Consider the following 72089-nt stretch of genomic DNA (forward strand, 5'->3'; position numbering starts at 1 on the left):
ATCCTTGCATTAATATCCTATATCCTTGTAAATAGCGAATTAGATGCTTTCAGTGTTCACATGATAAATTTTGCAAATAATAGGTTACCCCACTTAATATATTAAAAAAACCTAGACCAGCTGAGAGTTTTTCTTAGCAGATTGAACTCTGACATTGATATTCTCATTTTAAGTGATTGCTGCCTTAAAAATACCCATCAATTACCGCCATCATACTGTAGCCACAACAACAAACGGCAGGACGATGGCATAGTGATGACCGCCAAACAATATTTGGACGATAATATAGCCTGTAGACCTACATTGGAGGATGGAGAGTGCATAATATGTACTATTGGAAAAGATTCTGCGTTTATCGGTATCTATCGTTCCTCATTCTATTCCAATATAGGCTACTTCACAAATTCTCTAACAACTGTCGTCTCCAGCTTAGATACGTTTCGAAATATTGCCTTCTGCCGATAGATGTTTGTATTACTACCTGACATCTGCGGTCGCTCTAGGTTTATTACCAGCCCACACATTTCCTACTAGAATACACAATTGCTTAGATGAAATATTTCTGAAATCAAATCTGACTTCTAAAGCTCTAGTCCTTAATTTCCCTATTACTGACCATCTTCCTATTATGCTATGAATCGAACACGCTCAATTACATCATGTTGATAACTGAAACTAAAACTAGCGTAGATTATGAAGGTTTTTGGAAGGAACTCGATATATCTGACTTTTCTTATCTTACGTCTACCATTGATGAAGATTTGGCAGCTAACCGACTAATTTCTTTAATTACCAACACTATGAGCCCTTTTACAACAACAATAGTTACTACACTAATAGATAGTAAAACTGTTACATGTTAAATTCAACTCGGAAAACAGTTTTTACTTAACTTACACGATGATCCTTATATTGCACTAAATGCAGTTAATAAGCTTTCGTATGCGGCTAAAAATCGAGCAGCTAGGATATTTTCAATAACACAACAATGAAGTCATTGACATTCTCCACACAATCCAACTCCCTTGTTCTCCTCGAGATTGGTACTGATGAAGTTGACGCAGAATCTATGGACTGCGAGATAACTCTACTCCTGATTGGGACCAAATCAGACCCTAATTAAAGCGTGTGTTACCCGAGGTAATGAAAAGAGCGTTAGTCAGCCCCATTTCTAAACAAGGGGATAGAGGGGACGTATCTTACTACAGGCTGATTCTGTTTTTACCAGTCCTGTCGATGGCCCTGGAAAGAATAATTTACAAATATCTTGTTAAATTTCTGAATAAATATGACATAATAGCCAAAAAGGAATTCGGCTTCGGAACGGGTTCATCTACAGAACTTGAAATCACAAATCTTTTTAGTTATGTAGTGAGTAAGCTTGGTAATAAATTAAATTGTTTCTCCATCTTCCTAGATCTCTACAAGGATATCTTTTAAATCATATCAGTGACACCGAGTAAATTGACTACGGTATCCCGCAGGGCAGTATCTTGGGACCTACACTCTTCCGACAATTTTTAACGACCTGTGCAAACTAAACATACCATACTGCAGTATATGTGCATACCAGATGACACCGCACTCGTACATGTTAATAACTGCAGTAACGCCAAATAGCACGCCCAAGAAGCTATTAAAATCGTCGCTGACTGGCTTTCCACTAACTTACTTACACTAAATCTCCGGAAAACAAAAATTCTTCCTATTTCCTTAAAATTTGCTTCTTCCGTTCCACTTGATAACTTGAATATCATCCTATATTTCATTTTATCAAATCATATTTACATTACATATATATACATACTTGTCATTCAATATCAGCTAACTGTAACTGACGAGAACTAACTTGAGAGATTTCATTATTGTCTCTAGTATAAAGTAATTTGGCATCCACATAGATTCTAACCTAGTATGGCACACAAAAAGATGCGTTAAAAGGACGGCTGCGAAAATTAATATACATATAAGATAAGAGCTCAAAAAGCTATTCTAAGTATAATGCTTTATAAGCCTATCCAATACTCGAATAGGTTGGTATACCTACTAACACTACCCTATCCCTCAATGGCGACTGTTTAGATGACGCGGCAACCAACATGTGCTATTATTTTTATAAAATTTAACAATAAAAGTATATAAATAATTAACTAGTATTATTAAAATAAACATTATAAATTTTGTAATTTAAGTTATTTGAGTGAGTGTGAAAAATGAGAATAAAGTATTATTATTATACATTGCCGCATTTACTCCAGTTGCTAGAAATATTCTTGGTCAATAAGCAGCAATGTAAAACATTTATTCAGTTCAGATTTGGTGTGGACAGTGACAGCACACTTCTGCCGTTCCGCTATCAGACCGCGATTAAAACCTATATGTATAGAACGTCATTGGTGTAATATAAAAAAGTTAATATTAATAATCCATCATAAAAAAATTACATCATAAAAATTTAATATTTTGTTGATTCTATGCCACTGCATGAGCCCATGTCCACTTGTATGAAGTCAGTGATAGAATTTAGTATGCAAAATATTGAAGAAAGCTGGAAGCTGGAAACGAACACGCTTCATTGATAGGGAATGAAATGAATTCCATAAATAACTGATAGTATTTTTCTTAATAACTGATAGTTCTTAATTAATTGATAGTATTTTAATGAAGATAGATCATCGACCAACGCCATCGCTGAATTTAAAATTTGTACTGTATTTCTTTGGCTACATTTTCATTTATATTTTTCTTTATTTAAAGGAAATGGACTCCTTTTTATCAAACGGATCACTCGGTTTCCTCACCGCCTAAGATCTTAATGGGAATGAGTGACGAAAGAAGTACATAACCTACCTGGTATAAAGAAGAAAGAGAAAAATTTACAATTGTTTATATGTAACGTATAGTAGTAATAATTATTATAAAGCTTTATTTGTTTCCATGCACAAATTACAATATAATTAATCTTACTTCTTAGTTACTATCCCTGGTTTGTATGGACCCCTTTTGGGTAAAGCCTCCTCAAAAGAATTCTATTCAGTTTTGATTTTTGCAGTCTCTATCCAATTTTGCCTTGCCGCCAAAACTTTTTCATCTGCCTATCTACAACAATGCCTGCCTCTCTTTCTGATGCCTCGAGGTCCGGACCATTTAATTATTCTGTGTATCCAGCTGTCGTCAGTTTATCTAGCCATGTGCCTCACCCACTTTCTTTTTTTTTCAATGGAGAAAACAAGTGCATCGGTTATTTTAGTTTAACTGCGGACGTCTGCGTTTCTCACTCTGTCTTTTATTTTTTAATCTTCTCTTCATTTTCCTTTGAGTAGTCTGAATTTAGTTTCTCGTTAATCTAACGTCCTGGTTTGGCAGCCATCGGTGAGGCATGGTAGAATTTAAGAGTCCATAACTATTCTTTTGGTAAGCAATGGATACTGTGATTTGAATATTTCTTTATGAGCCCAGTACTTCTTCCAGGTGATCACTACTCTTCTGTCTATGTATGCGGCTCTTCATCAATTACTAAACGAGATCTGTTTGCCAAGGTAAACGTATTTTTCTACATATTCTAGAGGGGTATTTTTTACTAATATGGGTGTCTTGTGGTGTTTGGTCATGGCTTTTGTTTTGCCTGGGTTCAGTTCTAAGTCAAGTCTTATACTAGCATGGTGTGTACATGTTTTCTAGTTTTTGTACACATTCCGAGAACAGAATGATGTCGCCGGCGAACCTTAGATGGCTTAGAAAATTTCACAAATGGTTCCAACTCAGCACGTTTGCGGGTTTGAAAACCAGCGCTGGTCTTCTGTTGGGCCATTTGGGGACTTCGCCTTAAAGAGAATATAAAATAATGACTAATTTTAGGCTGTGCGCTAAAACTTATTAAATTACAGTGTAATAATCACACAAATAAAAGAAAACCTACACGTCATTAATTTAATTATATTATTAACACCGCAGTTTATCTCGGACTAATAAAGATGATAAAGTCGAGGAAATACCACTACCTACAAACACTTCTAAAGCTAGTTCCAGTGGCAATATATATCTAATATCTAGCCGTTTAACACTTTTGAAAGTCGATCCGGAAATACCGAGGAAGGGAGTTAATTCAAAAGTTTGACTGTCCGTCGAAATCATGCCCAGATTGGCAATATATCCGAAACTAGAAAGGGAATAAAAGGAAAACACTGACCCGTACAAAACACGTGAGTTTCAATTGCAACCTTTTATTAGAATTTCAATTGTCTCTACTCGTACTGTCTACTTTCCAAATTTTAGATGCACGAACATACGCAGGCTGAATTTCTATATACGAAAATGGTTAACATTATTTAGTTTTTTCCATCAGTACTGCTATAAAAAAAATAGCAGTTGTAGAGACTGCGGATAAAAGTGAAAACTAAGAACTTTTAGTATTAAAATTTGAAATATCATAATATTTAAAAACATAAAAATTATTAATTTCAATTTATTTTTAAAACTTATTTTATATAATATAATAATCAAACAGAAACACTTTTTCAACAATGAACAGTATATACCCATTGAACTTCTCACTAAATCCATTCAATTTCACTCATAAGATATACACAGCACTAATGTTGAACAATACATCAGCTGTATTGTTACAGATATACTGCTATAAGCATTTCGGTGACGCGGACTCACGAGATTTCACCCATCCAAAAAGTGTCTAATTATATATATATATATGTCGCAGGGATATGATGAAAACAGTGATTTGGTCAAATCTTGGAGGATGTTAAAATAACAACATGGTTTTATCGTTTCTCGAAACAAATCTAGTGATTTGACCAAATGCCAGAGTTGGTTTCGTGAATTGATCAAATCACTTAGGGAATTGACCAAATCGCTGTTATTATCATTTTCCTGCGATATATATATACTACTCGTAGCCATAAACCATCTAGGATAAATTTCGCATCGATGGTGGTAGTTTCATGTCGTAACGATCAGTGGTTTAGGCGTGAAAGAGCCTCAAACAAAGACCATTTTCATTATATATATAGATATATTTATATTTTTTTGATTATTTATTCAAAACGTGTGCCAGTCATGAGCATGTGGGTGAACCGAACCCATAAGATTTCCCCAACCAAAATTAAAATATACAAAATTGCACGTTTATTTATTTATTAGTTAAGAAAACAAACAGGTACTTCAGTAGGGTAAGAAATGAAGTCAAATCAAATATAAAATTACAATATTGAATATATCCTAGAATAGTTTCACTGTTAACAATAGTTTCTGAACATTTGAATACTGCCAATCATGCCCGTCTGTGAATCAGATTACCTATCCAACGCAGGAAAGCTGAAACGCAATAAGTTCTTGGAACTCTTGATCTATTGATCTATATGTACTTGATAATTTTTTTGTTGTGCTAAATAAGAGTAAAAATATTATTAATATTATACGATACACTTATTAGCAACCGGAATATTATGAACATTTCTTATTTTTCATGAAGTATTTCGTGTTATTATATTTTTTCCTATGCTCATCAATAATTCTGATCATGTTACATATGCGGGCTGATGCAGGAAGGTAACTAGCAGCTGTACTGTCCTTCGTTTAATTACAGCTCTCTAGTTGAAGGTTTATGCGTGCTTATACGAACGATTTAATATCACAATGTTTTATCGTGCTCATTCTTATTGATCATGACCAACTTGTCTGTTTACATTTCAATAAAATTCGTCAATATAATTGTTTTGTGAATGTTTCAAAGCTTTTAAAATTTGCATAAATAACATAAAAATTGAGAAAAACATTTACACAATTACACAAACAAACGTGTGAAGTTATAAAAGTCATTACGAAACTACAGAATTCATTTCAGTTGTATGTAAAAACACGGAAAGGAAAAATTTTTGGAATTGGGCTCAGAAATTTATAAAACCTCTTAAATTAAAAAAGCAATAAAGTCAATATCGAGTGTTTTTAAGATTACTAAGTTCTTGTCGCTTATATATCACACTGGTCAATATTTAAAAAGAAAGTGATAAATTCGTAACAACTTCTAAAGGGGTACGCAAAGGGAGGTCACCGAAAAATTTATTCAGGTTAATTAAGATAATTATTAAAAAAATTAACACACACTTCTTTTATACTTGATTTATACAATAGAAAAAAATGATACTCTCTTTGTAACAAATTATTACTAACAAAATATGAAGAATGAAGGAATATTTGAATTTAGTCATATCAAAGAATATGTAATAGTACTAAGAAGTTATAATTAATTTAGTGGAAACTCAACTCAAGAGAAATCATCGGCCATCCCCTCCAGTGAGCCATTGAAAAGTCCCCGCGAAATGCTTTTTACGTTGGTTTAACTTACCAATATAACAAACGATTTAAATATAAAGTCTTGTAATATAATACTTTGAAAACAATAAACCCATCATACACGCGGGTCTAATATCTGGCCTTATTAAACTTACAGGATGAGTTTTGTGTTGCTCATACGATATTGCTGCATAGTTTCGTGTTTGAATTAATAGTGGACATACCTGCGCAATAATTTTGTATCTAAAGCTCGATCGATATACGAAATTTGAAAGAACAGTTTTATAATTTTAGTACATAATATTCTATTATTAAAAATAAATAATTCGATTTTTTTGCATACAGTTGTCATAAATTTAGTCTTAATTAAGTAAATTATAAACAGGGTTATAATTGATCTTTATATTGGGAAAATCCAGTCAGAGCTTCCAAACAAGTTTCAGAGCTAAGCTAGATGTAGAAATCAAAGCGCGAGTATTCACGAATATAAAACACTAAAAATCATTCGTGTAAAATAAATTCTAGTGGGGAAGATGTTCTACGTTTTCGCGGTCGCGCGCTGAATCTGTACGATATAACTCTAGTAGAGAAGTTGTTCTACTTACTAGCGGTGCCATGTGCTTCCTTCGCCCTTTCTCACTCTATGCCATGTGCTTCCTTCGCCCTTTCTCACTCTATCTCAATCGGTCTCAATCTCCCTCTTCTTGGATAAAAACGTACCACATTTTCGTGACACTTTTTTGGCACATATAGACACTGGATTTAATAAATGACACCAAATTCATTCTCTGCACCCTCGAGAACCTCACGATATCCATATTGTTGAAATCATAATTTTGCGCAGCGGCCATCTTGGATTTCAAAAATGATCTCAAATTCGTTCTCTGCACCCTCGATAGGCTCAGATCCGATATCCATATTGTTGAAATCATAAATTTGCGCAGCGACCATCTTGGATTTCAAAAATAGTCCCAAATTTGTTCTCTGCACCCTCGATAACCTCGGATACGATATCCATTGTTATCAATTTTAATCCAGTATTAGCAAAATTATGATTTTTAACAATATTTTGTTAAAATCATAATTTTGCGTGGTGGCCTTCTTGGATTTCAAAAATGATCTCAAATTCGTTCTCTGCACCCTCAAGAAGCTCGGATTCGATAACCATATTGTTGAAATCATAATTTTGCGTTGTGGCCTTCTTGGATTTCAAAAATTATCCCAAATTCGTTCTCTGCACCCTCGAGAACCTCGGATTCGATATCCATATTGTTAAATATGCGAATTTGCGCGGCGGCCATCTTAGATTTAAAAAATGATCCCAAATTCGTCCTCTGCACCCTAGAGAACCTCGGATACGATATCCATATTGTTGAAATCAAAAAGTTTGCCCGGCGTCCATGTTGGATTTTAAAAATGATCCCAAATTCGTTCTCTGCACCCCCAACAACCTCGGATACGACATTCATAATGTTGAAATCATAATTTTGCGCGGCGGCCCCCTTGGATTAAAAAAAAACCTGCACGATACAAGGCTTTAAGGGAAGATATTCTACTTACTAGCGGCAGCGCACTAAACCTGCATGATACAGCCCGAAAATAAGAAATACTTTTACTCAATCGGTGTCAATCGCTCTCTCCCTCAACAAAAACCTCCTCTTCTTCTTGAACAAAAACGTCTCAAATTTCCGTGATGCTTCCGTTTCATTTGTAAAAAAATTACCCTCATGCGCCTAAAGAAGTTTCACTTAAATATATTTATAAGTAAGCAAATATGCTTTTATTAAAACATATTATTTTATTATGAATTGTGTATGATGACAATTATGATGTGTTTATTCGATAGATAAGTAGCAAATAGCCTATCCGTAAATTCACTTCTACATTGGGAAACAGCAGTATTATATATCTTATTTTCAGTTGTATTTCTATTTCTGCACCAAATAGAGATACAAACTTAAATAGTAGAATTATTCACAATGCTCAAAGTCAAAGATGTATAAGAGCAAGATAAACTACGTAGTTCAAGTCAAGCAACGGGATCAATGAAGTTGAACGGTATTGATTGATTGAAAATCAACAACGTAGAAATATTGTGTCTATCCCCATCGCACTGCATTCAATTATAACTTTATTACTCAACGAATTGATAGCATTATTGACGACGGTCTGATAAAACAAAATTGTCTTCAGAGCCCATAAGACGCCTACAGGACAACACGCAACAATTGATGAAGTCACTATTTTCATCGTGGGTTATACGAAATCGTTTAGTTTCATTCGTGCTTAGCTTAATTAACGAGTTCCATTTTATTGACATTCTTCAATCAGCAATACAATAATTAATGTCTTAATAATAGATGTTTATTTTATATTGACGTATAAGATATACACCTCCCATACTATGACTGTTTCTACCTTAAATCGCTTATAAGGGGTGACAGTATTGAACTGAAGGGCAATTAATTTTAATAAATAAATACAATTTTTGTTAGTTCCTACATGCGTTTTGAGTATGCTGTAGTTGTGATTCACAATGGCGCTTAAACTTGTTGAATGAATGTTGGCGAAAATAATTAGTTTCGTGTGATTAGAATCAATTTACACTTAGAGATAATAAATAACATAAACCGGGTATTATCGTATAAATAACATTATAAGTAGAATCTGCCATTTAACTCTGGATTTTAATACTAAGCTTAGGATTTATTTTGCTTTTATATTCTTACACTTGAAATTTGTTTTTTTTACAAAGTTTCTGTTTCTATTCTTTTATAAAGTTCTTTGTTAATCATAAACTTATAATCAAATACAACATAGTAATACCACAGAGGAGGGATGGATACTTACATATTAAATAATACCTATACTTTACAAATAAATTTAAATAATACAACAATTTTTTTATCTACGACTAAGTCTGTCTAGCTGAGATGCACTGGAAAGGCGCTGCATCGATCAAGAAACAGGTATTGGTGCAAATTCGTACTCGAAAAAAAGTAGAGATGGGGTAGGCGATATCGATCATTAAGTGGATGTTCAAAAGTATAAAAAAATCTTGATATTTTGATAATATTAGACGAATACAGGACTGAGAGGTATTGCTTTCATCTCTTAGTAATTAAGAAATAAAGGGCGTTAGTATTTTGTGTTTAATTGAGCTTTTTGTCTAATACTAGACCTTAGCCATAACGTTAATAACAACCATAGTACTCCATGGGGTAAGCTGACTATATACTTAGTCTGTAAATCAGAGAGGTATTAACCAAAAAGCGTTATTGTTTTCATTTTAAGGCGGTTAATTTTTTATCCACTAATTATAATAAATAATAGGCAATTCCATCGATATAATCAGAAGACGTGAAGCTAGCGGTATCATCTGAAGATAGCAAATCCAGTGAGGTGGGCATATGAATGTTTTTGGACATCATTTATGTACCTCCATTATAAATAAATAGGGACCTTGAATTAAACCCTGAGGGACACCAGCTGGCACAAGTGATTGACTCGACAGAACATCGCCAATTTGGACTGAAAAAGAGTGTTTATTTTAATAACATTTCAGTAGTTAAACCAAAGGAAATGGATCTTCATGTAAGATAAGTTTATGAATCAGGCCAGAATGCCATACTGTGTCAAAAGCCTTTTCGACATTTACTAGTATCATGCCAGTAGATTGATATAAATTAAGGTTAACGGTCTTGTGTTTAGCAACTCTTGCTAACTGATGCCCAGGGGAATGGCCCTTGTGAAAATCAAATTATTCAGAAATCGTTTTGTTTTCTATAATGTTTAATAGTCTCTTTGCAATTAATTGAAGGAAGTTGAAGGAAGCAAAGTACGAAGCTGGAAGCATACAAGGTTGATTAAGTTTCGTCTAATGTTATGTACCACGTACGACTGAAAATAAACAGCTCAATTGGAAATGCAAGGAAATGAAAATTGCATTCTGATGTATATAAATCTATACCTAAAATATAATTGTGACTGATGAAAACACATCTGGAGGAAAAAATTATGTGAAATGACATATATGACACAGTAGCATGACTTTTAATATCAAAATAAAAGTCTTTGACTAAAAACAAAATTATTATAACTAAAACAATTTACGACTGGGTTTTGATGCAACTATCAACAGCATAATAGTTCATAATATTACATAGAAGGAATAACTAAAGCTTCATTTATGTTCGAAAATAAATAAAGAGTTGACACAAAAAGTATGTAATAGCAAAATCAAATATCAAATAAGATTATAATAACGTGACAAAAAGTATAAAGCAGTTACACAGTGCAATGTACACTTTGGCATCAATAGCAAATCACAAATCACAAATTTCGGATTTCTATTTGTATTTTTTTTCAAACTGTAATTAAGTATTCAAGCTAAGTGAAATACTTTACAGGTCAGCTATAGTTGAATTACATGCATGGACAACAAAAAGTAATAAAATTAAAAGAGAATTCAAATATAAATCACAAACAAAAATAAAGTTAAAAATACCTTCCATATTAATTTTAAACACACAAAGCTTCACTTGCTATCAAATGTATGAAAAATATTGGAATTCCAAATTCCAGACATTCTCTGCAGCCACGCGTTATTGCAGTACATTGCTTAATATACTTCTGACTGCCCTACGTACTCATACAAACATTTTTCAAAGACTCTCATCCACAATCATATAGAAGGTCCCTCGAAATAGATTATCGGAAAAGCGCTGAGTTCACATTTGAAATATGTTCTAGTAACCAAAGTTCTAAGTTCAGAGTAAATGCAGTATTTGAGAGTTCTCTTTGAGCAAAACTGATATCGTTCAATTAAACCTGTATGTTTTGAAATTAATTTACGTTTGACTAGTTTTAAGTTTTCTGCGAACAGCAAAGCGTCCGGTTCAAAGTGTAATTAATTAAATAAGTTTTACACTACATAGAAATGAAGTAAAATCATCGTTTCATCACGATATATATATATTATAATTATATATATCGTGTCCCGATAAGTGGGTCTTAGTCTATCTGTCATTCATAGTTAACAAACGTTCTTCACGATATTTGACTGTCTCACAAGAACGTGAAATAGTGTTTCCTAAAGCAATTTGTTCTGTGTCGATTCCTTTTTTCTGTTCCCGTACTTGGGCTTTATATTGGTTATGGCGCGCGGCACCTTTCAAAGAGTATATCTACTTAAAAAAGTACTATTTAATATATTATGACGATAAATGCAACGAAATGTTCTAGTTTACCTGATGTATAATAGAAAATACCTACTCTAATTTACAGAACATCCTATTACAGACATAAAAAAGTAAAACGTAAAACCTGTGTTAAAAACCGAGTTTATTTTTTTTTATAAAATAACTTGATAAAGATTTCATTGAAACGTTTGCTACCGATTGATAGGTTTGAAGTCAGTGTCAAGCCAAATGTAATGGTAGGTACCTACACTCGCCACGCATGACTTTGAGCGGGATAACTTCGTCTAGAACAAAACAATCCAAGCGGGCAGTTTCGATAATTACATTTAGTAATCTGTTTATAATATAAAGTTTTATTTTATTTAGGGATTTGCACCGACTTAAAACCTATTAATTGGTAGCACATACAAATAATAGTATTATATTATATTAAAGGTATTAGTTTTGCTGAAGAGGTATATTGAATTAAATCTTTATTAAAGTTATTTTTTACCTTTTAGTTTTTGAAGTCTGTTTTTTTAGAGTCTAACGTTTGACATAGGTTGCTAATTTTTACATTTACTTCTGAAAAGAGGGGAAATTAAATTGATTAAAATTAAGCTTTAATGATTTCAGGCGGGATTCGTTTCAGAATTTTCAAAAAAGTCGAATGTGTTGTAATTGAAATAATAAATTCAAATTGTGATTTATTTTATAGATGCAAAAATTCATTTAAGTTGGAAAGAAGATTTCTTTCTCAGGGTATACCTCTATACCTTAAGCGTAAATGATTAAACGTGCCTGTATATTATTACAAAAAAAAGTTAAGCCATAATTATTAATTTATCTTCAATTGATGTAACCCACATTTAAATAAAATACTTTAAAAGGGTTAAATCGTGTGAATTTATAACTGAATTAAAATATTAATTATGCTGTGTTAGCGAAACGTAAGATAAAAGGCTTAACTTATATTTAGAAAGAATAGAACTCGTATTTTTATATAGATTCTAAACACGGTAAGCAGTATGTTCTTAGTTACCATTAAAGTTAAAACTTCACTAAGGGACAGTAGAAATATGGAACAGTATGGAAACTAAGCCTAGTTGATAAAATACTTACCTACACGCGCCTACACTCAAACGAAGTACCTAATAGATAGGGTTGTCATGTTATTTTTTTAACCGACTTCAAAAACGGAAAACGGTTTTCAATTTACTGTATTTTTTGGAAGGAATTTCTTTGCGGGGCGTTGCGGAGCGGTACCCTAGCCGGCAAAAGTCGTTACGTTAAAAAAAAGCGTAAAATTTTTGAAATATCGGAGTGTCGATCTACTTTGAGATCCAAGATGCCAGATGTTACTTTTTCAATAAAATCAATATGGGTATAATTTTCTAGATTTTTGGGAGGGTTGATTCCGAATATGACATCTATTTTGAGATCCAAGATGGCGCATGTGACTTTTTCAATAAAATCAATATGTGTATCATTATTAAGATTTTCGGGAGTGTTAATTCCGCATATGACTTAATGATATTTATGTCTGCCTTATTCGTAACTACACCCCGTGGCTTGTACATCATTACACGTACCACCCGTAAGCACCCGCTCCCGTTAAAAAAGTAATATTTTTCTAAATCATTGTAAATTAAATAAAGGCGTTAAGTTAATTTTGAAAAGTAGTTTTTTTTTTTAATTTTATCTATAAGTAAACATGACCACAGTTGACTTTACGTGGCACTCGCTACTGCAACTCCGCGGATACCGCTTAGGGGCCTCGCCAATGCGCTGTTTGTGTGAATGTCAGTACATTTCTACTGTGACTAAAGCGAGGTTTATTTTTGTTCTACATTCAATTCGCTGCGGGCTTTATCAAAAATACCTCTTAATATTATGTAATTTGTTTACATTTTTTCAATTCGGTAGCAGTGTTTCAACGAATATACGCGTCTACTTCAAAAGTAATTGTTGGGGCTACGATAAACTAGTTATTTTGTAGCTTTTGTTTTTTTATATTTTGGCACTGTAGGCGTGGTGCTAGTTTATTATCAATTTCAGTTTAATTTTAATTTAATGTTGTGTTTTTTTTTAATGAAGAGTACTATCAATTTTCGTAGTTCTAGGTCAGTGCAAAGTAGGTAAACTATTGGTTTTTGTTTGAGTAAGGTGGGCACATGACAGGTCGCAACTTTTAATTGCGTTTACAATATCATGATCCTCAGTGTTTGATATTAATTTCAACTTTAAATTTCCTCTCGTTCTAGTGAAATGCACGGTACGCTCCTGATATAGGGCTGACTAAACTCAAAGGAAGTGACATAGCCTCGTCGTGGCGCACAATTACGAGTGTTTCAATTTGAACATTTCAATCTTTAAGTAAAATACTTTTTAAAGGATTAAAACACGTGTAATTTTAAATATGTTTTTACATTCGATTATGCGTAAAATTTAATTTTTTACTATTATTTTAGTTAACCCGATATATCCTGACTTTTTCAGGGCACGTTCTATTCTATTCTATTCCTACTGTGGCTTCTGTAGAAGGTATACCACAAGTTCACCAAAGTCACGTTAAGTAGACCACCACGCTTAGAGTATTTCAGAGCATTTTCAGAAGGCTGCAGCTGGTAAGCGTCGGGATAGTATTTGTAATAGTTGTCATGATGACGTTTAGCGCCATTTATTGCCTCGGAGATGGTATTTGCTGTAGACAGATGGTTTTGGCAAAATTTACTGACAGTGTTCTCTTCTTTTTTGGTATGTGTAGTTTTGGGTTAATCTCTAAATTAATACCCACAGTACAGTTACACGCATTTTAAAATTTTAAAAGGTGTTTTATTTAAATATGTAACACTCGCGTTAATCAAAGAAAATACCATTTAAATACTTATTCCTTCTGAATTACTACGTATAGTTAAAAAAAATTTAAACTGTTACATAACATTGAAAGCCCTCATTACTTTTTCGAAGTCGATTCCTTTGAATTATTATATTTTAGTGATTGAGGTTCACGAGCAATCTGTTTGATTTTATGTCAATAAAGTATTTGTGACATTGTTTTTTTTTTCAATACAAATTCAAATCTTTGTCTAGAAAAAAAACATCGATGGAAATAAGCGATTCTGTGATTGTCTTATCTCGAAATATATATTTTACACCTGGGACTAAAATTATTTAGCATAATCAAAATTCGTTAATTCAAAATACAACGCTGATATTTTAATCATATCTCTGTACCGAAATACTGAACATTATAAACTAACTGTTACATTGATTTTGTGCTTGTTACTGCTGTTGATGTTTCCATTTCAAGCAGTGGAAATGATTAATCTCTGAAGTAAAATGTTTGACCAATCAAAATAGAAATTATTCTTATGATAAAATAGTTTATCGTATTTAAGTCGTTTACAAATGCCGTAATTGAGTTTTTACTCATGTAATTTAACACAATTTATAAAATTTAACACATTTACGAAATTAAAGAAATTTTAATTTGTTCACATAAGGAATATTAATTGATCATATTTTTCAGTATCACAATATAAAAAGCTACTTGAATTTATTTATTCCTTAACTACTGATTACTATAAATTAACTTTTGCTTATATCTCATAAATTCTGTTTTCTAATTGGGTACGTATCATCTATCATCTATGTATATAAAAATGAATTTCTGTTCGTTAGTCTCGCTAAAACTCGAGAACAGCTGGACCGATTTGGCTAATTTTGGTCTTGGATTATTTTTGGAAGTGCAGAGAAGGTTTAAAAGGTGAATAAATATGAAATGCTCGGTATATAATAAAAACAACAACTTTGTTTTTCCTTTGGTTAGTTTAAAATGAATAACCAATTAGAATATTTATATCTTTATAACTTTCTCAGGAGATAAAAAATAAACTTATTTTTAGCAAATTATAGTTGGTAACTACAGTTATTTACTATCCATCCGACTATTTTTATGTAGATTGATAAATCTTAAGTTTTGTCACATATTCAATTTCTGAACGCAACCATAATATTTGGCATTTGACAATTAACCATAGACTGATAAATCTTAAGTTTTGTCAAAGGAAGATATGGAAGATATTCTTTAGAGAATAGAACATTATCGGAAATGGTAAAATCACTGATGACTTTAAGACTGAATTGGATTTGATGAAAGAAACAACTATAGATGTTCGCTATCGAATATACATAATTAGAAAAGGAAAATGGAATCGATGAAAGATGAAATGAGAAAACTTGATTAGACTTTTTGTGAAAACAAATACAAAATTAAATGAAAATACTTAAGACAAGGCAGTAAGGCCCCTGGCTATAGCCTGTTCGCAAGAACGAATTAATAAAAAAAATAAAAAAAAAAGTTTTGTCACAAATTAAATTTCTGGACCTAACCATAATATTTGACATTTGAGAACCAATATGTCGATCGACACCTTAGACAAAGAGTGCATCGATAGATCTTAGACAAAGTATGAAGATTTTTGTGACTGACAATTACCGCAAATTGCGCGAGAACTTTTCTCACTTTGATTAATTGCAATTATCGATGCCGAGGAGAAGAACACCTGACTTAGGTCGTCGCAGTCAATCAAATGTGTGAAGATCTACCTCACGTGCTTACCATAATGATGACCAGAGAGAGACAGATCAGGCAAATAGTTGTATTGCTATGCCAGAATTGCGTTCTTTAGTGAGTGACAATGATAGTAGACAGGCTTAGAATGCAACGAGTTCGCGCACATCAAACACAACAACAGCGAGTAAGACATAATGGAATTGAGCCATTCCGCAGATGGAGTGCTCCTGTGATATTCACCCGTCTACAATCAATACCTATTTCTAATCGACTTCAAAAAGGAGGAGATTATTAATTCGATCGGTATTTTTTTTATGTTTGTACACCGATTACTCTGAGATTTATGATCCAGTTTACGTAATTCTTCTTTTGTTCGATGTGAAATAAATGCATTATTTGTATGTGCTACATAGCTTTGAAGTCGGTGCCAAGCCAAATGTAATAAAGGTACACACCCTACACTTGCCACGTGTGACTTTGAGCGGGATAGCTTCGGCTAGAACCAAGCGAGCAGACACGCGTGGCCAGACAACCTAAATAATTACAGTAAGTAAGCTGTTTATAATATTAAGTTTTATTTTGTTTAGGGCTTGGCACTGACTTAAAACCTATCATTAGGTAGCACATACAAATAATAGTATTTTATAAATATTAAGGTAAAGGTTTGCATAAGAGGTGTATTAAATTAAATTTTTAGTTATTTGATACTTTTCAGTTTTTGAAGTCGGTTTTTTTATACGTTGTTTTTTTTGTATCGCGATTTTAATATAATTCTATTCTGAGAATCGGTCGTCTATTTTTTTATACCACAATAATTTTAAATATTGATTTTTTTTTATTACTTTATATGGCAAATACAACATTTGCTGGGTCAGCTAGTAATATTTAAATAAAGTCGTCTTTAGTTGTAGATATTCGTAGAATATGTCGTTATGTTTCTTTTCTTTTAATATTGAATATATTCTCGGTTCATGATTTGATTTAGTGGTACTCGTATAATTTATACAGATCCAAAGTATAAGGATTTCTGCATTTTAACATTTTCTGTTATAATAGTTTTACTTAATTATTGTGATATTTGATTTGTACACACATGATTCCTCATTATTAGCCATTGGGAAAAGAAAGTTTAAGTCATACGTCATCAGAGGAAGATTACTTAGACTATTTTCGAGTCGATAATTTTATCGTAATAAACTATTTATGACTTTTTTCTGACGTATCACGACGGCTCGCAATAGCCGTTGCGAAGGACGGTGCGGTGTATTAATTGAATGTACAGACTCTGTGTTTCAAATGTAACGTAAATTTAATTAAAATCTTTGCTAAATTGCACTACTATATAATTGCAATTCGTATGGAATTGACATCAAAGCAAACATGTTGTGTAAATTACAAAATAGATTTATCCTTTGACAACTATATTGAAATAAATAAATTGAAAACTAATTATCTTAAGAATTAATTAATGCCAGTTGCCGATGCACTGACGTTAGTCATTGGATATGGTAGTAGCATCCAATATCAAGCCAATTAATATGTGGCAGGCACCTTGAAAGCCCTTCAAATCAATCTTCGTATTGAGAATCCAATTATTTGGAATTATTGGATATGTTACACTAATGATTTCTGTGTACTAATCTAGAATCAGAATATACTAGCGAATAGTCAACCTGAGAGCCCAATTATGTGAGACGAATATTGATTTGTCAATGTGTGCGTAAGCTAGTGGTTAGCTAGTTAAATATTGGGTATTTTCCGATATGCACTGCGACCACTGCACAGTGTGACGTCAATTTAGTATACTGTGAAGCCATTCCTTTAAAGCCAGTTATACTGGTTACTATGTAAAACTGAACGCAATCCCGTATACTTTCAGCCGCATTTTTTGACACAGCATTCAAATGAGTGTATTAAAGTTTTCTAGTTCATAAAAAAAAAACTTTTGTTGGAGTACTGTCAAATTAAAAATATTTTAATTAATATTTTAGGCACTCGAGTGGTTTTGACTGATCACGTGATCAAAGTACTGCGAGTACTTTACCTCGAAAACGCCAGTAGAATATGGCGGCGATTTATGACGTCATATATTTCCCTAGGGTAGTGCGGCAGTATACTGGCAGTCCATATCGGTACATACCTATACATCTTATGTATCAAGGTGACGAGCACAGTAGTAGTGCTGCTCTAAATTTTTGGGTTTTTCAATAATCTTAAGCGGCACTGCATTGTAATGGGAAGGGCGTATCAATTACAATCAGCTGAACGTTCTGCTCGTCTCGCCCCTAATTTTCATAAAAAAATATTCTTCTCTATCGCACGGTTTATTTGCCTATACGCTAGTATGTCGTAAGTGTATGGTCTTAATAGATAATAATATGTCGTAATAGACTAGATTAGACTGACTAGGATGGAGATAGGAGGGCTAGTGTTCAAGTTGTATTTGATATCTAGTCTGACTTGATTTGATGTTTGTTTCAACACCGAAAGTAATTTATTTTAATTAAGACATATAACAAGAGAAGGCTTTTGCTTACGAAACACTAAGAAAAGGGCTAGTTTATATTTATGATACCTTGTCCAAATTAATATGGACTTGTATGAAATGGTAGTTCTAAATACTGCCGATAAAAGTAAAAGCTTAAAACTTTTAGTATTAAAATATGGAATTTCATAATGTTTAAGAACAATTAAACAATAAATTTTATTTTATTTTTAAAATTATTTTGATAATATATTAATCAAACAAAAACACTATTTTAACAATGCACAGTATATACACATTGTGCTTTTCACTAAATCACAATACGTCAGCTGTATAGCTACAGATATACTGCTATAAGCATTTCGGTGACGCGAATTCACGAGATTTCACCCACCCAAAAGTGTCTAACAATATTTTTTAATTTTTTATTTATCGCGTGCAGAAGTCGAGCGAATCTATAAGATTTTCCCTCTACCAAAAACTGCCCAACGCGGCTAAAGAAGTTTTCACTTTAAAAAATAGTGGCACTCCGGGAGTGCCAACAGAAGTGAAACTGAAACTAGAACGTTAGAATTTTTGGAAACGTCAGAAAATATGTTTAAAAATTTTCAGATAATATTACGCAGAAAAACTTTTAAATATAGTGTATTTTGTAATGGTTATAGTAGATAGTTAACGAGATAAATGGTATTTTCTTATGTTAAAAAATGTCCAACGCGCCTACTCTTGAAAGCTCTGCTCAAAAGCTTTCACTTCAATAAAACTTAATGTTATTTTAATTTATGGTTTTATATTAAAAAATATATTAATTAGGATCAGTTTTATTGAATAATAATATTACATTATTGAAGTGTTTCACTATTTAAGGCACGTTCAGCAATTTTGGTCTGGAGCATAAGAACTGAATTCGCATTACCGTCACTCATATATAATATAATAAAAATAAAATAAAAATAAAATAGCCTTTATTATTACTAGTGACTTCATTTTTTTTTCTTATAAATAAAACTTAAATTATCTTAACTAGTAATTTGTCTCTCGACAAAGGCCTCCTCTAAAGACTTCCACCTTATTCGGTCTCTGGCTACTCTCATCCAGTCCGGTCCTGCTATTCTTTTAAAATCGTCCTCCTTCTAATCTGTCTACCTTTCCTTCGTTTCCCGTCTCTTGGATACCATTCTGTAACGGTTTTTGTCCATTTCTCTTTCTCTTCCCTCAGAATGTGTCCAGTCCATTTCCACTTTTGCTTTTGACAGAGCTTGTGCGTTTTTGAATTTTGTCTGACTCTTTATGTTTTCTAACGTAACTTTGTCTCGTCTCCGAACTCCAATTACGCTTCTTTCTATGGAGTTTTGGCACACTTTTACTTTTTCCGAGAGATGGTCTGTTAGAGCCCAAGTTTGACGTCCATATGTTAGACATGGGAGTATACACGTGTTATAGATTTTTTTTTTATTCCTATAGGTATTTCGGGGTTTTTCATGATTTCACTCAAAGTCCAGTATCTTATCCATGTATTACTAATGCGTCTGTCTATTTCTTGCTTCATGTTATTTCTAGGGGTTATTAACTGTCCTAAATAGATATATTCTGTGACGTATTCTACTGTTTCATTGTAAACTACTATCGAACCAGTTAGGCCGGATGAGTTGGTCAAGATTTTCGTTTTGGACGCATTTATTTGCAAGCCGGCTTTAGCACTTTCGTTTGCAAGTTGTTGCAACATTTGCTCTAGGTAGTTTTCACTCTCCGAAAATAGAATGATGATCTGCGAATCGTAAATGGTTCAATTTTTCGCCGTTTATATTTAGGCCAAAACATTCCCACTCTAGTTTCTTGAAAATCATCTCTAGGACTGCTGTGAAGAGCTTAGGAGAAATAGGATCGCCTTGACGGACACCCCTCTCGATGCGGAACTCTTCTCCGGCTGTCTCCAGTTTGACCTGTGCAGTACTGTTTAGGTATACATTTTGGAGAAGACGAATGTACTTGTTGTTTACTCCTTGTTTTCGCAGTGCATCCCAAATGTAATCATGTTCCAGAGAATCAAATGCTTTATTAAAGTCGATAAATCCTATGAAATATATTTTGTTGTACTCATTATATTTTTGTAAAACCTGTGTATATGATCTGCAGTTGAAAATTTACTCCGGAAGCCTGCTTGTTCTTTAGGTTGATTTTTTTCTAAAATGGGTGAGATACGATTTAATAATAGTTTCGAGAAAATTTTGTAAATATTGGACATAAGGCTTATAGGACGGTAGTTCCCAATATCTTCTTTGTCTCCTTTTTTGTGCAACAAAATTATTGTAGATTTCGTCCAATCGGCTGGTATCATTTCAGTTTCCATTATATTGTTAAAAATATCTGTCAGGTGTGGTGTTGTTATATGGTTTATGGTCAACTGGTGATATGGTTTTAAGGAGCTCATTAGTTATTTGATCTGGCCCTGGAGCTTTTTCTAATTTCTGGCTTTTAATAGCATTTGTTACTTCTTTCTGAAGAATGCTAGGCACTGGTTCTGTGATTGTAAAGTCTTCGAAGCAACGATCACGTTTTGCATTTTGGTTGCTGCTATAAAGTTTCCGGTAGTAATCCGTAGCGATTCTCAGGATATCTGGTCTCTTGCTAGTAAGATTTCCGTTCATTTTTTTAAAACTTGACATCCAATCCTTTTTATTGTTCAGTTCTTTGAAAGCCTTCTTTACTCCACCATTAGTTTCAATATATTTTGTTAAGGTTGTTTCTCTTCTCACCTTTCTATCTTTTCCTATCCTCTCATTAATCTTTTTGCTCAACTCAGTTATTTTTTTCTTATTGTCTTTCTTGTTTAGTAATAAGGTTTTCCTTTCATCCAACAATTCTTTTGTTTTATCTGAAATTACTGTCTTCTTTTCTTTATTTGTTTTAAAAGTTTCATTTTTAATTAATTTTACCAAATGATCATATTCATCTTCTGTATTAATGCCTTGAGCTAATAGATTATTTAAATTTTTAAGAAGGTTATTGGCGTTACCCGTGCAATTTAAGCTTGTTGCTTCTTTCTGGTATCTTCTTTTCTTTCTTATATATGTGCAAGATATACCACCTCTAACCATTCTGTGGTCTGTATTAAAGTTTAATTTATTAATAACTGAGATATTTTTAAAAACTTGGACGTTATTAGTAATTATAAAATCAATCTCATTTCTGTAGCTTCCATCAGGAGAATGCCATGCCCACTTTTTATTCTCCTTCTTTTTATAAAAACTATTTAAGATGCTTAATTTGTTTTACATGCAGAATGTAATGAGTCTTTCTCCATTTTTAGAGCGTTTACCCATCCCGTGTTCTCCTACTGTATATTGCTCTCCTAAATGTCTCTGTCCAATTTGTCCACTAAAGTCTCCCATTAAAACAATATTCTTATGTGAAGTTTCTAAGACATCTTGTAAATCTTTATAAAATATATCTATCTTTGCGACATCATCTTTTCTGCATGACTCGGTTGGTGAATAGGCCTGTATTTTGGACCACATGCTATATTTCTCATTTTGCAGTGGTAATTTTATATTTAAGATAGCAATTCGCTCCGTAACACCTTTTATTTCTTCTATGCCTCTTGCAAGTTTCTTTTTAACTAAGAATCCTACTCCATACATTCCTGCAATTTCTCCTTTATGATGTAGAATATAGTCACCATAATCTTGTATACTTTCACCAAATCTTTTAAACTTCGCTTAAACCTATGATGTCCCATTTTAAATATTTTGTTGCTTCTTCTAATTCTATAAGTTTTTCTGGCGTTCTTAGGGATCTTACATTTAATGTTGCAATAAACAGGTTGTTTCTTGTTTTATTTTTTGTCTCTGTCTTTAGAGGGTCTTGGTCTTTTTCCCCCACGAGGACCAGTCGGCTTGGGGGAGGATTTTGTTTTTTTAATGTGCTTTCTGTTTGTGTGTCTATTTCCATTTTCCGATTTCCAGTAGTTAGTTGCTATTGGTTATTTGATGATATGATCTTCGGAAGAGAGTTAGATCTACCCTTCATCATGCTATCTAGGACATTCGACCATATATAATATAATTAGTAGCAAATTTTCAATGTAATTCTGACTCAGACAATATAGGGATCAAACAAACATGATAAAATAAAAGTTTTATTCGTTCTCAATGGAATGTTTGAAAATATTTCTCTTAGTAAAATTATTAACTGGAAAATTAGTATTTTAATTAATAGAGTAATTTCACTACTGCTATTAATCGACTACAATTTACCACATACGAGTACATTACAAAATACAAAATATTCAGATTGCGTACTCAGGAGAGCAAATAAAAGATTTATGCGTTCATTTTATTAACATTTTCGGGAAAATATTATGGATCCCAAATTCTGATATTTCACAGAATATTGTGCTGTAAATTCATAACATACTACTAAACGAATGACATAAATACTTCTTTATTTACATTAAAAATTTAATGGAATTATATTGTTTAAAATAAAATAATTTCTAAACAGCGTCGCCCTGATCCTTCCTCAACTCAGACCACTTCAGACTCACAGAGTACTTTTAGTTACACTTGAAAATCAGACCGCTTTAAGCGCTTTCAGTGGGTGGACGTATCGCAGCTCAACGCGAAAGCTATGCTTACTTACTTACGTAATTATGAGAAACAAAAGTACTCCACTTCACCCGTTTTTTTTAAACCGAACGTACAGCCGGTGTTAGTGAAACTTGGAAACGATATTTTGTTGGAATGATAATTTAATGCGACAGTCATTCTGGATTTTAAAAATTTAACCAAATTCATTCTGATCAATCGATTAAATTGAATACAATCGATATGTATTTAAAATTGATTTGTTTATATTATATTCACATAAAAACAGCAATTAATAAAAAATATACGATATAACAGTCTTCATCTCAGACATTAAAACGCGAAAGTTACGCCTTATAAAGAGTGGAAATCAAATTGATTAAAATAGGTACTTAGGTATATTTGGTGACTTTTATGATTTGCGTATAGCCTCTAAGGAAAATGAGTTAAGAACATTCTATTTTTAAAACCATTCTCACTCTACAGCTTGGTATATTATAAATACCATTAAAATATTTCAACATGAATTAGTACGATAATACGATATGACAATTAGTGTTTCAATTATTAGTTCGTTTTAATGAAAAGCGGGGAAACTTCACTATTATATATTACGGTAAATAAATAATTGAAAATAGTCCTGTTTAGATTACTCACTCAAAATCACTAATCAATCAAACAATACCGCATTGTTATATTGTGAATTGCTAGTTAAAAGCTTTTGATAATAATATATATATATATATATATATATATATATATATATATATATATATATATATATATATAATCAATCAAACAATACCGCATTGTTATATTGTGAATTGCTAGTTAAAAGCTTTTGATAATAATATATATATATATATATATATATATAATCAATCAAACAATACCGCATTGTTATATTGTGAATTGCTAGTTAAAAGCTTTTGATAATAATATATATATATATATATATATATATATATATATATATATATATATAATCAATCAAACAATACCGCATTGTTATATTGTGAATTGCTAGTTAAAAGCTTTTGATAATAATATATATATATATATATATATATATATATATATATATATAATCAATCAAACAATACCGCATTGTTATATTGTGAATTGCTAGTTAAAAGCTTTTGATAATAATATATATATATATATATATATATATATATATAATCAATCAAACAATACCGCATTGTTATATTGTGAATTGCTAGTTAAAAGCTTTTGATAATAATATATATATATATATATATATATATATATATAATCAATCAAACAATACCGCATTGTTATATTGTGAATTGCTAGTTAAAAGCTTTTGATAATAATATATATATATATATATATATATATATATATATATATATATATATATATATATATATATATATATATATATATATATATATATATATATATATATATAATCAATCAAACAATACCGCATTGTTATATTGTGAATTGCTAGTTAAAAGCTTTTGATAATAATATATATATATATATATATATATATATATAATCAATCAAACAATACCGCATTGTTATATTGTGAATTGCTAGTTAAAATCTTTTGATAATAATATATATATATATATATATATATATATATATATATATATAATCAATCAAACAATACCGCAATGTTATATTGTGAATTGCTAGTTAAAAGCTTTTGATAATAATATATATATATATATATATATATATATATATAATCAATCAAACAATACCGCATTGTTATATTGTGAATTGCTAGTTAAAAGCTTTTGATAATAATATATATATATATATATATATATATATATATAATCAATCAAACAATACCGCATTGTTATATTGTGAATTGCTAGTTAAAAGCTTTTGATAATAATATATATATATATATATATATATATATATAATCAATCAAACAATACCGCATTGTTATATTGTGAATTGCTAGTTAAAAGCTTTTGATAATAATATATATATATATATATATATATATATATAATCAATCAAACAATACCGCATTGTTATATTGTGAATTGCTAGTTAAAAGCTTTTGATAATAATATATATATATATATATATATATATATATAATCAATCAAACAATACCGCATTGTTATATTGTGAATTGCTAGTTAAAAGCTTTTGATAATAATATATATATATATATATATATATATATATATATATATATATATATATATATATATAATCAATCAAACAATACCGCATTGTTATATTGTGAATTGCTAGTTAAAAGCTTTTGATAATAATATATATATATATATATATATATATATATATATATATAATCAATCAAACAATACCGCATTGTTATATTGTGAATTGCTAGTTAAAAGCTTTTGATAATAATATATATATATATATATATATATATATATATATATCAATCAAACAATACCGCATTGTTATATTGTGAATTGCTAGTTAAAAGCTTTTGATAATAATATATATATATATATATATATATATATATATAATCAATCAAACAATACCGCATTGTTATATTGTGAATTGCTAGTTAAAAGCTTTTGATAATAATATATATATATATATATATATATATATATATAATCAATCAAACAATACCGCATTGTTATATTGTGAATTGCTAGTTAAAAGCTTTTGATAATAATATATATATATATATATATATATATATATATATATATATATAAAGATGACCTCAAAATATTGTTTAATTATTACGTATGTTTCGATGTCTATAGACTGATAGAATCATGATAATTATTGATTACAAAAAGAGACTATTTGTACGGGTAGTGGACGAATAAATTATATTTATTCATAAATGTATTTTTATTTTGTTTTATAATTTTTTTTTAATGACCAAATATGTCGCAGGTCACGGACGAGTAAAAAAAGAAGGACTCCGCGCCGTGATATTAGCAAGTGAAGCACCTTTATGCTAGTGTGTGTGCAGTTACGGGGGATACCATTTACACAATTTTTTCTCCCTTAAATAATCATATATGGCCCGAAATACTTTTATAGTATCGTTTTTATACCTTATCACAACGCACGACGGCATTTTTAAAATATTTTATTCCGACGCAAACTGATCTGTCACAAGATGGCAAATCTCATAATGGCGGCCGATCGGCTTGCATTTGTGTAAGTGTGTGCGTCGGGCTATGTATTTACTCGTTTAACGGCTCTTTTTGGTGCTTACTGTTATGTAAGGCGACACAGAGTCCTTCTTTTCTTGCTCGTCCGTGTCGCACGTATATTATCTGTTATTTACTAGTTATATTATAATTAACCGGTAGATTGTCAATCGACTTCATTTTTAACAATTTAACGGAATGGTTTTAGTGACATTGTAATGTCACGGGTACACAATAGTGATAATTATGTTTTGACAATTATACTGGTCGTTAGTTTATGAGGAAGTCGCTGATTGGCCTGTTCTTGTATTTATTGTAAAGTTTTTTTTAGTTATACATCAGTGTAATTCACTGATTGTTAACTAATTGAATCGGCTCTAGCTCACTAACGTTGTAGCTCCCAAAAACCAATTTACACTGTTAATCACATCGCACGGGCCGAGCGTAGCGTGCCGCGGCTGCGGCCGACGAGTGCCAGAACCAAATTTGCCCTTGTTCACTGGTAGGTCCCAAAAACAAATTAAAATAATAATAAATTATTTGTCCAGTACCCATATTAATAATTATAAATTGTTCGTACGGTAACCGTATTACTAGACTCAGGCTTGATTATATTTTTTACTAATCTAAACTATTGTTATATTAACAAACCTAGGAATTCTCTTGTGTATCAACGGCACGTTTATAAAATTCTCAGTGGTTAAACGCCTGGGCAATGCCTTATCCGCTATTTTATACTTTGTTTATCAGACCATATAAAAAGGTATGTACGTAAAGAGAAGGAACTAAAAGTAGTTCCTGTTAAAATATTCGATTCAGCTTAAAGAAGCTGAATCGAATATTTTAACAGACAAACAAATTTAACATGTGCGATTTTTTTAACTAGCTTTATTGAATTTTATATAACTGTGCGGATACGATCAAGTCTATCCAGTAAATTAATAAAATTCAGTATTGAGTTGCTGAAATTCTAATATTAAGATTTTTTAATTATAGTATTAGAGATACCTAGATAAAATCATCAGCCATTACAATTCCGTTAAAAGTTACGTTTTATTAAAAGAATTGAGGAACGAGACAGTGTTTCATAAAGTTGGATTGAAACGAATTGTTCAAAAGCGCACTCACTCCAAAATCAAATATCGTACAAAATTAAATCCTTGGCCTCCAACGGATGGAACAAAAAACTCGGAACACTCGATACCGGCGATAATACCCTCAGGCAGTTTGTGAGTCGTCACAAAATGTACACAATGCTCTACCCTGTTTCAGCACCCCCTTGGGGGCCGCCCAGTTGGACGCTGTAAAGGCTAAAGCACTAGTTACACACCCAACTTCGATCACCATAGGTCTCAGGGATCCCTATACCGAGTTACCAAATAACAACATATGCTTAAAACAGTGAAATATAAAACGTACTACTGAAAACCTCCCCTAAAAAGCCCATAAATTAATACATTAGTAGCCAAATAATACGCATGACTTCTTCTCACCGATTTATTAAATTAAGGAAGAGTGATATTAAGTGTAGCTTACCTGATGGAATGTAGACAAGCCAACTGCCCAAAGACATGAGCAATACTAGAATTCAAAAACAAGAGTCAAGGTGATCCGTTATCACATAAACGAGTCGACGTAATATCGCTGGTGATATCGCTATAATATCTGAAACCCCTAGTTACTTAGAAGATATAATGCAGATATTTGAACCTAATCAACCACCAACCCACTTGAACACTATAACCAAGAAAGTGCAAAGACGGCTTTAAAATATATGCACGTAAGAAAAATATCGAAACAACATTAACTCACGAAAACGAGTATCTTTCAACTACTTTCACAACAAATACTAAGTAACTAAAAGGGTACCAATAAGGTGCAATAGATTTGGACCATTAAAAGAAATCTTAAAAGGCAATTCCAATGTAAAAGTTAAAAAAAACCTAATGGACACTATAGTCCTACAATGCGTATTGTACAGCAAAACGTGGAAATTTAGAGAAAAGTTAAAGCAGAAAATTAAACAAATAAATTTTCAATTAAAACAAACAAAGAACAAGCAATTGGTAAAGAATGAAATGAAATTGTAAGGATTGCGATATCTTAAGCCCGTACCTATAGCTTTTTATCCAGGCAATAATCTTGCAAGTGAATAGAGTTGCTTTAAGATATAATGTTTCAATTGGCCCAAGCGTTGCTATTGGACACTGTTGCCCTTGATTCTAGCACTTCAAAATAGTAGTAAATATATTGTATTAAAATATGGAAATAGGACGCTCATTGAACACCTCTCTTAGAATCTGAGAATCTCTTATTTAGTTGCACTGAATTTCATACCATTAGATAATATCACAAAACGAAGAATGATTAAAGCTAAATCAATTAATGTCACTTTTTACCCACAGTGAGTTAAGTATATTAACAAAAAATCGCAGAGTTACTTAGCGCAATACAAAGTACGAGACAAAGAAACTACTCGTACATAGTTCATGATTGCGGTTGAGGAAATTGTTGTCAGATATATAAAATAACCATAATCGATCACCTCTGAGACCAGCCAAAATTTAAACTTTACAAGCCATCAATATCTTAGGCCCTTCTTACAGGAAAATGAAAGGCATAATAACTCCAGCGTCTCCGACACATATGGAAGGTTTTCTGCACTTTCTTAAGGAGTAACGAGTAGCTTGTTTGGTGACAACAGGCGGATTCCATTTTACTCCGCATCGTAATTTTAACTATCACTACATTGTCGACTTTCATTTCATTATATTGGCCTCCACGGCCCGCTTGAAAAGATTAGGAGCTACCAGCATAGATGAGTTTTTAGGACAGCCGACTCCACCTGGATGGACCTTACTTCAGGGCGTAAATACGCAAAAATATGTTTGGTTGAACGTAAAACCCAAATACCTTAAAACGGTTGATTTCGTTATATGGGTTTTGGAAGCTGTAGGAAATAGTTGTGACCTGAATCTAGAATCATCTTAAAACCCCCTCAGCGCATTTGATACTCCTATTCTTAAGCTTAACATACTTGACTTTGACCTAGATATACTAACGAGGTTTTGAATCTGATCTATTGAACTGGTATGGTCGGCCTCTAACTTGGGAATATCTGATTGGAAAACGTTCGAGAAATACTACACTGCGAATGCCGTATCGCATGATTTTGCTTTACATTGAGGATTTATCAGTTATAATTGTGTATGAAACATACTACTCAGATGATGTGCTTCAAGAACCTATTAATTGGTTGATAACTGAGAGCTGATTTTGATAACATTAAAAAAGCTACATTTTCTAAAAGCAAACAAATTATTAAAATGTTGTTTTTTAGATATTTTTTTTGAGTTTCTTTTTGTCAAAATGAATAAATCTAAGAAAAAATGCAACGCAGGCCGCGAAATTGTGACGTTTATGGCAATACTGGTAATGAAGGGTAAGAGTAGCATAAGATTGTTACAGCGTTTTAAGTCCAAAAATTTCGATAGCAAAAATGCACCTCGCTCTAGTCACCCTGTTATGAATAAAATCTTAAATGATTTAGTCTAGATAGAGTCTCTTGCTGTTAGACAACAACAACAAAATATGCCAGGTTTAACATTTTAGTGTGTGTAACAAGCTTCGTCATACACTCGCGATTTTTATGACACTTGTTAGTGGGCGTGCATTGCTCAAAATAGAGGGTAACTCTAAACCCATATTTTCTCGATGTTTCTCACAGCTGTCATAGTCTATCTAGACGTATAAATGATCTAAGGATAAAATGGACGACATTCGAAAATGTGCAGCAAGATAAATAGCTGAATATATGGAAATTATCCACAAAACCGTTAGGACTCATTCGAAAAAAGTTCGGTGTACAAAAGAGAATGTAGATATTTGGGTACCACATCAGCGCACTTTAATTATTATTTATTGAAAAAAATATAAATATTATTACATATTAATGAACTCACGAAACTTTAAAGAGACGTAATAAAACCGAAATGTTTAAAAGAGATTAAAAACTGCTGAATAAAGTGGATCTTTTACGACAAGAAATTCCCAGGAAGGCCGAGGATGAAAGCTGGTGAGGCTTCACAGACTGGCAAAACCTAGGTTAACTTACAATAGTTGTGGTTATGGTGGAATTGCAAGGGCATTCATTGTTCATTATGGGCTCTTACCACCGCGCCGAACCATCGAATCTCTGCTGCTTTTCTTATAGAATGCGAGGAACCTTTTTCCCCAACAAATTGAACCCAAGCAAGCGAAAATCACTTCTCAATCAAAATAAATCCACTTACAAGTTAGTTATTTAACAATTAACTCAAACAAACATTTTATTACATCCAAATATATAAGATCTAAATTCGACCACTACCATTAAAACAAGAATTTATTTAATGTTTATTTTAAGTATCTCAAAATGTAAACATAGCTATTGACATTCATCAGTTAAAACGAGGACAAACTCCGTTCTAAAAAGTATGTTCACCTTTTAAATTAATTCCGCTAGAAAAACAGAATGTCATGACAATTCATTCACCAAAACACAACGCAAATCCTCGACAAATGCATGAATACGCTCGAGGCTATATTCGTCAATACGGCGTAGCAAATTTATTTTTCACATGCAATTCATAGATTAGATTAGATTATATAGATAGAATTAAAACAAAAGTTATGATCACCACGACATTATGGCAAGAGTTAATTCAATTCAGTCAAGAATTAAGGATGCATTTAGTGCTGACGTCGGTCAAGCGAAGCAATAACAATGAAAACATATGAAAGTGCTAATAGATCGCTACGCGCTACGTGCGTAGAGCTACGTCGCGCTAACGAAATTCGTGAGTTGGGCTCGTCGGTCAGGCGTACGTCGGTCAGGCGTACGTCGGTCAGGCGTACGTCGGTCCGCTGACGCGATATGGCCATAATATACTGTAATCACTGCTGTCAGCTTGCTGTCCGTTGAACACAAAACGTTACATGGTTAGCGCAAACGGATACGCGCCACGCTCGACCAACGGTCAGCGCTGACGTCGGTCGAGCATAAACAGCCTTAAAATTGAAATCTTTGATGCATTTCATTGTGAAGCATAGCGGGTTTATAAATATAGGGCTAGTAAAAACAGGGCTTACCTAAGACGGGAAGAGAAGACCAAATTGTCAAAGTTGATGAAGTAATATTATTTAAGTTGGATTCAACGCAAACTTAGTATTATACTCGTTTTAGTGATGATATAAATTTTTATTGAATCTTGGAAAAAATTGATTTTTAAATATATTATTCAGTATATTATTTAACTCAATGAGCAAATTTTGGTCATATTTTACATTTATTTTTGAATTTGAGTATGTATTGGAACCGGCTCTAATGATTTGGATTAAAATTACTACTACACAGGGTTTTCAATAAAATAGCAAAACGTAAAGCAATTGATACAGATTTTTGCTAAAATATTTGTACACGTCATATTAAACATTACATATATTTGTAAACTATTTGTTTTTTATTAATTCCGTACTTTTTTTATAAATTTTTTTAGAAAATTCTACTGTGCTGCTACACCTGACATGTACATTAGCTGTATTAGTGTAGTATGTGTAACATATACATAAAACACCGACACATACATATATTGTATATATAATGGTGTCATGACTTGAGCTCAAAAAATAACCAAAACATTCACAAGCTTGCAACTAAGATGAATCACAGTTGAAAATCATTTATTCCCTGTTATTATAATAGCCACCATAATGGACAGGAATATTAAACATCTATTAGAGAAAAGGTCATAAGTCGATTGGCGTTTTAATGCGGTTTTCATTTTATTATCAGAATCGATACTTCGCTGAATAAAATATCAATGTTATATTGTTATTATCATAAACTATAAATGGAAGAGAATAAAAGTAAGTTGTAATCCTTTTGTTCACGGTATTGCAATACGTTTGGAGTATGGTTCTGTTATTGGAGTAATTCTCGTATAGGTGAGATGAAGTCTGTGAAGTATCTGCGAGTTGAACTTTCAGGTTTCTCTCAGTAAATCTCTCAAGTACCTTAAGTTAACTTAAGCCGATTTTCGGCGCCTATAATAGTTACATACAATATACAAATATACAATACATATATAAGAAATATCCACATTCACTCAATTTCACATATTAAACATAGATAATATTATGACTGAGAAAAATTGTTTAGCGATATAGGTATATATATTAACACAGGTTTAGACAAATTATCTTGCGCCAAACTAGACATAGCCCGTACTATGGGCACAAGACAATGATATATTTATTACAATATACTTATTGAAACATACACAAATATTTAAAAAGATCCATGATTCGGAAACAAACATCCATATTCATTATATAAATGTTTGCACCAATCGGTATTCGAACCCGGGACCTCTCGCTCAGTATTTAGGGTCACTTACCACTGGGCTATGTGGGTAGGCAAGATGTATAAATATATATATTTATAAAGGTGAGTTGAAAAGGACTACTTTTTGATCTAATAAACGCACAAAACTCATTGCACAAAAAATGAAAAAAGTTTAAATCAAATCACGAAATACAATTTCTGGCGACATGTTGATTTTGACTCATCTACAGAAGTAAATCCATAAAAAAATCTGACAACAAATATTGAAAATCTACATTTATCCGGAATAATCTAGATACAAGCAAAATACAATCAATGCACGTTCAAACAATGTGTTTATCCGGCCTCTGGCTTTGGCAGTGAAATGCCCCGGTATAATTAATTGTACCGGACGCAGCCGTGGGACCTTGAAATGATAATCAAATTGGTAGAACAATATTAATAATCCATAATGTTACAGTTTTAAATTGCAGTTTGATGAGAATGTAATTTTAAATTTCCTCTATGCCACCTCGAATACTTTAATATCTATCTAATATCCCTATTGTTTCGATGTAGAGTCCGCAGTGGTCGCGGAATGGATGAAATGGATTTAAAAAAAATTAAGTAAAAAACTTCCTTTCGCTCGTTGGGTTTTTTTGAGATAAGAAAAACCCATTTAAATATGGAAAAACTCGCGACAAAATTACTGTTACCGACACTTTTGAACTATGAATATAAGTTCGTACATATATTGTGTATTTACGTACATGGATACACATGCATGTTTGCATTTTTTGAGATGGGAAAAAATCATTGAATTTGCGACGCTTGTACCATTATCAAAAACACTTCCTTTAGAAGTATTTCCTGTACAATACTACTTTGACAATAAAACTTTGAAGACAATACCAATATAATGACACCGAATAATTAAAATAACGGACTTAAAATGATTTCGAATTCGTTGAAAGTCAACGAATTAAATTAAAAATTCTATGAAACTGTATCCATGCAGAGTTAATGTTTCGCAGCGCCCATCCCGTATTTTAAAAATTATTTCAATTTAGTTCTCCAATAAGAGTATGAGAATTGTTTATCGTATATCGGTATTCGGTAAAAGTAGAACTGGTGAGAAAAACGTACATGAAACTCAACGGCCACTCTTTTCAATCAAATAGAGAATTTTACAATGGCTGTAATATAATACATAACACATAAGTTTGTAAGGTACTGCACACAATATATGAATCGTGTTTAAAGATTATCAAATATTTCATAAAGAATAAACTGAATAAATATATTTTATCGTATATTGGATGCATCATCAACCTTTACTACAAACAAAACCAAACCTAATGATAGATACCTAACCATAGTGGGCCCATCGTTAGTATTGATGTGCTAAAAATATTAACACTCAACAACTCTTACAACCTTACATCAAAATCGTATCCGTGTATGTATTAAAGCTCGTGTTTTGTTTGATCCGATGAGAGTGCTCTCGGATACCAAATTTGCAATCGGTAGCGCCTCACGTAAAGGGCATTAATGCATCTTTTATGTCGTGAAATACGTGGATCCACACTATTTAAAGTCATCTCAAGCAAATTTTGCAACGAAAACATTGTTCTTTTTAAGTTTTAATGAAAAACCTTATGTGCATTTTGAGATTGATTTGCAGATGTTTGTAATTGCAAATATTCAACATGTTTGTAGCGCCCTTCAATGCGAATGTGTTCTCAAAATAATTCTGTTTCTCTTTTTGTTATTCTAGAGATCAAATACAGCTCTACTGTTGTCAATTAAATATTTTGATACTAAAAGCTTGATGTTATACCTTATAATGCAATGATACAAAGTTAACCGTTATTGGATTTAGTTTATAAACAGATTTTTTTTAAACATTAGCCTTTTATAAATATAAAACTTATGAACACACCTTTAAGTAAGTTTGAAAACTATGAAAATATCTAAAGCAAAGTTCTAATAAATCGGCTTTCATAAAAGTATTCTGTTATAATATTATAACGAGACGGGGAGTAGGCACGCCTCTTGGTAGCATAATTAATTAAAATGAGATGAAACAGATCAGAGGTGAAAACTGCAAGTTTTGGCTTATGAGCATTAGTTTATGATCCTAAAGTTCCGAAGACCAGAATTACAATAATTTACGAAACACTAAGTGATGCACTGATATTAATTAGTTATTATTATTTCATCAATCTCATCGCAAAAATGAAAATATATTTAACAAACAAAGACAAAGAAAATTAAATTATTCCATATGTGGAATTTCCTGAATGCATCTTACGTTGACGCACCACAATAGCCCGCTACATTAAGTTAATTATTTACTGGAACACTAACCAAATAATGTATACCTTTACGATTTTAGCTTGCTATAAAATATTACATTACTATATAATATGTTAAGAAACTTTAGGTACCTGAGATGCCACTAGGATTTTATTTATTATTTACATTAAGTACCTATTAAACAAGCGTTAATACTACGCTATATTAAAACTATTGAATGAAAAATAATCGAAAATGCTTATTGGTTCAGTCTCACCGGCAAAATAAAGTTATTTTTTATCTTTTTGCTTTCAACGTATAACATCATTGGCACGAGGTGATTATAAATATTGTTATGATGATAAAATGTGCTTCATAATAGCGATATAAATACGTGGAAGTACGTTCCATTAAAATCACACTGTGAAGGAACCATCCAGACAAAAGGGATGATAGTTTAGATTCTGGCGTGTGGTACGATGGTAAAATTGATTGATGATGCATCGTTTTTGAGTTAGTTGTTGGTATTGCGCCTCCTGATTGGCATATTATACGAGGCAAAATTATACATTGGCAAAATTTGTCTCGTTTTGTCAATTTGGAATTATGATGTGCGTGTAAACTTAATTTCTACCTGGTTACGTAATCTCTTACTTACATTTAAATCCATAATGGCCGCCGCGGAAAATTATCATTGAATAAATAATATTGATATCGTTTACAAGATTTTTGAAAAACAAACTCAAATGTCAAAAAATAAACATATGGATAATTTATAAAACTGTACAAATTTTATAAAATATCAGCGTACCAAGGTGCGAGGTGCTATGCCTATATGCCGTACATAATTTTCCGGGGAATGGCCCTGTCCTCACCAAGCCTCTGTAATGCCAGAGGTCGGATTAATACATTGTTCGAGCTCGCATTGATTGTATCTTGCATGTATTTTGAGTTGTTAGGATAATTAAACGTGAAAGGCAACCCTCTAAAATAATTAATATAAACTACTTCAATACATGAACCTTTAAAAAGTGTTAATTACATCAAAATCAATTCAATTTCTTTTAGTAGATAATATTTGAAATATTTTTCTTTATAAGTATGGCAGTTTTATTAAATCTAAATATAGTTTATTTGAAGCGAGTAACTACACAATTTTGCATGATATTAAGTTCATGTGCATATTATTGTGTATATGTAACAATATATTATATGTAATATATATATATATATATATATATATATTGTATTACACAGGATATTACAACATTTTGGCTTAAGTTTACTTAAAGCACTTGGGAGATTTACTGACTGAAACCTGAAAGTTTAACTGTCAGATACTTCACAGACTTCATCTGCTCGGAAATCACTTCAATCACACAATCATACTCGTAAATTATATCCTGTGATTATAACGAAGCACAAATGGAAACCTCAACAATATCGTCTTTAACAAATATTGAAACATGCCTTTATTTATTTTCTTTCATGTCCCCAAAATTGGATTATTGATTTATAAACTTAATTTTTGTAGGCTTCAAATGGCTTCAATTTTTTTTTTTTAATTTCATGTGAGCATAATATGCAAGAAAGTTATGATGTAATTTTATTTTATTTAGCATAAAAAATTTCGAGCTTGTTAAAGAGTAATTTTATAATTATTATGTTGCATCATTGATATCTGGTTGTATTTGTGTGTTAATCTGAACTTTGGTGAATTCGCCGGAGAGATAATAACGCTGTCATTGGAAATTTGATGAGTTTATTTATATCATATTAATGTAATGTTATTATCAACTATAAACTATATTTTAAATCATATCTTTGATTGCGTCAATGTCTTCTTGCTACGAGGTACTAATGGGGCATAGAAGGAGGGTGTTAAGGATAACATTATTAACATTTAAATTAAATATAATCTAAGTTATGTAAGATGATTCTAATATTATTATAATCAAAAATAACCTTATACGAATAATTTTATATAATTTTATTAAGGGTTAAATTGAACTCGATTAAGCTTAACTTAATTAAGTTGAGTGATAGTCCTGTTAGTTGCATTTATCGTATATTTAATTAATTAAAGACAATTCATTTGTATCGGGAGTTTTATCCTTGGATAATCGGCTTTAATTTTATTAGGAAAGAGAGTGCAAACTCGCTGCAAAGATCGTTCTAAAAGTGTGTACATACACTGCAGCTATATAGTAGCATGTCTCGAAACGATCATAGTGAATAATGTAAATGGACAACAAATGTGCTACGGAGTTTCTTGTACGTTCTCTTACGTGTTTCTGCTTTTTATAAGCATACTACAATTCAAAAGTACTAAGCTTAAGCCAACTTGAATAAGAATACTTCTTACTTTATAACATGTAAGTAGTACAAATATATCCAGGTCTTTTGTTCCATTAGACTATTTTACAAGTTGAACGATGTAAATACCCGCATCACCGATTCGATAAGTTTGCGATTGCAAACCATATCGAGACTATCTGCCCGTATGCTGAGATTCGAGGTATGCTTGGTATATGACAAAATTGAAAATTTCAATCAAAATATCCGACATTTCTCACGATTATGTTTTTCTTTTCCACTGACTGGAAATGCACTGAAAATAGTATAGGACTGAAAATAGTATATTTATCCCATTTTTTACATAATATGCAACAAGAGAATAAAGAAAGATATACAAATAAAGAAAACCAAAGACTAATTAGATAATAACCTGTCTACAATTGGAAGGAGTTTTTTTTATTTGAATGTCCATGGAATAGACGTCAATATTACGAACGTAAAATAAAACAATATATGGAGTATAGTTGTAAAGAGTTCAACGAAATAAAATGTATAGATTAAAAACGAATAGTTGGATTTGAATGACATACGTTGTCTGTCTCTGCATATATTAAAACGAAAGGTTGAAATGAAAAGGCATTCGATACCGTGCTGACATGCACCATGCCTCTTCAAAATTCAAATAATATTAACAACCCCTATGAAACACTTATGATGCATCAAAATAATACGGTTATTGGTCGGGCATACCTGTCAATTAATATGCCTTTGAGGAGAATAAATGAATTAAATTGATCAAGGAATAATAGGACTGGAAGCCCGAGCATAACATCACCATTGTTACACAGATGCATGGATATAAAATTATTTTTCATATTAATGTCGGTACAAGAAGAGAATTATTATTTAAAGCTAGAAATTAATTAAATATGTCAAACCCCTTGAACTTTTTTAACCGTATCACTGAAGCACGTTTGTTTATTTGTCCGTGATTGTTAGATATGTGAACGGAAAGAGAATCCTCTAATATGTAGTTATTATATACCAACCGTTTAGATCTCACACAAGTTTAAAAGAGAACTTAAGACTCACTTTAACGAGCTATTAATCAGCCGGAACGCGTTCCAAGAAGCCGTGAAAGAAAGAGGCCGCTGAGGAAATCTGGTCTGACTTCGTCAACAATGTTTCAATTAAATGGAAAATTAAAATCTTTTCATTTTTATATCATACTAGCTGACCCGGCAAACGTTGTTTTGCCATATAAAGTATAATTCACGCAATAGTTTTATAAGTAATAAAATATTGCCTATATTATAGCCTGTACATCATTTTGTTCTATTGTCAAAAAATAGGTTTTTGATTTTACACCTTGTGTTACAAAATAGCAATTTTATTACGGATCCCTTATTTTGAAAAAATAAATAAATATAGCCTATAGCCTTCCTCGATAAATGGACTACCCAACACTGAAAGAATCATTCAAATCGGACCAGTAGTACCAGAGATTAGCGCGTTCAAACAAACAAACAAACAAACACTGCAGCTTTATAATATTAGTATAGATTATTTGAGCTGTTGAGTGTTTTTATTATGTTAATACTTAAGCACTGAAAAAAGGAACAATTGGAGAAGCTGCTATAAAAATCTGGTGTGACTGCTTCTAAAATGTTTCAAATAAATGGAAAATTATAAGCTTTTCATTTTTATCTAATATCTTACTCGGGGTGAGCTTATGCTAAGCACTGAACAGAGTAGCCATTGAAAAAGCTGCTATGGAATACTTTGTAATAGTAATACTAAAAAACCGAAAAATTAAAATTTCATCGAAATTCCCACGAAACACACTTATCGGAGGTGGAGATATGTCCCTCGGGTTCTAACTATACAGATATACATAATTTGTAAGATTTCACGGCAAGACTAACGGTGAAAATTTATCATTATTGTTATACTACAAATATGATAAATTGCAAATATATATAGGAGCTTTTAATCAATATTACGTCACCTCGACTATCGCGAAATATCTCAATGAACATATAAATTTATTATTAATGTAAACTAAAAAGCTTACTCAAAAGCTCACTGATATGATCGACCTCAAATTAATTAAATGATACTCAGACAATTGAGAGATTATACAAATTCCGGGTAATTTGAAACTCGAAACCCTATAACATTGGTATGTATTTATGATGCATATTATAATGTAACAAAAAGATCTCAATATAATAATTATGAATTCAAACACAGCCACCCTAAGAATCTTAGAAACGATATTCATACTATGATAATAAAATTTAAATGAACGGGCTGAGAATTGTGTATTGAACTTTCCGCTTCAGATAGTTGTGAGTTCAAAAGTAAGATAACTAACTATAATCAGCGACGATGTTAATAATATGGATGCACACTGATAGTAAACGAAACATATGCTTGTCTGACTGAAAGATCCGGTCAAGTCTCTAAAATATGATCGAGGGAGACGATGGCTCGTCCATACGTCACGCTCGTTAACTGGCGTCTTTGGTGGTGGCTAGTTTATGATCAACGAGAACTCTGTTGTAAAATTTAATTTATAATTTTAGTCTTCATTATTTAGACGACTGGCCTACTTAGTTAATAGTCAGGCCATTAAGCTATGGGTCTTACTTTCGAACCTCGGTAGGTGCAAATGTTTGCCTGGATTTATAACATAACACACACAAATTTACACACACAAACACAAATGGAAAAATGCGATAAAAAAAGCACTATCAAGATTCAGCCAGATAATATTATGACTATATTGCTGGAATCACAGCCTGGGAGTCTACAAACAGTTATGCAACTGAAGTGCTAAAGGACGCATTCTAGAAAGAAAAATAGCCCAAATAATAATAAATGGTTAGCCGGTATAGATTACCAGACCGAGTATGACATACGGGGTCCCTGGCATCCGGACCCCACGATACGAAATAGAATTTTTTTTTTCCTCAGAAAAAAGAAACACACCTATAATTTTAATTTGTGCTTTTTGCAAATCTTCTCCATAAAGTTCTATCTTCACCGAAGTGGCGGTTATTGGTAAAATGTTATAACTTTTGAAATTCATAAGTGTTATTTTATGACTTCAGAGAATACATCAATTTTAATATGATTTACTTCGAGTGCAAGTCAATATGATTTAGATCGGAACATTCAAGGTTAATAATACTATTATGTACTTTAAGCAGAAGCTATCCAAGAACGGAAGAAATGTTTAAGATATGAAAAATTCTTTAGGCACGTACGTACACGCACCAAACTCACAAACTGAAATAGAAATTACACGAAAATCAGATAAAATATATACACACGGACATCAGACACCACGATAAATATTTTGTATGAATAATTTTTCGATACCTGCTCTATTGGAACTTAAATATCTTTGTCGCACTCATATGACATTTGACAGAAATCCGAAAATCGATGCAATATTATTAGTTCCCTATTTTAGAAACCACAAGCCTCTAGAAGTTTCTAAATACGATGCAAATATTGTGGGATCAATTGTTATTATTTACTAAAATTAACGTTGAAAACACAATTGATTTAATTTTGTAAAATTGACATTTTGATATTGACATATTCGTTTGATTGCGTATCTAATGGTTAATTTATAAATAGGCTGATAAAATTATTTCATTTTTAGTATTTTAATTACATAATTTTATACAATTGAAAACTAAGAACTTGTATTATTTTGAAATTTCATAATGTTTTAGAAACAATTAATTTATTTATTTCAATTCATTTTTAAGACTTTTTCTCAATAATTTATTATTCAAATAAACGAATTATTTCAACAATGCACAGTAAATATACATTTATCTTTTCACTGAATCAATTAAATATCACTTGTAAGAAATACAAAGAACTAATGTTGCACATGATTTAAGTGACACGTACTCCCGAGATATTACATAATAAAAAACCGTCTACCTATAGATATTTATTAATATAATTTTATAATTATTTATTTAACGTGTGCGGTAGTCATGAATATGTCGTTGACGAGAAACAATGAAGAAAAAATGCCCTACGCACTAAAGAAATTTTCACTTCAAAAACACTTATTTATTACACACGTATTTCTTAAAAACACATAACACCTAACACTTAAAAAAATGTCCTGTTGAAATTTTCACACACACAGTCCTACGAATGAAATTGTTTTAATTTACTTTTATTATTTTGCAATGAACAAATTAAATATTTGTTAAGAATCACCACGAGCCACCACAAAATACCACCGGACCTTTTATTGTTAAGCAAATTTATATATATATATATATTATTTTGTAATATTTTTATAGATAACATCAATTTTGAAATTAATTTATTTTTTATATTTATAAAATATACATTATATTATTATACTAGACAGTTTTTTTATAAATATGTTTATTTCAAGTATTCATCATTAACAAAAAGAATAAATTACTATTATTTTCAATATAAATTTTTTAATAAAGATTATGAAGTAATTTTTGGAATAATCTATTCAAAAATCTTGTTTTTATTTCACGTACTTGAATTAATTCTTACTATTATTATATACTTTTTATTTTTTAACACTCTTTTGCGGAAAATTTTTTTTAATTTCATGAAATCACGTTAAAAACAGACTAATTGCTTGACAAATAAAATTAAAAAGACGTTATTCTTAAATATGAACCAATAAAATCATCTAAATTTAGATATAAAGATAAAATTTACGTAGAAAATATAATAATTGCTACAGTTTTAAGAAAATTAAATATTAATTCTGGACGCATTTATAAGTTGATTAATAATTTAATACAATATGCAATGAATCTATCATTGAATTGTTTAAAATATAAAATTTTTACAATAAAATTAGAGTACTTACCTGCGAAAAATATTAAATAATGTTACGAGTTTTCCGCGCGAACTTTAGCGAAGCTCAACCGCCCAACATGCAGTGCGATACCTAATGGCATAGTGAATCTTGAGTCCTTGTATATGTAATTATTTACTGCTGCTCCAGTTCAACGTGGGATGCGTTGCCGTGCGTTGGATGCTTCATTCCACTGATCAAACTATATGACGGGGTGTTTTACGTAGACGATTTGATCGTATTACAATTGGTTTTGAAAAAAATAAATAAAATTTAGTTTAAATTTAAATTAGAACATCTGAGTGCTTGTCACTTTATCATAATATTTTTATGATAACTAAATATGATGAGTATTTGAACAGTTAGAATACTCTCCAATAATCAATAAAATTTAAAAACTTCAGGCTTATTATGAATGCGAATCACATAATGGTAAGTGACTACTGCTTTTAACTTCTCTTTTACAACACCAGAATATTAACAATGGCTGCTTTAACAGCCCGGAATGGCTTTGCTTAGTAAGATATTTATGATATCATGCATTAAAGTTTTTCTGAAATAAGAAAATATTGAAATATCCTTGTAGAAACTTGAGCAATGGGGTGCATCTTGCATCGCACCATAAGCTCGAGAGAACTGTTTTATCATGATTACTGACTATGACTGCTACGGCCTTTAACACGATTTTTTTAAGTCCAAGAAGGTCGCCGGGCAAAAGTACAAATTAAATAATTTCGATATCGTTTCCGATGCTCTTAGACTTGCAGAAAACGTATTTGGGAAGATTTTTGAAATTCAAAATAGCCGCAAAACTATGATATCAACAATATGAATATCGTTCCCAAAATTCTCGAGGTAGTCGAGTACGACGAGGGTATTATTTTTGTAATGCAAAATGGCTGCCACAAAAAAGAATAAATTAAACAATATGGATATAGTTTCCAATGATGTTAGGGTTGCAGAGCACAAATTTGATATTCTTTTTGAAATTCAAGATGACTGCCACGCAAAAGTATGAATTAAACAATATGGATATAGTTTCAAATTATCTTAATTAAACAATATGGATATAGTTTCCGATGATCTTAGTGTTGCAGGGAACGGATTTGGGATTTTATTTTTGAAATCCAAATGGTTCTCACGCAAAAGTATGAATTAAACAAAATGGATTTCGTTTCCTATGTTGTTAGGGTTGCAGAGCACGAATTTGGTATTATTTTTGGAATCCAAGATGGCTGCCACTCAAATGTATTAAACAATAATACAATTAAACAATATTATGGATATAGTTTACGATGTTCTTAGGGTTGCACAGCAAGAATTTGGTATTATTTTTGAAATGCGTAATGCTGTGCACGAGTGCCATTCGTGATGGCTGGTGAATCCTGTCATTGGGACTTTTATTTTATGTTTAAAATATAAAATTAATGTTTTATTTCATTTTACTTTCATTCGTAAGTTGATAAAATGCTCTAAAATACCTTTACTTATTTATGGTCTATACTCTATTGGCTTTTGTTATGCTTAAGTTACTTTTATTAACTTACGCAAATACGTTTGAGTATTTTTGTTGCTTATTTTGCATACATTGTTAAAGTACAATGTAAAGAGCTGAAATTTTCATGTTGCTTTCATAGAGTGGCAATGAGTTTACTGCAACTTCTTCTCATTGAAGCTCAACTTTTCCGAAGTGAAATCGTAAAACATGTATCTTCAAAGTAAAGAGGATCTCGTATTATTTATTAGTTTCATAATTATTATAACAAACAAATTTATCTGGAAAATGTATGAAATATAATTATATTTTCCCCGTACAAACTGTTCCTGGCTGCCATTTCAGCGAAATAACGTTACGTCAAACACATCAATTAAAATGTTCGGTTCCATAACTGACGACACGTCCGCTTCGCTTTGTTTTAATATTTTGTGAATTTCTGAAAGTTATGAACGTAGTTATTAGTTTTGCCACGGACATAGTTACTCCAGGACCTTTATCTAAGGCAGAACACTTCTATTGTTGTCTTCCTTGATCACTATATAGACAAAAAGTAAAGGATGACAGATTTCAAGTACTTACCACATAAGGAAAATAGAACTTATATTAATATGCAGTAACTAGTAGCCGATTGTTTATCGTAGTTTTATTGTTATTTGTTGTAGTTTACAATAAGCTTAAAAGCGCCGCACACCTTACAATATTCCCCTGTTACAATTTATGCATAAAATAGTTATTGTAGGTTATATACGACCTGTATAGCCGAGTGGTTAGCGATCCTACCTACTAAGCTAGAGGTCCCGGGTTCGAATCCCGGTAGGTGCAAGCATTTATATGATGAATATTAGGATGTTTGTTTCCGAGTCATGGATGTTTAAATGTGTTTATGTATGTTTATATGAATTTATGTATGTTTAAGTAATTATATTGTATTAAATATATCATTGTCTTGTAACCGATAACACAGGCTATATATGCTTAGCTTGGGGCAAGATAATTTGTGTAAAAAGTGTGTCAATATTATATAGGTGTTATAAGTCTGGTGGGGTATAATGGTGATGTTTACGTTATGTATTTGTGTTATATTATAACACATACCGGCTATCAGAGAGACAGGTAGTTTAATTTATTTTAAGGAAATAAAAATATTAATTAAAAATAAATAAAACATTTTATGACTTAAGAATTACAAGCTAGTCACAAGGAACCCTATACCCTAGTACGGTCCAATACCTACAGTGGATACGTATTACTAGGTGATTATGCAATTGAATGTACAAAATAATGTAATTTTCATTACTATCGAACTGCACGACAACATCAAGGACGAAATTAATTTAAGGGGATTCGATTACCACTAACCAGTTCAGCGCATCGGTCAACTAATATAATTATCATGAGCTTGTAATCTTACACGGGAAATAGCATTAAGCCTCTAAGCCTTTCAAAATAGGTTTAATCCCTTTTTGAGGCCAGTGCTAATCAACTTCACAAATGTCAACTTATGATTCGACCAAGATCGTTTCAGAATGACAATATAATCCAAAAAATAGCATATTAAGCATCTAAACGATCAATTTTTGGTAATCGATACAGATAATTGAGAGTGTATTTATTTACTAGGGAACCGATGGAACAAATAAGTTTGTAGGTATTTAAAGGCGAATTTAGTTAATTCTAATTCTATGTAAAAAATGTGATAAGTAACATAATGGCTATACAATAAAATAGCAATTATTTTTTAGAAATTACTACCAGATTTATGTACTTATTGAATTATTAATATAAGTAATATTAGTTATTTTTATGACAACAGTAACTAAAATTTTAATATTAGTAACTGTTTTCTGTGATGGTTAATATTTAAATGTAAATTGTAACTACTTCAGTATTTATTTGACTAAGAATTAAAGGGTAAATAATATATATAAAATGGTTTATGTTATTAATAATCTATGTATAAAAGTAATTTGTGACAAAATTTGTGTAATTGGTAACGTTAGTATATGCTATATAACTATAACTATATTATAGTAATAAGTATATATACATATATAATAAATAGTATTTTTATAGTGATCTAATTGTAGGTAATATACTGTTACATTTTGATTGGTGTTGTTATGATTCTAAGTATAAATTGTAATTATTAACAGATTTCTTTGATTAGTAATTAATTAGGTAACTACATAGTTTTCTCAGAAGCTTTGCCGTACCACTGTTTACTGATTCATCATTTCTTTTCTTGTTTGATAGTTAAATATGCTTGTTACACAATTCCTTCACTTTATAACTCAGTTTAAAGTTAGGAATTTGCACTTACCTGATATTCAGACTATTCAAAGTAATTAACTTTGATAAACGTTACAAATAATTAAATGTTGCATTAGGTACAATAATATCAAGTATATTATTAATTCAAATACGATTTTGTTATTAATTGTCGTTTTGTGGCGCACAATTAATTTGTTTATTCATTACTAATTCGTCAATACGCAACCGCAAAACACAAACATCGTAATGCGCATTCATTCAAAGGTCACGTCATTAAACGTGTTATTCCAATTAGTTATTTAATTGGTTCGACACAAAAAATGAGAGGATTAATGTATTAAGAAAGAATTAATGTTAAGAGAAATGAAGTTCTTCTAGCAGACGTCATCATGCTCGCTTAAATGCCATTGGTTGTGGCTGCGTCGTGGGGCGTGCTATTCCTTTCCACAAAATATGCCTGAGGGGGGCGATGGCTGGTCCAAGCGCTATGCCTGTGATCTTCTGGCGGCTGGATCATAGTGCTCGCATAATAACTTTATTTATTTACAGTATGTGAGAATTGATGCATTTACTGGACTCAGTTACACAACTGTATTTTTTATTTAACGAATTAAAATAATCCATTTTTAATTACTCAAGTAAGAAGTTACGTTTGAGTATTCGTGTTGCATCACATTATAAAGATTGTAATTAAAATAATTTGTAAAATGATGAAGCTTTTAATATAAAATATGAAGAGGAAAATAATTAGTAACTTCTTCACATTAAACCTCGGTCTTTTCCGAGGTAGTGGTAAATGATAAAATGTATAACTTAGGATATTTATGAGTATTTTTTATAACTTTATCGTTCAAAATGTGTAATTTTTACTAAAATTACGAAGTGGAAAAGTTTCTGAGGTTTCAGGGGGTTGTCTCTGGTATTACTGAACCGTTTTTGATAATTCCATTACCAATAGACAGCCATATTATTTGTAAGTTTTATATATTGTGGGCTATATACAAACCCGAAAAATGTAAAGACTTCTCCGGGATCGTCGGATTTACAAAGAAAGTAAAAAAAAATGGTCAAACGAAAAAACGTGCCTTACAATCGCTGCCTTAACCATGATTATATATATATGATTGTTTTGTATGTGCCAGTGCCAGCATTAGAACACCAACTAATATGGTAATCCGTAACAGCTAGTTTTTAGTAAACTCCAAAAAGTGGTTCGTTTTTACTTGAAATAAATTTATGGCGGGCTCGTTGAATGTAACTTCGCTAAAGACAAAATTTTAATCAAGAGCTAACTAGATGTGTTACTTAGGATTTTAATCCACTCACATACCTAATTACTTAATTAATGTAACGTTCCAGAGCTCTAACAACTGAACGTCCGTCCTCTTTGGCTTTGTTGATAGAGCGCTGGGTAGTTCGAGAGGCGCGAGTTCAATTCGCAACTTTCGTTATTTTTGGTATAAATAAATTTTAAATATTGTATTAAGAATCCTAATAACTACTTGTTACTCCTAGCATTACCTCATTATTTGAACACACAAAATCACAGTATATAAATGTCATAGCCTACTCCATTTCAATGAATATTTCGCTCCGAAACACTTCAATAGGATGTAACATTACTACGATAGTGCAATGACGTCTTATTGTCTTAGACACAATACGCCAACAATCAATCATTATATTGATTGCAAGCGTCAAAGGGATGTGTATTATAACCCAATGATGGTGAAACTTTACCGTTATCATATTAATCCATGTGATTGTCAGAATATCAATTATCGTAAAATTTTCATATATAGAATTTCAGTAAGTAATCGCTACTAAAAGCATTCTGCATTCTTTAGGTGAACACTGAACGGGCGGTCTAATGCGGATGAATAACTGAGTGAGAGATTGGGATATCCTTCAACTACTTTAAATGTTTCTAATGCTGAAACGTGTTCCTAGATGTATTCGATGTGTAGTATATTGCTTGTTTCAGCCCTCTCACGTGCGATATTTATGTCATAAATATTATATTCAGCTACCACAAACCAAATAGTCAATATTTGATTTGATTGCTCGAATCTCTCTCATTATATTGCTGTATATAAAAGTTATTGTATCATATTTTCACAGAACACCAGGAGTATAATATCGTAATTTTTACGACTTTGAGGTAAGGCTATCTTTAATTAACTCTCAATTTTGTGCCCGATGTATTATTTTAACAGAGTGCAGATTATGCACTAATAAACTCATTCCCTAACTCGATAATGATAACTTATATAAGTCAGACGAATCAAATGATGGGCTTAGACATTCACCATGAGTATCCACCGAGGATGCAGTTACAGCTCTTAGCTCTCTTATGACTCCGAATCTAGATGAAGGTAGCAAATGCCTGACTGTATTCATATACTTAAAAAGCCTTACATATTGTTTCAGTCCTTTTGTCCGAATTACAAAAAAATTGGTAAACGAGGAACTCCTCTAAAATTATTCAATGACTATCTATGTAATAAAAACAGAGGGTTGAGATAGCAATCTATACTAGTGGCGATGCAGATGTATCATTTGGCGTACCCCAAGGAAGCATGTTGGGCCCAACATTATTCTAGGTATATATGTATATATTAATGACCTCTGTAACCCAAAAATCATTCATTTAATCACAAATATACACTGACTCACACACACATCATTATCCCTCTCACACCTTACTTATTACTAACAGACACACATCGCACATACATCTTATTTCTTAGTACTTCATATTATTTAGAATATTCTTACGATTGTCTATAGTTTATGTTATATCAATAAGTTGTGGAAAAGCGGAGTCTTCTAACACAGGCACTATAGCGATCAAAAGAAGGCTCCAATAATGAATATTGATTTATGTAAATACTTGGTAAAGTAAATAAACATTTTGTATTTCTACTATTTGATACTTCAGAGGAAAGTTGCGTTTTTACAATGATGGCATCTTTATTCATTGCGTAAAACGCAGTTAACACTGTTTGCTGTATTCACAATTGAGTTGTCGCGTGTGCATTTTCTGTTGTGAAATAAACGTTGTCCATTTTAAAGGTGGACTGACAAATGAACAACTATTGGAGCACTTAAAGCAGCATGTTGTAGCATGCGTAAATTAATTCATTAACGTATTGTGACTCAGCCGAAGTTCGAATTAATGAATCTTATGAGCAAGAATCACTATAAATATTGAAACAAAGTAGCTATTTTTATGTTAAAGGTGTTGACTAAGGGTAGCTTCGGTAATAATGCTCTTTATTGAGTGGTTAAAGTACAGCTATATAGACAATACAGTTGTACGCGCGACTTAGTAGGCATACTGAGCTCCATATAAATTCCAGGCTCTTAATCGGGCGGTTAACACGAGTTGAGGAAGTCCTTATTTTTGCACAATTACTAGTTCTCTTTCCTAGTCCAGTATCGGCTATTTCGTAAGACCCAGCACAATCTTGAAATCAACCCTTCACCAAAGAAGAATGGAGGTGCTTACTTGAGGTTATCACTGCAAGTTTCTCCTCGTTCCGAGGCCCCGGTTACAACTCAGTCTAACTCGAGCAACCAAAGCTCTTTTATTAGTAGCTTGGAGAATAGAATAAAATAGAGCGGCAAATCCAATGACATCCCACAATCGTGCAATTACATATTGCGCTTTGTGCAAATAATGTCATCAGATGAAACGACAAATTTAAAATTATCATTAGGCGGATCCCACGTGACATTTAATGCCGTTTGAACCGTAATTAACAATTTGAGGATGTAAATGATTTGCGGTAAAGATTGAAGTAACTATTACGAATTACTAGACGATTTATAATGTTTGAAAGTTCCAGCGGCAAACATTTTAATAGATTGTGAAGAAAGCGGAAGACAAAAAGTCTACAGAGACTGCTACGTCATCTGTGAAGAAATCGGTGCATGAGTACCGGAAACTTTGCCGCCTCATTTTTTTAACCGTACTTCTTCGCATTGCCCGACTATTGACATAAATACATGTTGCTATGGGGCAACCCCGTGCCATCAAATTGTTTAAGCCGAAAATGTTTAAACAATTGCAAGGTATTGTTACTTTTACAACCAGACAATCATTTTTGTTCTTTATTAAAATACAAATTAAAGAGGTCCCGAGACTTTTAACGATATAATTAATATTTTTTGAGATAACTGAATATATATATTATATAAAATCTGTATTCTCAAGTACGTGTAAAGACAAATATCAATTATGTTGTGTTGATACATCCAAAAAACGGTTTTTAAACTAACATGCTTTAAATACTCATAAGATGAATTAGTGAAATAAGAACGGCTATCAGATCAAAACATATCGATAATGATTGCATACCGACAAATACTCTCTGACTCTGACAAGTAACAAGTATATTTATAAAAATATGAACTAATTGAAACTGACAGCGGTTCCAGTAACATTTAATGAATAGAAGCGAACATTTTACATTTATTTTTATTTTCAAAGGTAACAGGAATTTTATGACAAAGGTTTTTATCATGAAGATATATTGTTTTTGAATAACGTGGGTGGCTAGTTGAGGCTAGTTAGTTAAAACACCCTGTGTGTGCATTTATGAAATAAACTTATGAAATATACAGTTTACTGTTTCACCAGTTCTCATCGTAGCTTAGGTCTGACAAATCTTGTTTGTAGATAGATATTGGTCATTTTGGGAGAGGCGCTGTCCGAGTGCTGCGTTATTAATCCGTCTAATAATCATTTTAAGATACAACGTTACGTCTTGGAATGAAAAATTTATCATGTACGAGCATTGGGCATACTCGATATGGGAACCCCCTATTCCCCAACTGTTAAGTGGACCAGTGCTGATGTAAGGGAAAAATTTGAGCAATTATTGATTTTGTGGAAAAGTAAGCTGCCTAATAGGTAAGGCTATTTATTTGCCCAAGGCACACTTTCGCCTAAAGTATTGATGTATTGGTAACCAATGAAAATCTATATAAGAAGTACTTGACATTGAGGGTGTCAACAATTTACGTTTGATTGAACATTATATGTTTGGATGTTATGTGTAGTGTGTGATATTGGAATTCAAAGGCAGAAAACAGTTTAAACTGTTCTTCGGAACACTCCGTGTTATAAATATTGACACTAGTGTGGGTCGGGGATTGGAATAATAACTCTAATTAAAGGAACGAGTCTTTATCTCCGTTCACTTATCTGAACATTTTCCGCTATACTACGAGTATTGCTGCCGGAGCTGTAGAAATTATCAATGCGTTAAAGTTTGACAACTCTTGTCATGTACGTTGCTGCACGACATGAAGTTTGACAACTCTCGTCATGTACGTCGAAGCGGTGCTACGTGACAAGACATGATCGACCCGATCATCGTTGCTTCCGTGGTACTAAGGCGCCTGATCGACATGTACAATTTTCGAGGGACTTCGAGGAGTACGCTGGATCCTGAGAGTCACATTATTTATCCTTGTTGTTTACTTTGTTGTTGATTACTTTGTATGGTCCCTCCCAACTTGGTTGAAGCTTTGCATGAGAAACAGTGGAATACTCATCCTAGTTATCCTGATGACTGTCCAATACCTTTGCCGGATGCCGCTCCAATGTTTGGTTAAACCTCTCCACCATTCTGTCCGACTGTGGATGATATGGCGTAGTTCTAGTCTCATAGATTCCCAAGATCTTGCAAACTTTTTGAAATACTTGTGACTCAAAGTTCCGCCCATGATCACTGTGTATCTCCAAAGGCACATCGAGTCTGCAGAAGACTTTAATTTCCAGCTTCTTCGCAACGGTCGCAACTGCTTTTTGATTCAGTAGAGCAAATGCTTCCACCCACTTCGTGAAATAATCCATCACCACCATTATGTAACGGTTTCCAGCATTGGTGATTGGGAACGGTCCAGCTATAATTAGAGCTACTCTCTCCCAAGAGAAAGCTCCAACATTATACAACTTCATAGCTCCTCTGCTCCTGGTCTGAGGTCCTTTGACAGCTGCACAACTCTTGCATTTACGGCACCAGTCTTCCACATCATCACGGCAATACAGCCAGTAAAATTGTTCTTTAATTTTTGTGAGAATTCTTCTTATTCCCAAATGTCCACCTACTATTGTGATAGGATTCAGGATCTCGTTCATCTTCACTCTGCGAACAACCAGTTGCAGATAGCAATAATTTCCTTGCGGCTTAATTTTCCCATTTCCGGCAGAGCAACCCGTCATGCATCAACTGTTCCACTGTGCCCAGAGACTCTTGGTAGCCGTAGTGTGTCTTGCTACTACAGACCATTTTGGTTTAAGTCGTCCACTTGCCAATGTAAAGGTGGTTGAAGATCCTTATCATTTTCCTCAGCTCTCCTCATTGCATCTTTGCTCCAGGACTCGTCGATCTAATCTAATCTAATCAGCCGGATCATAAAATTCTGTTTCTCCTCCTGACGAATGCAATGTTTGCATTCCGTCGGACAAGGTCTTCTATTTAAATTAGCATCTGCGTTTTCATGACTTTTTCTTCCTCGATGCTCAATTTTAAAGTCATACTCTTGAAGTTGCTCAATCCATTAGGTCACTCGTCCTTCCGGATTTTTGAATTCTAATAACCACTTCACGGTGGTACGATCAGTCTTTACGTGGAATTTGCGACCCAACATGTACTTCTTAAAATGTTGTTATGTCATCACCACGGCCAGTAACTTCCTACGAATTACACAGTATTTTCTCTCGGACTTCGATAAAGATTTGCTAAAATATGCAACTACAACTTCTTGATCTCCTCTCTTCTGAGAGATTACTCCACCAATTCTGATGTTGTTAGCATCAGCATCCACTATGAATCTTCCCTTCGTGTCAGGATATCAGAGGATAGGTGATTCACATAGTCTCTTCAACTCTTAAAGCTTGTTCGCATTCTTCATCCCAGGAAAAGGCTCTTTCCTCCTCTGTCAGTCGGTGTAAGGGCTTAGCAACATCAAAAAACCCTTTCACGATACGTCGATGATAAGAGCATAGTCCTAGAAATGCTTGAGTCTTGTGTCTTTTCCGTCGGCGTCGGCGAGTCCTTGACAGAACTTATCTTGGCAGCATTCGTTGCTACGCCTTGCTCAGAGATAACGTGCCCTAAGTAATTCACCTGACGTTGAAAGAATGAATAAATTTCAAGTTGGCACTTAACAGTTTTGCGAAGACTTTTTCAAGCTTCTTAAGATGATCTATAAAATTTCGTCCAATAATGATTATGTCATCCATGTAGACAAGGCAGGTTTCTCCCAACATACCAGCCAGCACCTGCTTCATCAACCTCTCGAAAGTAGCTTAATATATATAAACTTTACCATAACCTTTTTCCGGTTGAAAAAGCCTTCTTCTCCTTGTCTTTAGGGTCTAGATTGACTTACGAGTAGCCGCTTTTCAAATCCAATGTAGAGAGCCACGCCATGCCACAAAGTGAATCTAAGGTGTGATCTATTCTTGGCAATGGATAACAGCTGTCCTTCTTAGTAACATCATTCAAACGTCGCTAGTCCACACAAAATCTAATTGATCCATCCTTCTTTTTCACCAGAACCAATGGAGAACACCATGGACTCGACGACGGTTCTATCATACCATTTTTCCTCATGTCTTCCACTTCTTGTTCGCGTGCGGAAAACGGAATACGTGTTGGTCAATGCCGTTTCGGAACGGTGTCTCCTGTGTCGATCTTGTGTTTCACCAAATCAGTTCTGCCGATGTCCCCGTCGTTCTTCGAGAACATCCCGGCTTAGCGCAGCAGGAAATTTCTCGTTTTTTTTAAGGTAAGATTGTCCTTACAGCCGTCCAGAAATATCTGTAGGTTCACATCCTGGCTTGCAGCTATGGTCTTCCTCCCTTCTTCACCCTTCCTTAACCAAGCTCTCCTCACAATCTCCGATCACTTTTCCCTTCCTAACGATTTGCTTGTCTTCATGAGGATTAACCACGGGAACCATCGCAATTTGGGAGTTTTCCACAACATGTCTGGCTGGCATCCATGTCATGTCCGATGGCATTCTTTCAATTTTTGCACATTTGCAGAGTCTTCCTCTGTCATACCTTGGCAGGACTACTGGAACTAGGGTCCGCGATCTCGAATTTATGGTAGTGTCTCTAGCGTGCAGTACTTCAGTTTCCAAAAATTCCGCCTTTTATTGGTTTTTCTTCACCTCCATGCATCAATGCACCATATTTCATGTCAATGGTACACTTATGATTTTGAAGAAAATTCAACCCGACGATGCAGTGATCTGTGATATCCGCGATTCCCTCTTTTTGCCAGTTGTACTGGCAATCCCCATTTTTATGGCCACGATCTTCTCTCCTTGGATCGGTATGCACTGACCGGTACCTGTTGTGAGTGTTAAGTTTACATTTTCTCGCCTATGTCGTCTTCCGATGCTCTCTAGTCTTCTTTTTCTTACGACTGTACGTGAGGCTCCCGTATCCACTGTGAAATGGCAAGATTTTCCCTTTTGATAACGGGAAAATTTTAATAAAGGGAAAATCTTCCTTCTATAACTAAAGTGTTTCCGTCACATGTCTATTTCAGGAAGATCCTTGGGGCTTTTTTTTTATGGAATAGGAGGACAAACGAGCGTACGGGTCACCTGGTGTTAAGTGATCACCGCCGCCCACATTCTCTTCCAACACCAGAGGAATCACAAGAGCGTTGCCGGCCTTTAAGGAAGGTGTACGCGCTTTTTTGAAGGTACCCATGTCGTATCGTCCCGGGAACACCGCACAAGGAAGCTCATTCCACAGCTTTGTAGTACGAGGGAGAAAGCTTCTTGAAAACGGCACTGTGGAGGACCGCCACACATCCAGATGGTGGGGATGATATCGTAACTTGTGGCGTGTCGTGCGATGGTGAAATTCGGCGACAGGAATCAGGTTAAACAGCTATTTGGAACACTCCCCGTGATAAATGCGGTAGAAGACACACAATGAAGCGACGTCTCTACGCAACGCCAAGTGATCCAGCCATTCACAGAGCACTGAGTTCCCGACAATTTTAATGCTGCGACAAAAAAAGAATGCTGGGAGAGTTTCTTGCGCCGCTTCTTCTCTCTCAGAGCGCCATTTGTTTCCGAAGCGGTAGTAGTATCTAGTAGTATAAGAAATGACATCAAAAAGAATTCTAAAGGAATCAATTTTGAGAAAATAAATGCCTTTATGCCTTTAATTCGAGCTGCTCTACGTTGCACGCGGTCAAATGGATCGAGCAGATACTGGGGTGCACCAGACCAGAGATGACAGCAATACTCCATGTGTGGCCGGACCTGCGCTTTGTAGAGCGCTAGAATGTGGGCCGGCTTGTAGTATTGCCGTGCTCTATTGATGACGCCCAGCTTCTTCGAAGCCAATTGGGCTTTGCCCTCCAGATGGCCACGGAATTGGCAATCGCTCGAGATTTCGAGACCCAGTATTTCGATACTAGGCGCGGCTTTAAGAAAAGTGTTCTCGAAGAGCGGTGATACGACAAATGGGGTTTTTTTAGTGGTAAACGCGCAAACTTGAGTCTTCTGGGGGTTAAATTGGACAAGGTTCAATTTACCCCATTCCGCGACCATCTCGAGAGAGGACTCGATAGAAGACACAAGTTTCTCCCGGCACTGGTCGACGATTTCCCGAGAGAGACCTGCATGGCCCGTGTATACGGCATCACCAGTGCTGTCATCTGCATAGTAATGCATGTTGGAGGTGTCCAACATATCATTGATATGCAGAAGAAACAGCGTAGGAGATAGCACACAGCCTTGGGGCACTCCAGCATTCACGGGCTTCGGGTTCGAGCAATATCCGTCGACAACAACCTGTATGCTACGCCCAGTGAGGAAGCTGGAGGTCCACTTGCACAAGCTCTCGGGAAGCCCAAATGATGGAAGTTTTGAGAGGAGCGCCTTGTGCCATACACGATCAAAGGCCTTCGCTATATCCAGGGTAACTGCCAGGCCTTCCTCCTTGCTTTCAATAGCCGCCGCCCATCTATGTGTTAGGTATACCAGAAGATCACCTGCCGACCGTCTATAGCGAAAGCCGTACTGTCGGTCGTTGATCAACTGGTGACCCTCTAGGTATACTAAAAGCTGGTGGCTAATTATGCTTTCCATGATTTTGGAGAGCAGGGAGGTGATAGCAATAGGCCTGTAGTTCGCCGGATCCGAACTGTCTCCTTTTATTGGATCGGATGGACAAGGGCTGACTTCCATGAGTCAGGGACTACGCCTTTGGAATAAGAGTGCCGGAATAAACGCGTTAGCCAGGCGTCAACTCAGGGGCACACGTTCTAAGCACGATTGGAGAAATACCATCCGGCCCGCTCGACTTCCTGACGTCCAACGAAAACAGAGCTCGCCTAACAGTTTTCTGTCTGAACTGTACTTCAAGCATAGAGCTCTGACACCGCGGGATGGTCGGCGGTGTTTTTCCGTTGTCGTCAAGAGTCGAGTTGCAGGCGAAAAGAGCGCACAGGAGCTCGGCTTTCTCTTTTGCCGTATGGGCCAGGGTGTCATTCCTCATGTGCAACGGCGGCATGGACGGCTGGTTGAAGTAACCAAGAGCAGCTTTCGACAACGACCAGAACTTGCGTGTTCCGGTCGGGTAACTGGAAAGCTGCTCGCCGATTTTGACGACGTGCTTAGACTTCGCACGGGCGATTTGCCGCTTAAAAAATCTGGAGGCACGGTTATATTTCCTCTTAAGATCTTTGCAGTTCGGATCCTTTGTGCCCAGCGCTGCAACCCAAGTTCGATACGCCAGTTTTTTGCAGTCAGATGCTGCTTTAACTGACGCATCGAACCAGGGCTGTGATCTGCCACCGATCGGTACTACAGAGCTTGGTATAAAAATATCCATGCCCTGCAGTATCACATCGCCTACTGCAATGGCGCAGGCACTAGGATCATCCGAAGGGAAACAAACCTTGCCCCAAGGGTAGGATGCAAAAAAGGAACGCATCCTATCCCAATCTGCTGACTTGTAGTGCCAAACGCGGCGGGTCGCTGGTGGTCTGCGACGTTGGCGTCGGATAGGCACTACACTCCTGACCAGGTAATGGTCGGACGTTCCGAGAGGGGCGTCGACAAAGACCTGGTAACCATCGGGATGTGTAGTCAGCAGAAGATCTAATAAGGACGGCATGTGGCTATCCACATCCGGGAGCCGTGTCGGCGACTCAACCAATTGGGACAGACCATACGCCAATGCGTAGTCTGTGATACGTGATCCAAGCCATTCGGCATTGTGCCCGTTGAAATCACCCAAGACTACGATTTCAGCGGAGGGGATCTGTGCAAGCACGACGTCAATTGCCGCTTGAACGCAGCCCATGTGATGATCGGTTTCTGCGTCACCACTATGGGACCTGTAGACACACGCATAGATACGGACGCGGTCGTCTAAATCTACGCGGAGCCAGAGAGTAGACAGGTCCCTACCCTCAAAATTGCCGAGACGGCGACAGCAGATATCCTCCCTAACGTACATACATACCCCGGCATGAGGCAAAAAGTTGTGCTCAATTTCGTACCCGGGGTACGTTAAATATGACGTATCGCTAGGTCGAGATATCTGCGCCGTGGTGGTGGACGGCGATTAAATTGGAGTGAATTCCCCTGATATTGCAAAAGTCCATGTTGAGCGTGGAGCGGGGTGCCGTGGTGTTACTGCCTCGTTTGTCCTCGGTCATGCGCGGTTCTGTGCCCACCCTAGAATACGAAGGGCGGCCCCAGCGAGAGTGCTCGGGGAGGGATTCTCCGGCTCTGGTAGAGCCGGTACCCTCCTGGGGTAATATCTTTTAGGGACCACTCTCATAATTTGTGGGGGGGGAAGGGATGGCCTCCGGTCCTCGACACTAACCTATGCGAAACATAGCAGCACTAGGCCGCTACTTCACGCCGGTATTCTGTGCGAGTGTGGTAATTAACCCGGACGAGTTTGGCCCGATTGTGCTGACGTCATAAGACGGCAGCGTGACTCTCCCACTTCTAAAAAGCCCTTAGTCGCCTCTTACGACACCCATGGGCCTGGGACTCCCCTATTTTTTTTACGCCCCGGGGAAAGTACAGGGTAGGCTTTGCTTCTACCGGCCGGCGCCCACCCCACTGCTCTGGCCTTTTCTTGCTGCTCTAGCGGTGACGTTTCTGCCGTATCCTCCCGATCTTGCGTTCAGCCAACTAAACGTGGTCCATAAGACAAGCTGTTTCTGCAATACCATTATGGGACTTACTGACGCAGGCACAGATACAGATCTGGTACTCTAAATATAGATACGACAAATTTTGGGATGGTTGAGTTTATAAGAAGAATATAAAGAAACAGCTCTTTGCTACACTTTTAAATTAAGAATTTCTATAAGACGAAACAAAAAATATTCGAACATTTAGACTTACCAGTTATAACTATGTTTTAAAACCACTCCCTAAAATAGTAATTTAATAATAAAAAACTCAAAAGAGTTAGTAGTAAAATAATGTTACTGACAGCTATTCCATCAACCAATATACTTTTAATATATAAATGTATTTTGTGACTACGCATAATAATTGCCTAGCAAAGTATTGTAGTTTACCATTGTCAAGTAACTTTCTTCGAACTTCAACACGAGTAAACGATAAAGGCTCTATAATCACGCTTAATGAAGCAGAAATATGACTTCATAGCATACAATTTTATTTCATGTTATTTTCAATTGTAGCACGTGTAATGTCAGAATACTTCATACAAATATCTAAGCCGATTTGTCGAGCTTGTAGAAAAGTTTGCAGAGAAGACGTGTAAGGTGTTCGAATGGAAATATACAACAATGAATGTGAATTGTTGAAGTTTTACGTATTATAAAGAATGTGACATTGATGTAAGGCATATTGTTCTGTTAACGTACATCGGTCTAAGAAAAGTTCCTACATTCAAAGAAATTCCCGATGAGAAATACTATTAGCTCTAGAAAAGAACTGCTATATTAAAGGATTCAACCTTTAATAAAAATAAAATAACATAAACTTAACTGCCGCAAATTCCTATAAAATTTTGTTTTATACACACTTTATTTTCGTTCCTCTAAATTTGTCCATGGATGCATTTAATTTTTAAAACTGGGCTTACCTATAGTAATTTACTGGCCTTTTATAAGTCTTCTGGGGGTTAAATTGGACAAGGTTCATATTTGCCCATTGCGCGACCTTTTAAGAAAGGACTCTATGAAAGACACAAGAGAGAGACCTGCATGGCCCGTGTATACGGCATCACCAGTGCTGTCATCTGCATAGCAATGTATGTTGGAGGTGCCCAACATATTGTTGATATGCATAAACGCGTTAGCGTCAACTCAGGGGCATACGTTCTAAGCACGATTGGATAAATGCCATCGGGCCCGCTTGACTTCCTGACGTCAAACGAAAACAGAGCTCGCCGAACAGTTTTCTGTCTGAACTGTACTTTAGGCATAGAGCTCTGACTCCACGGGATGATTGGCGGTGTTTTTCCTTTGTCGTCAAGAGTCGAGTTGGACGCAAATAGCGCACACAGAAGATTGGCTTTCTCTTTTGCCGTATGGGCCAGGGTGTCATTCCTCATGTGCAATGGTGCTAGGGACGGCTAGTTGAAGTTATCCAGAGAACCTTTCGTCACACGACCAGAACTTATACGCAAGTCCAGTCGGGTAACTGGAAAGCTGCTCGCCGTTTTTGACAACGTGCTTCGATTTCACACGGGCGATTAGTCGCTTAAGGAATCTGGAGGCACGGTAATTTTTCCTCTTTAGTACTTTGCAGTTCAGATACTTTGAGCCCAGCACCGCAACCCAAGTTCAATATGCCTGTTTTTGTAGTCAGATGCTGATTTTACTGACGCGTCGAACCAGGGCGATGAGGGCCTCATCTGATCGGTACTACAGAGCTTGGTTTAAAAATATCCATGCGATGCAGTATTACGTCGGCTACTGCAACGGCGCAGGCACTGGGATCATCCGAAGGGCAACAAACCTTGCCCTAAGGGTAGGATGCATAATAGGAACGCATCCTATCCTAATCTGCTGACTTGTAATACCAAACGCGGCGGGTCGCTAGTGGTCTGCGACGTGAACATCGGATAAACACTACAGTCCTAACAAGGTAATGGTTAGACGCTCCGAGAGGAGTGTCGACAGAGACCTGGTAACTATCAGGATGTGTAATCAAAATTATCACACATTTCTGTTAACCTTAGACTCCATTTTTCCCAAATACTTACATCACATTTTTTCTATTGACGAACAGCGTCTGTCGGGTCTCCTAGTTATATTATAATTTATGAACACTATCTACCTACTATCATAAATATCAATTTTGAACTTCAAATGTTATTGAACTTTAAATGAAACTTATACTTTGGCAAAACATAAAAAAATAACCTGCACTAATGCTACGTTGCCCCGTTGAATACCTAGATTCATTAGTTATCAGAAATAAATGCCAGTCCTTATTACCCGGTAAGAAGTTAAAAGCGTTGATAGCACTTATACAATCTGCGCAGCTCAGAGATAGACAAACCGTCTCGACACAAAAAAGCGTTGTAAGCACTTTATACAATTTCCACGCCTCGGAAACTGAGAGACTGAGAGTCTCGACACCAAATGGCACAGATGTTTTATAACTCACTTCTTCCAACCAATCTGCATTCATACTTAATACTAAATTAAGACTAATAGGCAATTAAGAATTCAAACATAATTTTAAAATCGACCTACTTATGACCCAAATATTCTTCCAGGAATTTTCATCAGTAGTGTTTTTTAGTAGTTAGCAATGAAACCTTTGGAGTTGAAAAGAATATGCGAGAGAAAGTGTAAAATTTATTTAAAACTGTCACATTTAAATGCATGAATAGGTATTTTAATCAAATACTAAGACATTTGTATCAAAACGGTTAACACGCTGTGATGATTCTGGGAATAGGTGACTGTGCATTCGCTACTGTGCTACTCTACAAAGCCGCAAAATACCTCTTCAAAAGCAGTTCATGTACTAATACAAGTACATGCTTTATTGACTCTTTTCTAATTTCTGATTCATATAAAATTACGTAGTCGTAGAAAAATTAACGTATGCGACACGTGCTCCAGTTCAAAAAACGCTCGTTTCGTCATTCATTGCGCAACCCACACATCTCCCGTTTTTTGATCCTTCTTTACGCAACAACTGACAACTGTTACACAAATACTATTATATACAAGTCTGTAAAAATCCAAGTAAATATCACAAAATACATTTAATAACTGAAAAACGAATCCTATGGAATATTTCTAGCAAATTCGTTTAGCGTTAAAAGACAAGAGACAAATGATGGTAGTGAAGAAAACAAGCCTCTAATTCATGATTCAGGATCAGGAATCATTAAGCCATAACATAATAAAGACAAATCAGTATAAAATTAATTCTAATTCAGAAATAAATTATTGCTTTACGTAAAAAAAATATATGAAAATCAAATAGTGGAAGAGTTAAGTTTTGATAAGAAGAAATTACAACAAAATAATTACCACCGTTTTAAATTAATATTTATAGCTCAGTATTTATCACAATATTTATACAGTCCATGTACCATGATGTAATGTAAAGCGTTACCACAACTCCATCCATCCAACGTTTAGACAAGTTGAGTAAGTAAATAAATCCAAAAAATATCTCAAAAGAGTTACGACTGTAGTAGATACGTCAAAACACACACTGTAAGTAAATAAAGGTATCGTGTGAGCATTTTATCAATATTTGAGTACCAGTCAGAATATGATGACACGGTGTTTTTAAGGACTTTGCTGAAATAATATTTTTTATTAATGTATTTATACATGCACAAGGTTTAGCATGTCAACTTCCAGGAATCATTGTGATGCAATATTGAGCCAATTATAGGATTCCACAATTAGTGCTAGAGTAGAAAAATTGAACTGACAACGTGAGCATATACAACTCGAAAATTCCAATTTACATTATCATTAATGTTAAAGTTAACGTAACGTGTTAAGAAGATGTAGGGTTATTAGTAAAGAATTTGTTGGCTAAGGCACGTCTTACAGAGTCTATGCTTGAACAGAAGAGATCTAGATTATTATCACTACATGACAGATTGTTGAAGCTATTAAGCAATAGCTTCAATATACTTCAATACTCGCCAAGTAAAAGTATTTCTTTTATAGTTTAGGTTAGTGTGTTGAAGTCCTAGTAAATCATGCAGTCGCAGTAATCTAACAGGGGTATTGAACTGAAGCTTAGCAAGAAGGTCTGGACTGTCAGTCCCTTGGGCTAGTTTTAAAAGGAGAGTAATATCGGCTATTTCACGACGATTTTTTAAGGGCAGGAGATGATGTTTACTGCATAGATTGAGGTTTGAGGTAGTCATCAGAGTGGTATGTGACTTTCACGCGATAACAAAGTTTTGACAGTGACAGGTGGACAGGGCGAAGATGTCTATAAAAGGCGACGTCTCCCTAGCATCGACACATTTTCGCTGCAACCGTTGACTAGTTAGGTCGTTACTCTGTCCAATTTCTGTTCGAATATTAGTCATTGTGATATTTAAAATTTATTTTTAGAACCTTAACAAATTGATGTATAATTTAAAGCTGCGTGGAGCTGCCTGATGCTGTGGAGCTGCCTGATGCTGTGGAGCTGCCTGATGCTGTGGAGCTACCTGATGCTGTGGAGCTGCCTAATGACGTGGTGGAGCCACAACCCAGTGCACCCTAGGTCGTTGCCAACTCCGAAAATGGATCTCCAGAGTTGGGAAACTAAGGAGCCCGAGGACGGCCTCCTGTCAGGAAAGGCCGTGTTGACAGTGACAGGTGGACAGGGTGAAGATGTTTATAAAAGGCGACGTCTCCCTAGCATCGATACATTTTCGCTGCAACCTTTGACTAGTTAGTTAGGTCCTTACTCTGCCCAATTTTTATTCGAAACTTATTCATTGTGATATTTAAAATTTAATTAGTTAATTATTTAGATATTAGCTTGTTTGTGAATTTTTAGTTGGTGGTATTAAAATTTGCCAATTGTTATAAAAAAAAAACACTTTTGAGCTGATTTCCTAGAAAAGATATTTGAGAAATTACCTTTGAATATTTCAGGTATTAACATACTTCAGGTATGATGGGTTCCAAACCTGAAAGGCGTACTCGACGTACTCCTGACAAATGTCAGGAGCAATCTAGAGTACAGTACTTTTAAGGTTTTGATATTTTTAAAGTCTTTTGAGTTACCTATGATGAAACCAAGAGCTTTAGAGGCTTTTTTAACTATTGTATCAATTTGAGTGTCAAAAAGTAACTTTGAATCAGGGTGAACACCCAGATCTCGAATAACAATATACGTAATAAAATATAAGCGCATTTTGTTTACAAGAACATTGTTGTTCGTCATGAACTGACGTATTGACAATAACGTCAAATGGCGCTTAATGTTTACAATAAATTACAAATACATTGTTGTATTAATCATAGACTGAATAAAATTTTTATGCTTTATGTGTGGCTTTTTAGGTCCAAATTGAGATTTTTTTTAAACATTGGCTTCGACAACCATAATTAACGTTGGGAATTTGTGCTTGATATTGCATTATAGGAATTTTCATGACCCAAATACACTGACCTGCAAAAGTAAGTATCACACTTTTCAAATTTAATTTTTTTCTTAACTATAGAAGGTAGAGATTTAAGATTAAAAACGTTTTGTTGCAAATTTTATAGGCTTTAATTCTCAGAAACTAAAATTATACATTAGTAACATTTTTAACATAAAAAAGATAAAACAATGAAAATAAACATTTTTAGTTTAGTTTAAAAAAATTCAACTAAAATGTATTACATGTTATTTAATTTTTAATAACTGGTATTGCCTCCTCGAGCTCTGATTACAGCTTCGAGCCGGTTTGGCATACTGAACACTAGGTTTCGGAGCCGATGTTGGGGAATATTCTCCCATTCTTCTACCAGGGCCTGCTTTAGTGCCCTGAGTGTAGTAGGTGGTGGTCTGCGATTTCTGACTAGCCTCCCAAGCTCATCCCAGGCGTGTTCAATCGGGTTAAGATCAGGACTTCTTGATGGCCAAGCCATCACGCTGATACCGACCTCCTGAATATACTCTTGTACGATATGAGCCGTGTGTGGCCGGGCATTATCATGCATCAGCATCGATCCATCACCCATATTTGCTAAATACGGCCCTGCATACTCATTGAGAATCTCTCGAGCATATCTTTGCCCAGTGTGGGTGCCATTTTCAATGGCTACTAGCTCTGTGCGATCTTCTGAAGATATGCCAGCCCGTACATGTACACTGCCTCCACCGTATTGGACTCTTTCTGAGATGCAGGCTTGAAGGTATCGCTCACCAGGTCACCTGTAAACACTTCGCCTTCCATCAGAAGTGTAAAGGGAGAATCGAGACTCATCTGCAAACAAAATTCTTAACCATTCTTCTTCATCCCACTGCATGTGTTCACGGGCGTATCGCAGTCTCGCTACTCGATGCTGTCTCTCGAGTTTTGGGCCACTCGCTGGTCTTCGGGGTTTCAAATTTGCTTCAGCAAGTCTTCTTCTCACTGTACTGTCACTAATGTAGTCCCTCCGGGTCTGAAGTAGCTGTTGCTGGACTTCAACTGCATTTTGGTGGCGATTTCTTAACACAGTGGAAATAATATAACGATCTTCTCGGGCACTGGTACACCTGGGTCTGCCATTACAAGGTCTCCTCAGATGGTGTCCAGTCTCTTCGTACCTTCGCTTTACCTTCTGGACCATTCGTACCGTCACACCCACCATTCTTGCAATGCGACGCATACTGATGCCTAGTTCCGGAAAAGCCATGATCCTAGCACATTCTTCAACTGAAAGAGGCATGATAAATAAATGTTATGTGCTTTTTAGCATAAATTTTTACAACAAGACCCAATTAAATTCTCTTTGGAGTCCTTTTTATTTCGAAAGTATATCTTGTGAACTTAAAACGTTATCCCAATTTTAAAAGTGTGATACTTACTTTTGAAGGCCAGTGTAGATCTAAGATCGTGTTTTACTATTTATTGAGTATGAAATAATAATAACCACAAAGTCTATTATTACCTTTAATAGATTTAGAGATGGCCTACAGCAAAGTGGATGAATGGAGAGGAATAAATAAATGTAGATGATATTATTTAAAGCCGCGTCCGCTAAGCAGTGTTTTCGTGTGTTGTGAACACAGACACACAGATTAGGGGCGTGGCTTATTGTAAAATAAAACATCTGTTTACCGCGAGAAATGGATAACATCACCCGCGTTCGCCTGCGGGGAAGGAAATTAACAGATAATTTGAAAGCGTTCACTGAATGACGACGTACCTATCATTCGTAGCTAGCTATAATTCTATTTGGTTTGTTTGTGGTGGAGTGGAATAAAGAAAATACTTTGTTTTTTATTTAATTGATAACAGAAATTTCTTTGGGATGTTACATTGGTAGATCATAAAAATAAATACAAAAAGCTGGATGCGCTTCGTCCGAACTCAATTTTGAATTGAAACAAAAACATAAACAAGAACAGGTGCAGCGGACGGACTGTTTTGCTAACATGTTTTGTTAAAAAATTGGTGCATCAGACTCGTCTAACGCAATAGCGTTCTTCAGCGTTTTAATTATTATTAGATTTATTGCAGCCTTATCATTTTCAATGCCAAACCCTACGCAATCTTCTCTTTTCCAAAATAAGGTTTCTTATATCTATGGAAGCTTAATGTAGAAAGTTGCCAATACTTTCATTCTTTTTCGAAGTAATCTCCGTTCCTCTCCACACATCGTGGCATTCGATGGAAACACTGAGAAAAGCAATGGGTCCATTCTTCATTAGGGGTCTCTTCAATGGCATTTTCGTACGCTTTCACCGCATCTTCAGGACTCGTAAAGCGAATACCTCGAATTCTATCTGTCGTTCTTGGGAATAAATAAAAGTAGCAGGGCGCCAGGTCTGGACTGTATGGCGGATAGCTCATTATCTCGACACCTGCTATAGACAAATATTCAACAGTCCGTTTTGTGGAGTGCGCTGAAGAATTGTCGTGGTGAAGGAGGATCCCGCTTCGAGGGCGCTGCTGTCGAATTTTTTCCAAGACAACAACCAAACAGCGATTGACATAGCAGTCTGCAGCAACTGTCCTTCCATCTTCTAGCCCAACTGTCGCGAAATAACATTTCCGACCAAAGAATGAGGCAATCATCTTTTTTCCTTGACCTCTTCCTTCCTTTACGTCTTTTGGTTTCGGGTTCATAGCAATATCTCCAGCTTTCATCATCTGATACAGCGATACGATGCCAAGTACAGCATTTGAGTCACCGCCGTTGAACTTATTTAAAATTTGGCGACACCAGTCCATGCGAAGGTGTTTCTGGTCATCGGTTATAGTATGGGGAATCCATCTGGTACAAAGCTTCCTGACGCCTAAATGTTCGTGTTATATTTTTTAAACTTGACTCATACAAATGCCTAGGCTTGCCCGTATCTGCTGATAGGTCATTCTCTTATCTTTCATAACAATTTCCGAAAGATTTTTAGTTACTTTTAGTTGTTTGGTATTAGGGTTATCAAATAATATTGCGCGGCGGCTATCTTGGATTTCAAAAATGATCCCAAATCGTTCTCTGCACCCTCGAGAACCTCGCATACAATACCCATATTATTGAAATCATAATGGTGCGCTGCCGCCACCTAGGATTTCATAAATGATCCCAAATTCGCACACTCTTTTTTCTCTGCACACTCGAGAACCTCGGATAATCGATATTGTAGAAATCATAATTTTATAACGCGGCCATCATGATTTTCAAAAATGATCCCTATTCGTTCTTTGCACCCTCGCGAACCTCGGATACGATACCCATATTGTTGAAATCAGAATGGTGCGTGGCGGCCATCTTGGATTTGAAAAAATGATCCCAAATTCGTTCTCTGCACCCTCAAGAACCTCGGACACGATACCCATATTTTTGAAATCATAATTTTGCAACGCGGCAATCTTCGATTTCAAAAATGACCCCAAATTCGTTTTCTGCAGCGTCGAGAACCTCGGCTACGATACCCATATTGTTGAAATCATAATGGTGCGCGGCAGCCATTTTGGATTTGAAAAAGTGATCCCAAATTCGTTCTCTGCACCCTAAAGAACCTCGGATATGATCTCCATATTGTTGAAATCATAATTTTGCAACGCGGCCATCTTGGATTGCAAAAATGATCCCTAATTCGATCTCTGCAGCGTCGAGAACCTCGGCTACGATACCCATATTGTTGAAATCATAATTTTGCGCGTAATATAACATTTCTCTCATACGTCGATAAAGAAGTTTCACTTCAATAATGCATAAAAATATCACAGTATTTAGTACTCTTGCGCAACTGTTAGTTTTAAAAAATATTACACGGTCCTTCCGGAGTGGGGGTCGTTGACCCGCATCGCTCGTATCGTGTCTCAGCCATGCATGTGTCTATGCGTACCTATCGAATCTTATAGATATACGTTCGAGCGATTTTTTCCTAAAGTGTTGGGAATACCTCGTTTTAAATTAAAATTTTGCATGATGGTACCTTACGGTAAATATATTAGATACTTTTCCTGCCGAAAAATTAAAGAGTTCTCGTGGGTTAGTTAATTTCTGTACAAAGAACAAAATACTTCACACCCGAACCAGGAGGCATGTAAAAAAAATTAAGAACAAATCCCAATTTGTTAAGAAACTTTCTGTCTAAAAAGTTATTGTTAGTTATAGTTATAGTATGTAGTAGTACTTACCTAAAGCAGTAGTTAATAGTTTTCAATTTCAAATATTATTATTCAAAGTAGCATTTTACATCACTTATGAACGACAAAAACTACCATACCTACCATTCAAAAATGTATGCCTTAGACCTGACAAGAATGCGCAAGAAGCCTTTTTTCTTTCGTTTTCAATAAAATTTCATTACAAAAACATTTTTTATTCAAATAGCCTAAGGGCTATGGCTTTATTCACAAGCAGTGGTATAATTAACAAAGTAATCTACGTCATAGGATTCTTTACCACATAAAATATTATTTATCTTATTATTAATATATACCTATCATCAAGGAAGCATTTATAGACTCAATGATATATCAAGTTATACCAAAACAGGTAAACGTATGTACTACTTCAGACACCAGCTCCTAACAAATACTAGCTGTTAAAACTGTAACACTCATATATCTGCCGTATTGCTGTTAGATCTTTTGTGAGAAAAACATATTATTATTACTAAAGAATAACTAAAATAATAAAAGATGCACTGACTCATTGTCATTATAATTGTAATAAATAACTAGGGCAATGAGCCAATCATATATCGCGACAGATAACTTGATGAGAGAGAGATGAGCGATACATTAAAAATCAATAACAGCTATTAAAGTAAAGCAAACGTATCCAACGGGACATGATTCGTTTGATCTTATAAAAAACACATCTTTTTAAATGACATTAAGGTATCTCTCTTTTTCGTAAATAATTTGCTACTATGTACTACGTGTTTGAACCATCTATTTCATCTAAGCAAAAAAAAACAGACATTTGGGAAATATTTTTTTAATATAGGTATTTTTTATTCAACTATATAAATTATCCTGAATAATTATTCTATAATAAATTATAAGAAATCGGGACAACATATAGGCTACTTTTTATCACGTTAAATGCAGGTATAGTATTTCTGCTACTTTATAGCATATACGCGCACGAAGTCGCGGGCAGCAGCTAGTATATATATGTATTATAACTAAGATCTTAAATCGGACGATTACGTGTTTAATGGGTATCCTTTCAATACGATCGATTATATTAATGTGATTTTTGTAAGCCTGGTGGCCATTGTTGTCAAGTATGGTCTTCCCATACTTGACAACAATATTCATGTTTTTATTAACAAAGCTTTTGTACAATTGAAAGATTATTGTTACCTTTTTGAAATCCTTAGACTAAGAATAAATTTGAGCTATTTGAAAGAAGCTGTCACGAGAGAATTTATTTGCTATTGAATATTACGCCTAGGTTTCGAAAGGAACCAGTTTCGTTCAGTATGTTACCCAAGATGTAGAAAGAACACATTCTGTATAAGCCGTAAGACGTCCACTGCTGGACAAAGATCTCCACTACAATTGGCACTGCGCTGCCCTCATCCAACTAACGACAGAACTCATTAATGGTCTTTAATTTCTTGTGAATTTTTTAAAACAAAATTTGCCCGTATTAAGCATAATATTGAAAATAGCATTCGTGACAATATTAAGTATTTTTGGACATATGTAAATCATCAGAAAGCTAATGCGGATATATACAAAAATAATACCGCTATCAAACCATCGAATATATGCAACCTCTTTTCAACCTTCTTCCACTCGGTCTATGAGTCTCCTAGTATTGATAATGGCTACGATGTTGACAATATAGACGTATTATATATTGTATTTATGTATAAGTGACATACAAGTATCTAAAGAGGCAGTAGTCAAAGAACTGTGCACACTCGATATACCTAAAGGTGCAGGTCTGGACGGCATTCCCCCGTTATTCGTTCGTTATTTTCTTATCTTCTTATTTCTAATCGGTGTTTACAAGAAGGAGCATTTCCAACTATTTGGAAGTCTGCTCGAATTGTACCAATACACAAGGGCGGTTCGAAGGCAAACGCTGAGAACTACTGTCCCATATCTGTTTTGCCCACCATGTCAAAAGTTTTTGAAAGAATGGTTCACGATGTTGTATATACACCATGAATTAATTGAAGAACAATACTCCCCCTCCCCCCCCGCCCCCGAGGTGCGAAGAGCGGTCTCCAGCTCGGTAGAAAGAACAAGACAGACACAGGACAGACTGCACCCACTATTCAATCATAAACTGGCCCACCCTAGTCTACGCTCCGGGAATAGCCACTCAGTGCAGCCACTCAACCAGTCCGCTGAAACTACACGTCTTGCTATGTGGAGGTGAAGGCTAAGGAGAGACAAGCCGAAAGATACAACCTCAGCTGGCCTATCTGGAAGTCGCTCAACGACCTCAGAGCAGGAGTGGGGAAACCTAGAGCAAACTTAGCGAGGTGGGGTTTCATATCTGGATATGAAACTCGTGATACGAAGTGCATCTGCGGTCATCCGAAATAGACCATTGCGCACATGACTGAGTGCCCTGCGTGCCTGACAACCTGCACGAACGAGTAGCGGCTTTTTTTTTTATTTCAAGGAATATCAACAGCTATATACACTATTTTACATCACCATTATTCAATATTCTTTGACAATGTAATGTAACACGTGGTTAACAGTGCTGGGGATACAATTACTTTTAGCTTAGATTAATACTCTATTATAAGTACCTCTTATGAACACTGCTTGTTGACCCTAATAAATAAATTAATAAGCAGTATTAGATTTGTTTCACACCATTCAAGAATTCTATCAACATTCACTTGCAAATCTATTACGTCGGATACTTGCTTCATAACTTAAGCTATTTTTAAATCGTCTGCGTGATCATAAACGAGAATTGCAGAGCTTGCGTTAACTATTCTATAACTCCGTTTAATAATTACATTCTAATTTTTTTTTTATTTTTTTATTTATTTATTTATCGTATTACATATACCGATATAAAACTAGGTCAAATTAGCATCTAAAAAAACCACAAAGGTTAACAACTAATGCTAATAACACTTAATAATACGTCACAACTCAACAACAACTTATGCTATAAATTAAATGAACACAGTGAAAATATTTTAAAAGACTTAAAAACGAATAAATATAACGTATAAATATGACTTAGCAGGTTCAAATTCTCTTAGCTGCTATAATTTATGTAAAAGGTAATCCTTTATTCTATAATTAATGTTTTTAGTATTTAAATTTTGCCGCTCACTGAAGGGCAGCTCATTTAGCAAGCGAGGTATTAGGTAATCGGCAGTTCGTTGATCGTTCGTCGTACACGTTGCAGGCCCGGAGAATCGACAACCGGAATTAAGAAAAGAAAATTTAAAAAATTAAGATTAATTAATTAATCGACAATTAAACATGGAGTTCGAGTATTTTTCTATTGCATTTTAACGATATAAATTTTCTATCTCTGTTGTAACTCTGAAACAGTATAAAATTGATTATAAAATATCAATTTTAGCGAAGCGATGCTAGGTGATGAAATGAACTACGACATTCATAAGTGTCATCACCTTGGTTTAATAAGTGATTATGAAAAACTTAGAATGTTAAAGTTCGCCTGGAATTTTAAATACTCAAGGTTTTGTAGTTTTGTATAGCTTTCAGCTTAAATAATAAGATATAAAACTACTCAAAAGTCGCGCACAGAGTGTGCTGAATTCAATCCGCCCGATCGATCGCGCCGAGCAAATTTATGATTTCAACAAAGTAGAACAACTTCGCTACTAGCGTTGTATCAAGGAGGTTTAGCGCGCGGCTGCGAGTAAGTAAAACAGCTTCCTTACTAGCGTTGTATCGTGAAAGTTTAGCACGCGGCACCGAAAAAGTAGAACATCTTCCCTACTTGCGTTGTATCGTGCAGGTTGAACGCGTGGCCGCGAGTAAGTAGAACATCTGATAATTTCTAATATTGACAAAAACATTTGGTTTAGAAAATACATTAGAATAATTGATAGACTTACACGAGACTTAAAAATTAGTTTTCCAAAGAAGTTTCACTTCTGATATGTGTACTGTGTACGCACGCCACTTTTTTATTTGAAAACTGGTGCTTCCTTCGTATTTGGTCCAGATCTGACAATGACATCTATGAGAAAAACATAAAAGTACGAATTAATCATATGGCGCCAACCGATTTCGATGATTCTTTTTTTATTGGAAGGGATATTATACTTCAAAGTTAGGTAAGATTTTGGTTAGGTTCTACTGATGGGACATAGTAACGTAAATATACAATTCTTAGAAGCAAATTAACGATACTCAGCCGAATTTCTTTTACGCTATCCGGATAGTTGAGTCACCTATCGTAACGTCGTTATGGTCAAGTAATTGTCGGAGTCGAGTATGATGATCAATGGGACTGCTTAAATACTTGTACGTCGCTAAGGGTGCGATCTGAGGCAATATTTCTAACTGTCTGTAATCAAATTGCAATGCGCTTA

At 34.2% G+C, this 72089-nt stretch overlaps 1 protein-coding gene across 1 annotated transcript; it reads right to left on the bottom strand.

The window, feature by feature from the left end:
• Nucleotides 1-20910: 20910 nt before the first annotated feature.
• On the bottom strand, nucleotides 20911-22504 carry LOC126978958 (uncharacterized). Its single transcript, XM_050828088.1, has 3 exons — nucleotides 22279-22504; nucleotides 21873-22208; nucleotides 20911-21449 (listed from the first exon to the last, which is right to left on the bottom strand). The coding sequence occupies exons 1-3, from the start codon at nucleotides 22502-22504 to the stop codon at nucleotides 20911-20913; spliced, it is 1101 nt and encodes a 366-aa protein (XP_050684045.1).
• Between the last annotated feature and the right edge of the window lie 49585 nt (nucleotides 22505-72089).

The sequence above is a fragment of the Leptidea sinapis genome, chromosome Z, assembly GCF_905404315.1.
Source record: "Leptidea sinapis chromosome Z, ilLepSina1.1, whole genome shotgun sequence".
Classification (NCBI taxonomy): domain Eukaryota; kingdom Metazoa; phylum Arthropoda; class Insecta; order Lepidoptera; family Pieridae; genus Leptidea; species Leptidea sinapis.

Excerpts from the sequence above, each read along its gene's own strand:
- LOC126978958 (XM_050828088.1), bottom strand. The coding sequence starts at position 22,504 with ATGGAAATAGACACACAAACAGAAAGCACATTAAAAAAACAAAATCCT. Across the intron at positions 22,209-22,278 it reads TTTAAAATGGGACATCATAG|GAGAAATTGCAGGAATGTAT; the intron begins GTTTAAGCGAAG and ends TACATCATAAAG. Across the intron at positions 21,450-21,872 it reads AGTAGGAGAACACGGGATGG|AAAAGAAGACAGTAATTTCA; the intron begins GTAAACGCTCTA and ends AAACAAATAAAG.